General features: G+C 50.9%; 2 protein-coding genes across 3 annotated transcripts; one reads left to right on the top strand and one right to left on the bottom strand.

Annotated features, from left to right (window-relative positions):
* The first annotated feature begins 26,872 nt into the window (after positions 1–26,872).
* LOC125916936 (dysbindin-like) lies at positions 26,873–48,677 on the top strand. Of its 2 annotated transcripts, none has more exons than XM_049623180.1 (4): positions 26,873–29,991; positions 38,461–38,616; positions 47,029–47,172; positions 48,354–48,677. In XM_049623180.1, exons 2-4 carry the CDS (start codon positions 38,499–38,501, stop codon positions 48,551–48,553), a joined length of 462 nt encoding a protein of 153 aa, XP_049479137.1. In that variant the 5' UTR covers positions 26,873–29,991; positions 38,461–38,498; the 3' UTR covers positions 48,554–48,677. The 2 variants fall into 2 exon arrangements, with proteins under 2 accessions (XP_049479137.1, XP_049479138.1); XM_049623181.1 differs by having other exon boundaries at positions 38,431–38,616.
* Positions 48,678–50,797: 2,120 nt separating this feature from the next.
* On the bottom strand, positions 50,798–69,051 carry LOC125916937 (protein Jumonji-like). The gene is made up of 11 exons (XM_049623182.1): positions 68,940–69,051; positions 68,259–68,653; positions 65,018–65,136; positions 64,856–64,926; positions 63,945–64,059; positions 61,369–61,474; positions 59,638–59,820; positions 58,837–58,967; positions 58,031–58,214; positions 54,769–54,876; positions 50,798–51,145 (listed from the first exon to the last, which is right to left on the bottom strand). The coding sequence occupies exons 1-11, from the start codon at positions 69,049–69,051 to the stop codon at positions 50,963–50,965; spliced, it is 1,707 nt and encodes a 568-aa protein (XP_049479139.1). The 3' UTR covers positions 50,798–50,962.
* Between the last annotated feature and the right edge of the window lie 976 nt (positions 69,052–70,027).

Genomic DNA, 70,027 nt, shown 5'->3' with positions numbered 1-70,027 from the left:
GGGACAGAAGAGACTCATAAATATGGAGAACAAACTGAGGGTTGCTGGAGGGGGTGTGGGAGGGGGGATGGGCTAAATGGGTAAGGGGCACTAAGGAATCTACTCCTGAAATCATTGCACTATATACTAACTAATTTGGACATAAATTTAAAAAAATAAAAAATTTGTAAAAAGGAAACGATTAAGTATCTGTAGTACGCTATGTGCCTGGCTCATTGTAGTATCATAGTAGCTCAGTTAGTACGATGTTAACTAACCTCATAGGATGAGAAACTTGACGCTGAGAGATTCGACAAGTTCCCTGGCCTTTGAGCATTTCAGCAGGGATTTAAACCCAGGAATGTCTTCCCTCAAAACTTGTGTTTTTCTCACTTCACCACAATGATTCATGGGATGTGGGGAAAAGCAAACAGTGAAAATGAGAATAATTTTCTGTTCCTATAGTTTTTTCTTTATCTGTTATATTTATTCTCATTCTTTTGTCCCACTCTCTTTCTGGGCCAGATCAGCTTAAATTCACACACTTTAATAGCTAAGTAGCTTGTTGACATTTCATCTTTAACTCCTGACATTTCATCTTTAGCTCTCCTTCCATTATACCTGACTGTTTTAAAGACAAATACCAAGCAAAACCCAGTGTAAGAAAAGGGGGAGGCAAGCTGATGGATGCTACAGGGCCCTAGAAAGACTGCTCTGAATGTGGAATGTGGATTGAGGCTTAAAACAGGACTGAAAGAAAAACTTGTGAAGGCTTCCCGATCCCTTCCTCACACCACACCTGAGTCCGATGTGAAAACTGGAACTTTTCTTAAAATACAGTCTTATTACTTCAGACACTGATTTCTGCCTAATAGTTTTAAAGGAATTTCAGACAGCGTCCCCTTTTTCCACTTCCGGAATCTTACCTTAGAAAAACCTTTTCAGTCCTATAATCCAGCATCTTATTCTGTATGAAATCCCTTTTTGGGCTATTCTGGGGATGTGTGTCTAGAGTTGGTTGAACAGCCTTATTCTCCATGGACTTTCCTGAGTTTCAGAGTCTTAGCACCCTCACCTTTTTTTTCATAATACCTGGTTGGAAATGCTTTGTTCTCCTCATCACTCTTGTCCGGCCACACTTTGGTTTTCAGTACCCCTTAGGAAAATGGCATGGGGAACTGTGGTCTTCCAGAAATGGTGACTAGTAATGTAGCATTCCCTTTTTCACCCGGTCAGTTCATGTTTAACCACAATGCCCACATCTTTTTCAACAGAAAAGTACCCCCATATCTTTATTATTATTATTTTTTAATGTCTGTAAAAGCAAAGTATCTCTATTGTGGACAATTTATAAAATGCTACCAAGAAAAAAAATTGAATTGCTGGTCAGAAGCAGTCTCAAAAATTTTGGAAGACACACACACACACACACACACACACGTACACACACCCCTTCCTCAAGTTACCATGGGGATTATGTACTGGTAAACCCATTGCAAGTTGAAAATGCATTAATATACCTAACCTGCTGGACATCATAGCTCAGGCTAGCTTACCTTAAACATGCTCAGAGCACTTTTTTTTTTTTCAATGTTTATTTTTGAGAGAGAGAGATAGAGTGTGAGCAGGGGAGGGGCAGAGAGAGAGGGAGATACAAAATCAGAAGCAGGCTCCAGCCTCTGAGCTGTCAGCACAGAGCCCAACGTGGGGCTGGAACTCATGAACCACGAGGTCATGACCTGAGCCAAAGTCGGATGCTTAACTGACTGAGCCCCTCAGGCTTCCCCGTGAGCAGTTATATTAGCCTACAGTTGGGCGGAATCATCTAGCACAAAGCCTGTTTGATACTAAAGTGTTGAATGTCTCATGTAATTACTGAACTCTGTAGTGAAAGTGGAAACAGTGGTTGCATGGGTACAGAGTGGTTATCCACGTCCCGGTTGTTCCCCGTCATGATCGTGTGGCTGACTGGCAGCTGCGGCCACTGCCCCACCTCGAGGGAGAGGACCATTTCGTGTATCACCAGCCTGGGAAAAGATTAGCATTCAGAACTCAAAGTATGGCTTCTGCCGAATGGCTATCACTCTCGCACCATTGTCAAGTTGAAAAGTTGTAAGTCAAACCATCATCAGTCAGGGACGGACACACACACACACACACACACACACACACACACACACACCCAAAGTTGAGATAGTGTGTAAACAGTTCTGTTCCTTGTTTTTCCACATTATGAAATCAAGATCGTCCCATGTCATTAAAGTATGTGATTATTGACTGAGGTGCGCTGCTGAGATGAAATTTGACTTATTGGCCTTTCATCGTGAACTGTTTTGTTCATGCTTTTCCCCGCTTTCATGTGAGGTTTTCATGCACTTGTTGATTTGAATGAGACTGTCACATATTACGATTGTCACATTGTGGTCCTGTTTATCGCAGATATTTTTCCCAGCTGGTTATTTGCCCTTTAATTTTGTTTACTTCATTAATTACACACAGAAGTTTAATATTTTGTTATATTCAAATGAATGTTTTAAAATTACGTCCTTCATTGCGTTTATGCCTGAAAAAAGTTCTTTCCAATCCTAAGAAAAACTTTTAACTTGTAGTTCCTGCTAGTTTTTATGCTAATTGTCATTTGCTGGTTTTACTAGTTAACCTGAAACTTGCTTGGATGGACGGCGCAAAGTGAACACTCGGTTTTTTGCCATTTAGGTTATTATTTTTTCTAGTCCGAGGGAATAGTCCTGTGTGGTTCCCTACCTCTGTTGTTGGAAGGTTTGGATCGGTTAAATTAAACTCTGCCTGTGTGATGCCTGGCCCCGGGCAGCTGAACGTCTCCGGAAAACAGAAACCCGGCCGCCTTTCCTCAGGGCCGCGCTTCACATCCTGTCCATGAGAGCCTGGAGCACAGCCTGGCAGCTTCTCTCCTGTCACTGCCGACCTCCCCTCTCCCCTCCTCATTCCTGATTGGTTTCTTCTGATTTCACTGAGGAAGTAGAAGCGGTCAGAAGGAACTCGCGTGTTTCCTCCACTGCCGCTCTGGCTGCCTGTGTGTCTGCTTAGGGTCTGTCTTACCCCCAACCCCGGGGGACTGTCCCTGCTCCCCGAGCCACCTCTGCCTTTCGCATTGCCTCCGATCTGCCCTCTCCTCCTTCAGGACATTGGCGGTTCCGCCCCCACCCCCCCTTCCTACATCATTAGTTTTGCCTCCTGCTGAATCATTCCCAGCGATGGCTCTCATTTTCCCTGGTTCGTGGTTCTTTTTCTGTCTTCTTTGCCACACTGTCCTTTCTACCCCGCTCCCCCCCCTTGCGAGCTGGGTTCCATCCTTGGACCTTTTCTCTCGCCTCCTGCGGTCCCAAGGCTCGGAATGCCACTTGACCCTAATGACTCCCCAAATCAGCAGCTCCTGCCCTAACTGCCCCGCTGAATCCTCTGTGGGTGTAGGCGGCTCCCAACTCGGGGTCCCTGCAGCTTTGCTCGCAGGCATCTTGCCCTCCACAGGTCTCCCCCTCCCATCCGCAGGCCCTTCTGTCTCCCCAGGTCAGGAAACCATACTGCCATTCACCCCGGGACTCGGGCCACACAGCCAGAAAGCGCTGCTTGAGTCCTCTGTCGCTGCCACACCTCACGTCCGGGTCCTCCGTCCATCTGGTCAGCACCGCCTTTGAGCCAGACCCCATACCTGACCGCCTGTCCCTGTCCCTGCCTCTGCCGCTGCCGCCCGCTCCCTGCCTGCACTCCCTTCCGCCATCCGAGAGGCCACCTCCTTGCCCAAGATGCGCTTCTGGCTTCCCGTCACCCCATCACCCCGAGGGTAGCGTCCGAGTCCTTCTCCTGCTCTGCGAGGCCCTCCCCACGCAGGCCCTGAGTCCCTCTCTGCCCTCCTCTCCACCCATCCTCTCCCAGGCCCGCACTGTTCTTCCTCCAGGCAGCTGCCCGGCTCCTTCCAGCTGCCTCTGCGAGGGGTCTCCTCTTAAATCATGCAGCCTTCACTCTCTCCCTTTACCTGGCTTCATTTTATTTCATTTTCTTTTTGGTCAGAGTGCAGACCTGACATAACGTTTCTCTGGCTTTTCTCTGCTTTATCCAGAGCGTATAGAACAGTGACTGCACTGAATACAAGTTCATGGGATGAGTGGAGAGCTATGACAGCATTTTTCTTCCTTGCTTTCTGGCCCGGACGCCTTTCCACTCTGGCTTCCATGCATTGCCACAGCCACCCACCCGAAACCTCACGTCTGTCTGCCCCCGTCTGCCGTTGAGGTTCGGATGGCTCCCTGATCTTGTGGCCGCATCTCCCGCACATCAGTCATTTGAGCTTTGCTTTCAGTGTTTGTCCTGTCCGTGTACAGTCCACACTGTTGTCAACTGGTTTTCTTTAAATCGGCTCAATATGAAATTGTATCTTAAAGTACAGTTATTATGAATGGAAAATTACTGTCCCTTGACACGAATAGGAACTAATGGCAAAAGTAAGCACGTAACTGTTAAAACTGTCCCACCCCAGATGACCTTGCCTACAGTAATTAGGAGAACGGAGCCTCAGGGTCACAGCTCTTTTAACACAGGAGACAGAAGCCTCCTTGAAAGCTGTGCTCGCCTCTGGCTTCATCATTTGTTCCTCCGTGTTGGACCTCATGGTCCAGAAACACTCCATCATCTGTTTCCACCTCCGTTCAGGCTCTTCTCAGATCTGTGTCTTCCCCCTCGTGCCCTCATCTGGCTTCTACACATTCCCCTGTGAGGCCTGCTCAGATGCCCCCTCCTCCCAGAAGGGCTCCTGGCAAGCAGGTTAGACAGGTCCTACCCCTCTCTTCTGCTTCCATGGCCCCCTTAGTTGCTTAGTTGCCCCTCCCTCATCTAATTCATGTTGAATTGTAGTTTTCTGCAGTGATTTTCCCACACGAGTGGACTCTGAGGTCCCTAAGCACAAGGACCCTCTCACGCCCATCTGTGCGGGGCTAACACTGAGCCTGGGGCCCATCTGTGGGTAAACGGCAGAGGCACGAACTGGCCCTGAGGTGTGAGCTATAAATGCACATAGGACAGGATGGTAGGGGTTTTGGTTCCCGGTTGCCGAATGAGATTGGCCTGTTTCGCAAGAGCCTGAGATGGGGTTTGCCCAGCAGATGTGGGCAAGGAAAGGAGGCAGCGGCTCAGGAGGCCGCCTGTGGCGTAGCTGCTGGAGAGGAGTGCCCGGCAGGGTGGGCACGCTGCGGGTCGGCCCAGTGCCGTCGCTAACTTCTGCGGATGATGTTGTGTCCAGGCGTGAGGGGAGAGCAGACGATGGGCTCCAGGAGTTCGTCCCAGCAGCAGTATTAAAATTCGCAGAAATGTGACGCATTAAATCGAGAAAGGGGTTAGGAAAAGTGTGTGTGAGGTCTTCCCGAGGATAGGGAAAGGAAGAGATGGGGGGAAACACCGGATTCTGCCTGCGGGGAGCTGGCGAGGTAGAAACAGGCAGTTGGGAGGGGACAGAGGAAGAATGTGAAGAGAGAGAGCGGCGGTGCCGTGAACCAAGCCTCCTGTGTGGGTGTTAGTTCCGTGGCCAAGTTGAAAATGACTTGTTTTTTGCATTGAGGTTTTTGGGTGTAAGTTTCTGAAGTATCTGCTATTAAAAGGACTTGAGGGCAAAACATTTTAAAAATAAGGCATTCCCCTAGGAAGCATGACACGTACCTAACGTAGGGCTTGCCTAAGAAAATAGGGTTGCCAGAATTTTTTTTTTTCCCGTACTGAAAACTTTAAAGGTATGCCACCACCTGCTGAGTTCATCTTGAACCAGACAGTTTTCTGAGAAGTGTTTTTCTCCTTAATCTGTAATAGATTTTCGAAAAGAAAACTTCCGTCACCCCGAAAGCTGTTTTGCCAACAGGACCCACAGCCCTGATAGCATCTTTGCCCTCTCCTTCCTTCCCAGGGGCGTTTTTGTTGCCAATTTTGCCGATTCTGTCATTCGTGCCGTGGTGAGGCTGAATACCAGAATGCTAGTTACAACTTGGAATATTACCATAGAACTGAGGAGAAGTTGTGTGGTCTCTTGCCTGTGCGGGTGATTTTGGGGAGTGGTGGCAAACGTTATTTTCTTTCCTTGCTTTTTCGTTTGCTTCATATTCAGCCTTTTCTCAGATTGCCTTCAGGGGAGTCTATATTATGTTATACACCAAAGGAAAGTGTGTGTGGGTTTTCCAGACTGTGGTATGGAGGTGTTACCGTACACCTTTTTTTCCAAATTTAACACTGGAATAGCACAGTAAAGTATTTTTTAAAAAGTCTCCATGCATGAAAAGGGGAGCCTGGGTGGCTCAGTCAGTTGAGCGTCGGACTTCGGCTCAGGTCACGATCTCGCAGTTTGTGAGTTCGAGCCCCACATCAGGCTCTGTGCCGACCGCTCAGAGCCTGGAACCTGCTTCGGATTGTGTGTCTCCCTCTCTCTCTGCCCCTCCCCTGCTCATGCTCTGTCTCTGTGTCTCAAAAAAAAAAAAAAATTAAAAAAAAAAGTCTCCATGAAAACCAGATGAAGATGTGCCTTGAAAGGGCAGAATCGGTTTGTGCAGAGTAAAGAGCGAAAACATTGCCGTTTCCTGGAGTAAGACAGTCGTGCGAGCCTGGCGATACGTGCATTGTATTCAGAGAAGATGTGGGCAGAAAGTTGTGATTGTGTTTATAGAATAAATCTGTTTTCAGTTCTCTGTCCAGAAAAATTAGTACATACAGCGCCTTGGTGGAAAGCATTCAACTCAGATCAGAACCCTCTTGCTCCTGTTTTAAGGTTGTATTGAATAATGTTAGGAGACTTGGTGATTTGATTGAGAAATTCAGAGGATCTTACCGCTAATAAACAGATTTGCGTTTTGTCATGTCCGAGTAACTCCAGAGTAAGAGCGTATCCTGGACGGTTGGACACTTCATTACCCTTCCCCTCCCCCACAGACGTGGTGTGGAGCGTTTGGGGGGACACCTGGCGGAGGCAGTCCTCGGGGTGCTGGAGGCCATTTACTTCCGCACGCGTCAGAGAATGACAGTAGATTCGCTTCTGATAACTTTTGGTGAAAACCAAATGCTCAGAATGGACTGAAATTAACGTATACAAGACATCCCAAATTGTACGGATGATACACCGTGAGCCTTCCGTTTGGGTCTCAGCACCTTGACAGCGGCCTCACGGTTGTGTGTCCTTCTCTGTAGGAGTGCCTGGGCTCCGCTTCGGTTACTTCATTTTCTCTAAGGGAGCCTCATTTTCTCCAGCCATTTCCTGGCTGAAATGCCCTTGGTTCATTTAGTAGGCAGCTGTGTTTACTGCTCTCGCACCCCCTCTACGCGACACTGAGGGGACGGGATGACTGACTACAAAGAGCCACCAGTGCTTGCACGTCGAGCAGCTGTTGCCGCGTCTGGCACGCAGAGACCCTCGGCCAGTGTCGGGGGAAGGGAGGGAGGGAATGAGTCATCCGTTTACGCGATGTCTGCATTTTCTCCTTGTAACGGTGGTGATACCGAGAAGCTACGGAGGATTCTTGTTTTGCTTATGTGCTCGGATTCTGGAGACGTGGGCATCGGGAACCAGGTGTCTTTGTACCTTTGAACTGCTTAACCATCTGGATTCATTGTCTTTCTGATAAAGACCTTGAGCAGTAGGTGCAGAGACTCCTTTATGTTTCAACACGGTACTAAGAATTCGTATTAACTGCACGCAGGAGAAGATGTTTACAGAGTGACCACCCTGTTTTCTCGTTGTTAAGAATTTTCCAGAGTTGACTCTTTCCAGTGGCTTATGTAAGCTCGTTTGTGTTGACTAGTCCCAGAAATTGTATTGACTGGATAAATCACGTTCCTAAGTCTATAAAATGACCTTTGCTTTAGTTTTGTTAATACATACCATGCATCAAAAGTGTCCTGTACGATGATAAATATGGAAAATAATTGTGTACTCTTGTAAATTAATGCTGACCACTTTAATTTTACCTAAATATGATATTAAAGACCAGACTACAAAATATAGCTGGGAAAAACAGGGTTGGTGGAAACAGTAACTTTGCTCCAATTTGGGGGATATGCAAGGCGTAATCCTTACACCATGCATGTCAGGTTCACCCAAGCGCACGTGCACCTGTTTATCGGGATAGCAGGTGAGCGAGACCATGGAATGTGGACCAGACGAGGAGAACTGAAACCTTAGCTTGTCTGGGTATGTCTTGTAACCTGGCTGAGCCTCCGTTTCCTCTCCTCATTAAAATAGAGACGATAGGGGCGCCTGGGTGGCTCAGTCGGTTGAGCGGCCGACTTCGGCGACTTCGGCTCAGGTCATGATCTCGCGGTCCATGAGTTCAAGCCCCACGTCGGGCTCTGTGCTGACAGCTCAGAGCCTGGAGCCTGTTTCAGATTCTGTGTCTCCCTCTCTCTCTCTGACCCTCCCCGTTCATGCCCTGTCTCTCTCTGTCTCAAAAAATAAATAAACATAAAAGAAAAAAATTAAAAAAAATAAAATAGAGATGATAATAGGACCTAAAGGATGAACTGGGCCGATATGTGTAAAGGATTTGCAGCAGTGCCTGGCAATTACATAAAAGTGCTGTATATAAGCGTTAGCTACCATTACTACAGAGACAGAGCCAACGGGCTAAGTGACTTGTTTTCCATTGCTTGCATTCTCTGTCTTGTGAGGCGTAAAGATAAAAGTACAACAGAAAAATCAAGTGTAAACCTTCCCAGGTTACAGAGCTGAGTTTCCTGTATGTAATAAATACGGGTTGGTGGGCATCTGCTACAGTGTTTAGGAGAAGGGTATCAGCAGTTTCACACACAGCCTGGGTTTGAATGGCCTGTATGTCCCTGAACCTCTATTTGCTGGTCTATATAATGGGATAATTATTAGTACCTAAGCCCTGGTGAGTAATCATGTATTCACGTTAACTATAATTTTTACTGATAGGACTCCTAACTCTTCATTTTTTGATTAGCCATATGCTCTCTCTTTAATGAAAACAGTGGTAAAGTTCTGTAAATTAAGGTAGTTGTTCATCTCCAAATATGGGCTATTTTTTTTTTTTTAACATTTATTTATTTTTGAGACAGAGGGAGACACAGCATGAATGGGGGAGGGGCAGAGAGAGAGGGAGACACAGAATCGGAAGCAGGCTCCAGGCTCTGAGCCATCAGCCCAGAGCCCGACGCGGGGCTCGAACTCACGGACCGCGAGATCGTGACCTGAGCTGAAGTCGGACGCTTTAACTGACTGAGCCACCCAGGCGCCCCAAATATGGGCTATTTTTATCACAGATCTATCTTTAGGACTCAAACTTTGGTTTCAGAAACAGTTTATTAACAGATGTGCAATAGTAGGATTAGGACATCAGAGTAGGTTTTGGGAAAATGCCTTAAAGTTACAGTATGAAAAATCTCACATATTTAGAGTTTAAGAATGAGCTACAAATATTGAGATTTACAGATTTATTCTCTCTTTTGTCATACATTCATTTTGCACTAGTTTAGCTGAAGTAGAGAATGTCAAGACGAGTAGGACTAAGTATTTACCATCTCGAAGTTCACAGTGCAGTTGGGAGACAATCAACGGTTATAGGAGCAGTAGACCACAGGGTTAGCAGGGACCGGTTCAGGTTCACAAGCTGGGGGACCTTCCAGATGTGGAAGGACACCCAGATGGTGTCAGGCATCCTTGCAGTCAGTGTCACTAAGCCTGTGGAATCCGTGCACCTGTCTTGGGTGAGTATAGGAGTATCTTGAAAAATCCCATGTGGCTGTTGAAGCCCCGGGAGCAGTGGCTGCAGTGAAAGTAAGTGAAAGGACGGGAGAATTTTTCATGGATCGGTGATTTACAGTCTTTACAGAGATTACAGTGACGTTTAATGTGACAGGTCACACACTTTTTCAGTCTTTTAATTTAGATTGACAGTTCTTTGAATAAATAGGAACTGTGACTAGCTGGTCTTTTCTTTGATCAAGTAGGCAGTGAAAAGAATTATTATGCTTCCCCTCCCCTTTTTGATACAGGCATTTTCAAACATGTACAAAAACAGAGGGTGATGGACGTCCACATCCCCATCACCCAGCTCCAGCAGTCAGCATATGGGCCTGTCTCGTTCCATCCCTTCCCCATGCCTATTCCCTCCCTCCATTTTTAAAGGCAAATTCCATGAAATACTTTGTGTTTTATAAATATTTCAGTGTTAATCTCTGAAAAATGAGATTTTTTTAGTATAACCACAGTGCCATTATTAAACCTAAAATAATATAATTCCTTCATACTGTGAAGATAGAAAGATATTGTAATGTCAGGTTTCTTAGATTGAGTTAGATGTCAAACCGTATGTTTTATTTCTGTAATGCCTAGTTTACTAACTTCTATTTGACTAAATGCATGGTTTTGAATGGCTCCTTATTTTCATATTGTACTGGTGGAAAACTTTGCCTTTCCTCCCTTCTAGGTTCTTTGGCTGATCTAATAATTAAATTGACATCAGATAGATTACAGGAGAAAAATTTAATTTCATACATACGAGAGCCCCATAAAAATACGAGACCCAGAGGCCGCGAGGCGGTTGAGGCTCAGGTGCTGTCCTGAGCTGGGGGTGGGGGTGGGGGTAGGGGCCTGGGGCTTCAAAGGGGAGGAGGGATTCACAGGAAGAGAAAAAGCAGATGTTTGATAACCAGATGCAGGTGGATCTTTCAGACAAAAAAACTACTTCCGGTGATAGCTCTTTGGCTCGGGCAGGTCCCCTGTGTAAATTCTTTTAGGCATTTAAGGGACAGGTAAAAGTTTTATCCATCCACATGCCAAAGTGGCACGTTTTGGGGTGGCATATTCGGCACCCCTTCCATATTATCCAGTATGCAGTTAGCAAACTGCCTTGGTTCACATTCAAATGTTGTTACTTTGTCAGAAACTTTTACCTTCGTAAAGTGGAAATCTGCAAGTCGTGAGTATTACAGTTGGCTTATTTAAAGCACTGCTCCAAAGAACAAAGTAGTAACTCCAGAAAGTAAAGGGATAGTTGTCCCAGCATGGCCTCCACCAAAACCAGGCAGCCCGGAACCTCTGCTAATAGGATTGTTCACCTTTATACCAAGAAGGTCGGGAAGGCCCCCAAATCGGCATGGGGCGTGTGTGCCTGTGCCATCTTCAAGGAGCTCGTGCTGTGAGCCCGAAGCGCTTACGAGGAGGCCCAAGACGAAGAAAACACGTCAGCAGGGCCTGTGATGGTTCCGAGTGTGCTAAGCGGCAGGATCCAGCCTGCTTTCCTTATGGAGCAGGAAATCGCCGTGAAAGTGTCGTAGGCACAAGCGGAGAGTCAGAAACCTAAATGTAAGAAAAAATGGAGCTTTTCTGAGTAATAAAAAAAAAAGAAAAAAGAAAAGAAAAAAGAAAGTAAAGTGTTTACTCCACAAACAGACCTGGTATGTCTTAGGGGCCTGCAGGAGGAGAAGAGAATTAATTGTTGATGTGCCAGGGAACACCCTGGCCTGGCTCAGGAATCAGAAGGAAGCAGGGCTAAAAATAGGGCATCGTTGGAGTCATTAGTCAGGGTCCTTACACACAAGCTGACAAATCACAGTGCATTTTCGGATTCCTCTTTATCCCCCTTTTGTACCTCTTGGGTACTGAGGTTAGGCTGAGGAGCAGGGCTGTTTCTGCTAGTTTTATACCAGTTTTTCACAAGTAGGCCAGATGTGTTACATAAAAATTCTAGTAGAATCCCATTTGTTGTTTCAGGTTGCTTTAATGTGCTCCGTGAAAACACAGTGAAACACACATTTGTCCTTGCGTAGCAGACGGTAGCGACATCTCTTTTCACCTTTTTTTTTTTTTTTTAACGTTTATTTATTTTTGAGACAGGGAGAGACAGAGCATGAATGGGGGAGGGTCAGAGAGAGGGAGACACAAAATCCGAAGCAGGCTCCAGGCTCCAGGCTCCAGGCTCCGAGCTGTCAGCATAGAGCCCGACGCAGGGCTCATGACCTGAGCCCGAACTCGGATGCTTAACTGATTGAGCCACCCAGGCGCCCCTCACCTTAACTTTATAAACCTCTGTTGCCACCAACATGTTGAATTGATTTTGTAACTAATGCATTTTCGTTTATTTTAATTTGTTTCCACTAATGGTAGAATTTTATTCTTTTTTAAAATGTTTTTATTGTTTGTTTTTTGTTTGGTTTTGTTTTTTGAGAGCAAGTGCTCGAGCAGGGAAGGGGCAGAGAGAGAGGGGACAGAGGATCTGAAACGGACTCTGCTAGCAGTGAGCCCAACACGGGGCTTGAACTCATGAACTGTGAGATCATGACCTGAACCGAAGTCGGATGCTTAACCGACTGAGCCACCGAGGTGCCCTGATAAAATTTTATTCTTTCTAATCACGGCATTACAGTGAGTCTTCCTGTTCGAGTACAGGATGGAGACAAAACAGTTCAATAAGCCAGGCTTCAAAGACCAAGACACACTTAAGATGCTTGCAGGAGGGGAAAAACAGCCTCAAATGTTTACACTTAATTTGTGAACTTTATACTTAAGTTTGGAGGAAGACTTGGGTGACCGCTGTCATGTAATCAGCTCAGAAAGTTTTGCCAGCATTATGTTAAATGGGCACTTAGGCAGCATTGTGTGCTAACTCTGAAACTGCCTTTTTCTGGTAAGTCTGCTTCTGGTCAGGGCACAAAACTGTTGGGGGGGGGGGGGCTCCTTCTTCATGTCAATAGTATGTGAATGGATGTAAGAGGAAAGGGTATTTTGGTTAATAGTGTATTCTATACGTCAAATAAAAACATGAAACAGCCAAAGAAAGCACCCTGTAGATCCCAGTATATTTTTTTAATTGAAACAGTTTTGCAGAACAACTCCCTCCCCCTCTCCCTCTCTCCCTCTCCCCTGCTTGCACTCTCTGTCTCAAAAATAAATAAATAAATAAACAAATAAACAAATAAATAAATAAATAAAATAAACTATATATGTGTTGTAAGTGTATTTGATAGAAGATGAAAGCAGGGTCTTTAGGGATTTCTGTGTCTAATTAACTGTTTATTTAAAGCATCAAAGTAAAACCAGACCGCTTGCACACTGGTATCTGTGAAGGTTGCCCAGAGAAAACCTTAGGTTTTTAAAAATGAATTTCTGCCCTGATCAGTGTATGTTGATTCAACAAAGATTTATGTCTGTCTTTGTTAAGAATTCAAAGTTGAAAAGCTTCTTACCTTCAAGAATCTGACAATTAAGCAGGAAAAGATAGAAAAAGTGAGGTTAGTTGCGTTCATAAGAGCATACGCAGGTGTATTTGGAACAGGAGGGAGTCTCCAAGCCACCTTGGGGCTTTTGGGAAAGGAACCTGGAAGACTTTGGGTGAATGGTCATTTTATTTTGTAACCCTTAACAGAACATAATAAGATCCATTTGTTGATTGCCCACTACGTGCCAGGCACTCTGCCAGTTAGTAGGTATACATATTGTTAAAGAACAGAAATGCAGCCGGGGAAGTTTGAAGATCTAGTTGGATTGCCAGGAATTGGGCAGTGTCCCATCTGGCAAGTAGGGGAGGAACTCCCAAGAGTTGTTCAAAATGGAAGGTTTTTACAAGAGAGGGAAAAAGTTACGAACAAAAAAAAGCAAAGGATTGTTCAGTCAAGGTCACTGTCCTTTAGGGGAAAGGGCAGGAGGTCTTGTGCAGATGACCTCATCTTCCTTTGGTGGATGGAGAGGGCCCACGTGACCAATTCCTTCACTGGTGCTGTCCAGAAAATGCCTGAATGACCAGTTAAGGCCACATGTTGGGGGGTAGGGGAGGTTGGGTGTGGAAACTACAATGATATTGGGCATTAAGCCCCGGTTTGGGAACTCAGTCTAAGTGACACCATTTGGGGCCTGTAGTTTTCCTTTTTTTGTTGTTTTTTTTTTTGTTTGTTTTTTTAACAAATGGAAGGCAAGAAAATATTTTAAGTAGTGTATGGGAGAGGGTGACATCTTGAACAAATCCCTCTAGTTGGGTATATGGGAAAAGCACTATTGTTGGTTTCTTGTCAGATGTGTGGAAAACAGACGGGGGACAGGTTAGGTAGAAGCAGACTGGGTAGAATGTTCAACAGGGAATGAATGGTACCTAGGATGGAGGCAACAGTGGTGGAGAGAGGTAAAAATGGATTAAGGAGTTATTCCGGAAGCACAATAGATAGAGCTGGGAGTGATTAGGTGTTGGGGAGAATGCCGAGCTTTGTCATCTTCACAGAAACGTGGAGACTCACCTGTGTCCATCAGAACCGGCAACACGTAGGCTGTTGGTGGCCGTGAGAAGAGCGTCTTCATGGAATGAAGGGGACGGAAGCCATATTGTATCTGTATTGTTGTTAGTTCTCACAGCAGTTGTAGTATTCTTGTCCCTATTTTACTGAACTTGAGAGATTTTAAGTAACTTTCCAGAATTACCCAGCAAGGAGGTGGTGAGGCAGTGTTTGAACATTGCCTTCTTGACTTGGGAGCCTGTGGTCTCTCTACCGTGTAAGGCCACCTCTTACACAAGAAGCAGAGTGCTTTCAGAGGACTCTGTACCCCCCTTCTGAGTGCCTGGTGTGCTGGCCACTTGAGGGTAAGTGCTGTAGAAGAGCCACACGTTCACATGAGGTTGTGTTTTTGTATTCTTAACAGCTGTGTTGGGGTGCAGTTTGTACACCATAAAATTCGCTATTTTAAGTGTACAATTCAGTGGTTTTTAGTAAATTTAGTCAATTTAGTAATCTGTCTCCTTATGGACATTTCATAAAACGGAATGATAACAAGTGTAGCCGTTTGTTATTTCCCTTCTTTGACTTAGCACAGTGTTTTTGAGTTTCATCCTTGTGGTAGCACGTATCAGTACTTGGTTCCTTTTGTTGCCAAATGGTATTCCAATATGTGAATAGAGCACATTTTGCTCATCTGTTTCACAGTTGAAGGACAGTTGGATCATTTTCAGTTTGGGCCTATTACTAATAATCGCGCTGTGGACATTCACGTGCAAGTGTTTGTGTGGATACGTGTTTTCATTTCTCTCTGGAAGGATGCGTCCTAGGAGCGGAATTGCTGAGTGATGTGATAAGTTTCCATTTAACTTTTTTTTTTTTTTTTAAATTTTTTTTTAATGTTCATTCACTTTTGAGAGAGACAGAGCATGAGAGAGGGAGGGGCAGAGAGAGGGAGACACAGAATCTGAAGCAGGCTCCAGGCTCTGAGCTGTCAGCACAGAGCCCGACATGGGGCTCGAACTCACCAAATGCAAGATCATGACCTGAGCCGAAGTCAGACACTCAACTGACTGAGGCACCCAGGCGCCCCTCCATTTAACTTTTTAAAGAAACCGTCGAGTTGTTTTCTATAGTGGCTTTGCCATTTGACATTCCCACCAGCCATGTAGAAGGATTCCAGTTTTTCTTCATTCTTGTCGACGCTTTCTACTGTCAGTCTTTTTTAATACAGCCACTGGAGTGGAAGTGAAGTGGAATCTCGTGTGATTTCGATTGGACTTCTCCACCGACTAATGATGTTCAGCATCTTTTCCTGTATTGATTAGCCATTTGTGCATCTTCTTTGGTTAAATGACCTTTGAGGCATTTGGCCCGTTTCTTAATTGGATTGTTTTATTGAGTTGGAATGTTCTTTATATATTTTGGATACATGTTCTTTATCGGATATATGGTTTGCTAATACTTTCTTACATTTTTTAGTTTTTCATTTTCTTGTATGTTTTGAAACACAAAATTTTTAATTTTAAGGAAGTCCTTTTGAACAAAAAAATTTTTAATGAAATCTGCTTTTGCTACCGTATGCAAGCACTTTTTGCCTCACCCAAGGCCATGAGGCTTTTCTCCTAGAAGTTTCCTATGAGGTTTTGTAATAAGTTTGGTGTTGCTTAATTATGGAGGTCAGAGAATTCTTCTGTGAGGAAATTGTACTTAAACTGAGATCTGAAAGGGTAAGGAAGAGATTCCAACTAGAGGGAACACCATGTGCTCAGCTCAAGGCTGGTGGGATTGTGTCGAGTTTGACGAGGTAGAGGAAGGCCCCTTAGAGCTGGGTGGAGTGAGTGTCGGGGCTGTACCTGATGAGACTGGAGAGCCGATAGGATTATGTAGGCCACATGAGGCAGTCCTCCTCTTATGGAAGACTGACTTCCCTTCTTCAGAGCCAAAATAGAACTTGAAGACAGGGGATAATTGGGGATAAAGAGGAACAATAGCTATATTGCTTTGCCAGGCAAAGGAGGCTGCAGCAGGCTATGGCCTTCAAAACCTGCAAGCCCTCCCCGAAGAAGGGGCTGGGGGGGCGGGGTTTCTAGGGAGAGATCTAGCCCGTTTGGCCAGGAATCGTGTTCCTGCTACCAGCCTCCTTCCTCACTTCTTTAGGGTGGTACCAGGTTCCTGGAACAAAAGACTAAGAAGAGAGGAGGGAGGTTTGCGGAAGAGAGGAAAAAAGTCACTTTAAAATGGAGCTTTGCCGAAGCATTAGTGTAGCCATTTTGATTTTTGTTCAACTTTAGGCTTTTAAGCTGTTTCTCTCCCAGGCGCCATTGGGTCAGAGAGAGGGAGACATGATCAGATTTGCTTTGTAGGACAGTCAGTCTGGCTGCCGTGCAGAAATGTATTGGAGGGAGGCCAGTGTTTATTTGGATAGACCAGGTAGGGGGCTGTTGACAGGTTAGTGCGAGATAATGGCAGCTTGGGCCCAGGGGAAATGGGAACCTAGAGAATACCCGGGTATTCAAGAGCCTGCCTGCCTTGAGTTCTGCACGATCTGTCATGCTTCCCAACAGGAAGTTATAATAAGAGGGAGGAAGCCAGCACCTGTGAGTCCCCTCCCTCCCTAGCACACCGCTCTTTTGGGTTGTGCCCGTTGGGTTTTCTTTTTCCAGGAGGAGATAGTCCTGGTAGTCTGCTCCCAATAGTTTCATTTAAACACCTTCACTGCTTTCCGTCTTCCTGAGACTTTGGGAAAGATTGAGGACAAGTTACTTATTCATTCATGCATCTGTTTCATTAAAAAAAAAAAAAAAGTACTTACTATATGCTAAACACTCTGCTACACACAGGACAGCAAGTCCCTTTGTTGTGGGAGGGAACATTTTTGGGTAAACATGGCTTGTGATCTGGGGACCTAGTAGCATTGGATTAACTCACCTGTTGGTTAATTCAGGAAGTTATTGGGGAAAATGTATCTGAGTCTGGTAAATAGAAGAGAACAATGAAAGCAACAGAAACTCTGAGCTTGTAATCCACTAATTCAACAAAAGATGATTTGAGACGTTTTCAAGGACTACAGTAGCAAGTTTAAATGCCAGGCTTTTATTTTAGTTTTGAAACACAAAATGTGGAAGAATCTTTCCTGTGGTTTTCCCTGAATGTCCTCTGATTGACTCAGTGAATTAAGAAAGCAAATTACTATTTCTCAAAGGGGTTACAGTAAATCTAATTCATTCTCTCTTTCAAAATACAACAGAGAGCATTGGGACTTCTAGGCCAAGGGTGAGAAGTGTCTTGCTCAGAAAATGAAAATGTATTATTTTTACTAAGTGCTTTCCATGAAACAAGTACTAGGGAACAGATTTCCCTTTTTGCAGGTTTCTAAATATACAGAAAGAAAGGTTTCTCTTGATTGAAGTTCTAGAGAAAAATAGGTAATGAATTGTTGCTGTGAAGAAAGGAAAATAGACCTGATGTTGAAATCCCTTTGCCAGATCCTTTTACTTCATAATGTCTAAAATGGTAACTGTAGGTAAATTTTGAGTGTCAGGAGATTGTAGTAAATTAGAAAGTATTTCCTCTCTTGTGGCATAACCGTGATCATGTATGGGAAGAAAAATTAGGTTTAGGAAAGGAAGGGGGAGGGGAATGAAAAAGACATAAGAAATTAACTCTCAGGCCTGTGGGCCTTTTTCTGAGGACCCCGCATGGGTTTTTATTTTTATTTTTATTTTTTAATTTTCATTGTTTTCCCACGTGGGTTTTTATAAGTCAATTTAAGAAACAGTAAGGCTGTCTGAGCAAAAAAAAAAAAAAAAAAAAAAAGTGAGAAAGAAAGTTCACCTGTCGTCAGGAGCATTGTCCTTCAGTGCCTCGTGCCTGAGGAACAGACAGAGTCGCCTGTGTGCAGACAGGGGAAGGTGGCTAAAGGACACTGAAGTCCTGAAACCGGTCACCCCAGATGCTGTCCAGATCCCTTGTGTGCAGTACTGTGCGCTCTCAGCTCCCCTGAGGCTACAGCGATGCGTGTGTTGTGTCGTCCTCACACGGTATGAAGTGTGTGTTTTTACATACTTTCGACTCTAATCTTGTCTCTCGACCCAGGGCCTCCATTTATATACGAACATATTTGAAGAAGCAGCAGACAGAGAAGGGTGGTGTTCCCGTTGTGTCATGATCTCCTTAGAGTAAACTCAGCTTGTTTTACTAGACTTTTAGACAGGCTGTTTCATAAAATGGCAAGAGTTTGGGGGCTTTTTTTTGTCTGTGTGTCTTGTTTTCCTCTCCTGCTTATGATTATATACAAAAAGTGATGAAATGGAAATAACTTTGTTTTGGCTTAGACCAAACCTTCGTCTCAAGTGGGTGTTTCCTGAGGGCTGCGCCTCCTTTCTCCTGTCTCGTGACAAGTCTCCAGCCCACTCCTGGCCCAGTCCCTCGTGAGTCCCTCGGGAGGCCACGCGGTAGCCCGCAAACGCGCAGATTCTGTGTACTGGATCAGCGGGCAGGCCTTCGTTCTAAGGAATATTGACATTTTCTGGAGGATTTGTGAAAAAGACGTTGTCACATCGCAGTTTGCAAAACACCATGGATCGTATTTTAGGATTATCACCTCAGCTTGTGTGGTACTTTCCTTACAACAAAATGATCTCCTTGTGTGTGAACTGTTGTCGTTTTAGTTGAGTACACGTGAGGGAGTTTCCTGTATGGGAATGGATACATTTCCTCCGGGTCAAATGCTCTTCTGAATAAACTCTCAACACTCCTTCCGTCTTTCTGAGTACTTACCGTCGTTGTCAAACCAAAGGAAAGGCTTTAATGCTTCAGTTTGTAAATAGGAATTTTAGGGAGTGATTCAGAGGCTAAATTAGTTGATCATTTGGACGCGATTTATTACTTTCTGGAATGCTCTTTTTCATGCTGTATGGGCTTCTCTGCCAACCCTTCTGTAGTCCCTGAGCAAATGGCATTTCTGGACTAAAACGAATCTTGTTAAGCTCAGGTGTTTCTCAGTAGGTACCGCACCGATTATATGGGCCAATTTGATGACACTGTCCGTTGCCGGCCCCCTGAGGCTCACTGTAGCCACTTCCTACTCCCACATTTAGCCTCGAAGGTTCTGCATGTTTGTTCTCAGCCCGTATAACGGCACGTGAGTGTTTCCTGAGCTGCTGTGTGCTGTTTATCTTCTGCATCTTGAACATCTGGCCCGTGGGGACTGCCTCGGGCAGCTTGGTCACCAGGTGCAAGTCAGGCCACCAGGTGCAAGCCCACTACCTAGACCCCATTGTGCGTCCAGCGCCCCCCTGCTCCCGGACACTCGGCATTTGTGACTGTCACCAGTTCATTCATCAGACTTTTGCTCAATACCTTGCAGGCACTACAGCTGCTGAGTTGAACGTGTAACGGAGGAAAATCTTTTTTCCTCTATGTCTTCGGGCTAGTGCTTAGGGCCCTGGAAAATAAGTTGACAAACAACAGCTCAACAGGAGAAAAGGCATACCGATTTTATTTGATGTTAATATTTTAATTTTTACATGCGCCCAGCGGCCTTTATAGGAAAGAAGTGAAGGCCCACAGCAGCAGTTAGGCCTGCGGGCTTACACACCATTTTAAGAGAGCAATAAATTGTCAAGAACGAGACGAAGAGGGCGAGTTGGGGCGTCTGGGGGTGGTAAACTACAGGACGGTCTGTAGGTGGGGGAGCCCGATGGGAGGTGAAGGTGACTTAGCAAGGTTTGCTACGTGCAGACGACATCGGAGCCTTCTCTGATGATGAGTCATCCTGGGGTTTAAGACTCGTCTTCCTCTTCCTGGTGTGGGAGAGGGGAGCACTTTACAAAGGGAAATCTGCAGGCTGCTTTTAGACAGAAAGGGGTGGGCCAAAGAGCTTGCCCTACACCTGCTGCTTCTCCGTTGCCTTCAGCTCATCTTGATGCCAAAGTGGCGTCTTGCGGGGTGGTATATGCTGATCCCCTTTAAAAGGCACAGTGTCTGCCCTCTAGGAATTTAGTATCTGGCCGAGTGACAGAGGGCACGCAAATGGCACAAGACGTGTCCGTTACCTCCGGGAGCCCAGAGGAGAGAGCCTAAAACTTCTCGCGTTTGCCAGAGGGCAGAGGTGTGCTGGGTGCAGGCCTCTGAGCACAGGGCAAGCGGAGTCACCACGTAGGGACGCGAGACGGGAGGGAGCACCGTAGGATGTTGGTCGGAAGGCGTTCGTCTCCGGGAAAGCCGTTTCTTAGGGATACTTCCTGAATGGTGCTCGAGTTTCTAAGCTGATCTTCCAAGAGTCTCCACTGCCCATGATGTAGTTGAAGAGCCAGGAGAAAACAGGAAGGCAGAAGGTAAGATCTCCGAGCACATTTGGAATCAGGAGTAGTGCATCCCTGACAATTCCTGCTTGTCTCTTTCACTCTCCGGTTCCTCCTCCTGCGAGGCAGTAGTGCCTTCGCGGCCAGAAGTCCCTACTAAGGCCCCCAGGGCGGCCGCCTCCCCCCATCCCTCTCTTCCCTTCTTCAGTCATCCTTCTTTCCACCCCTGGCTCCCCCTACTGTACAGCCATTAATCCGAGAGAAGGATGAGGGAGAAGACAAGCATGTGAAAACAAACTCACATTCCCTTTTGAATGTCAGTCTCCTCAAAGCTCCCAAATACAACATTCCGCTCACTTAGGAGAGGCATGTTCAAACAGAAGTCTCGCGATGGTGAGATCTCAGGAAGCAGCACTGAGGGAAGTGAGCATACGCGGACTGCCCCACATGCCGACCGGTCCCCTGTCCCCCCACTCCCTGCAGCTTCTTCCTCTGCTTCCAGACTCTTGGATGTGCTCAGGGGCCGTCTCCTGTCATCCCCGCTGGCTGCACCACCGGCCTTCCTGGGAAGCACACAGTCCATCTCCCCGTCTTGTTAGCTGGCGGCCATTTATGACACTCATTTATTCATAAGTCACTCGCTCAGAAGTTTTCAACAGCTTGCCATTGAAAGCGATAAATCCCCATTTCTAAAATATTTTCTGGAAATAATCACATTTCCAACAGATATGATCAGCTTTCAAGCATTCTGAGGCTTGACTGTTGCTGAACCTTTTAGAAGCAGAGTATTTCCAACTTGGGGCTTGAGGACATTTATAACGAGAGGCCCTTGCAACCAGAAGCACATTCAGCTTTGTGTCCTGTGTGATAAATAAATATTTTGTATTGCAGATATAGGCAATATTCTGTTTGCAGTGTGTGTAAATGTTTTGGGAAATACAATTCAGAGTCATTTAAAAAGTGCCACTGAATTCATAGATTTTTGTCGCCGTGCTATTTTCTCAGGAACAGCACAGCCACTCTTAAACCTGAAAAGGTTTGCAACCATTGTTCTAGATTGCAGTTTTTCGACCATTTAATTTGAAATCAGGCAGTGTAAGTACAGCATCTATAAAGGTGGTTGTTTCAAATATTACTGAGTATTCTTCAGCGATATTTAAAAATCTAAAGCGGGTCAGAATGAAGATGGCAGAGCAGGAAGATCCTCAGCTGCCCACCTGCCACAGACCCATCAAAATAACTACATCTAAAAACAGAATAACTACATATGGACCAACTGTTGCTGAGAATGACCTGAAGATTGGCAGAGCTGATTTTACAGAACTAAGGATATAAAGAAAAAGCCGCATCGAGACAGGAAGGGTGCAGACACGGCTTAGTCGAGACCCACACCTTGAGCCCAGTGACCCACAACAGGAGGGATGTCACGACTGCAGAGGCCCTCCCCAAGGAACAAGGGGTCCAGGCCGCACATCGGGCTTCCCAGCCTGGGGGACCTACCCACACAGCCAGGAAGACAAGCCCAGACAACATCTGGCTTTGAAAGCCAGCGGGGCTTAACTCTGGGAGAGACAGAGACTTACAGGAAACTGAGGCTTCATTCCTAAAGGCAGCACGTACAGACGCCCTCACTCTAAGACCCAGCACAGAGGTGGCATTTTGAAAGTTGCCTGGGTTACGCGTGAAGGGGATTCAATGACTAGTTTTAGGGCATGTGCAGGAGGGGCGGGAATCTTCGGAACTGTCTCCAGGGATGGCAGGTGCCATTTTTTTTTCCCCACTCCCGTTCTGTATGGCCGGCCAGGTGCTTGTGGGAGCCATTTCTGACCCTCTGCTGCCCTGCCCTGGTGCTCCCCCGTGGACTTGCCCTTCCCAACCTGCCCACCCTGGCTGGGGCCCCTCCCGAGGAGTTGCCTGCCCTGCCACACCCGATAGGTGGCGTCAGCCACCACCAACGCCCCTCCCAAGTGCCCCCCCCCCTTCCCCACCACACCCAGCAGGCCGCCCAGTCCAGGACTGGCACCGCCCCAGTCGACCCCCACCCCACGGGGCAGCCCCACACACCAGAGTGTTTGTAGGAGTTGTAGCCGACCTTGCAGAGAGCTGCACCGAGGGCTGGCTCCACACTCCAGCACACCCAGGCCGGGGGGACAGCACACACACCAGCAAATCTGCACCAGTTGCAGCCCAGCCACCACAGGTGAGCATGTGCAGCCCACACTGGAGCACCCAAGGGTGCAGGTGACTGGGGAAGGTTTGCACTACTGGACTTCACAGGACACCTTCTACATAAAGCCACCCTTCTAGACTGTGAGATGTAACTGATACACCTACTATGTAGAGAGAAGCACAGAGAGGCAGGAGGAAGCCAGAAGAGTATGTTCTAAATGAAGGAACATGACAAAACCTCAGCAAAAGAAGTAAATGAAACATAAACAACCTATCAGGTAAAGAGTTCAAAGTAATGGTCGTAAAGAGACTCCTAGCAAGATCTATTACAATCAAAATGTCAACAGTTAAAAGTGAAGAGAGAATCTTAAAAGCAACAGGAGAAAAACAATTAGTTGCATACAAGGGACTCCCTGCCTCCATAAGACAGCTGATTTTCAGCAGAAACTTTGCAGCCTGAAGGGAATGGAACAATATATTCAAAGTGCTGAAAGAAAAAAAAAACAAAAAAACTTACAACCAAGATACTCTACCTGGCAAGGTTATCACTCACAATTGAAGGAGAGATAAGGAGTTTACCAGACAAGCAAAACCTGAAGTTCATCACCACTAAATTGGCCTTGCAAGAAAATTAAAGGGACTTCTTTATTTATTTTTAAGTTTTTATTCAAATTCCAGTTAATTAGCATACAGTGTGATATTAGTTTCGGGTGTACAATGTCGTGATTCAACACTTCCATATATCACCCAGTGCTCCAGCCAAAGACATAGAGTGGCTGAGTGGATAAAAACACAAGACCCATCTATATGTTGTCTACAAGAGACTCGCCTCAGGTGTAGATACATAGAGACTGAAAAAGAAGAGATGGAAAAAGGTATTTCATGCATATGGAAAAGAAAAGAAAAAAGCTAGGGTAGCAATACTCATGTCAGACCAAATAGACTTTAAAACAAAGACTATAATGAGACAGAGGAGCATTACATGATGATAGAAGAATAAATCCAACAAGAAGATATACCACTTGTACATATCTATGCATACAACATAGGGGCACCTAAATACATAAAGCCAATATTAACATAGTGGGAGAAATTGATAGTAATATGATAATTGTAGGGGATTTTAACACCCTACTTATCAATGGGTATAGAAAACCAATAAGGAAACATTGGCCTTAAGTGATACACTAAACCACATCAACTTAATAGATTCATAGAGAGCATTTCATCCAAAACCAATAGATTACACATTCTTTTCAAATGTTCATGGAACATTTTCCAGGATAGACCACATAGGAGGCCACAAAACAAGTCTTGGTAAATTTAAGAAAATTGAGATCATATCAGGCATCTTTTCTGACCACAATGGTATGAATCTAGAAATCAGTTACAAGAAGAGAACTGGAAAAAAACACAAACATGTAGGGGCGCTTGGCTGGCTCAGTTAGTGGAGCATCTGACCCTTGATTTCAGGGTCATAAGTTTGTGCCCCACGTTGGATGTAGAGATAACATACATACGTACATACACACAAAACCGAAAAACAAACAAAACAAGACACACAAACATGTAGAGGCTAAACAACATGCTACTAAACAACCCATTGGGTCAACAAGGAGATCAAAGAGAAAATCAAAATCTGTTGAATCCACCAAAGGCAGTTCTAATAGGGCAGTTTATAGTGATAGAGACCTACCTCAGGAAACAAGAAAAATCACAATCTAACCTTACATCTGAAGGAACTAGAAAAAGAAGATCAAAGCCAAAAGTTAATAGAAGAAAAGGTATAATAAGATCAGAGAAGAAATAAATAGATACCGAAATTAATAATAAAAAAGGTCAGTGCAACTAATAGTTGGCTCTTTAAAAAGATAAAGTCAATAAACCTTTAGCTAGACACATCAAGAAAAAAGAGACCATCTAATACATAAAATCAGAAGTGAAAGAGAAGTTACAGTGGATATCACGTAAATACAAGAGATTATAAGAGACTACTACAATCAGTTATAAACCAACAGATAATGCAACCAGAAAAAAATAAATTTCTGGAAACTTGCGGTCTTCCAAAACTGAGTCAGGAAGAGAGAGAAAATTTGAAGAGATTGATTACCAGCAATGAAATTGAATCAGTAATCGAAACAATCCCAACAAACAAAAGTCCAGGATTAGTTAGCTTCACAGGCAAATTCTACCACACATTTAAAGAAGAGTTAATACCTGTCCTCAAACTATTCCAAAATTTTTAAGAGGAAGGAGTGCTTCCAAATTCATTCTACAAGGCCAGCATTACCCCAATACTGAAACCAAAAATACCACAAAAAAGAAAATTACAAACCAGTGTCCTTGGTGAACATAGATGCAGAAATCCTCAACAAAATATTAACAAACCAAATTCATCAGTACATTAAAAGGATCATGCACCATGATCAAGTGGGATTTATTCCAGGGATGCAAGGATAGTTCAATAACTACAAATCAATCAATCTGATACCCCACATCATCAAAAAGGATAAAAATCATGATCGTTTGAATAGATGCAGAAAAAGCAATTGACAAAATTTGACATCCATTTATGGAAAAAATTCAAGTTGGTATGAAGGAATGTACCTTAACATAATAAAGGCCATATCTGAAAAATGTACAGCTAACCTTATGTTCAATAGTGAAAAACTGAGTTTTTATTCTAATATCAGGAACAAGATAAAGATGCCCATTTTTGCCACTTTTATTCAACACAGTACAGGAAGTCCTAGCCACAGCAATCAGAAAAGAAAAAAAGGCCTCCAAATTGAAATATAATACATTTGTCACTATTTTTAGATGACACGACAGTATATATAGAAAACTCTAAATACTCCATAAAAAAACCATTAGAATAAATGAATTCAGTAAAGTTGCAGCATACAAAATTATTATACATAAATCTGTTGCATTTCTATGCTTGAACTGTCAGAGGAATTAAGAAAACAATCCCATTTGCAACTGCATCAAAAAGAATAAAATACCTAGGAATAAATGTAACCAAGGTGAAAAACCTGTACTCTGAAAACTGTAAGACACCAATGAAAGAAATTGAAGATAGCACAAATAGATGGAGAAGTATACCATATTCATGGATTGGAAGAATTAGTATTGTTAAAGTATTCATACTACTCAAAGCAATCTGTAGACTCAGTATAATCCTTATGAAATACCAATGGCATTTTCCATAGATGTACAACAGATAATCCTAAAATTTGTATGGAACCACAAAAGACACCCAATAGCCAAAGAGTTAGTTTAAGAAAGATCTAGCCACAGACGGGGTGCAGCCCCCATTTCTGCCAGCCAAGTTAATGACCATGACTGTTGAGACAACAAAGGCCCTTTATGGACCAGGACCCCTTATGACCAATTCTTCTTAGAACTTACAAGACACACAAGGAGAATCTGCTTATCAGCTGCTATTCGGCTGTACCACACTGGTGCATGCATCTCTGGTTGGCGGAGACCTGAGTGAATATTCTCGCTGGTTGGTCATAAAGCCAAGCACTCAAGACATAGAACAGTTTTAGATGAAAGGAAAACCTCATCCAGTTTTTCTTATATGCATGTTAAGAGCTTTATTTAAGCCTTGGGTCTCAGAGCCAATACTAATTCCTAAAAGAGATGTACCACTGGGTTGGGGATTGTGTGGTATTTTACAGTGTACCTCATTGTACAGAAATTTTCTTAAAGTTGATGAATGACCAAGTGTGAAAAAAAGATTTTTTTGTGCCCAACTTATTCTATCACAGGAGTTACTGAATTAGGTGGTCAGCACTCTAATAGTGTTCTACCCGTGCCCACCAATTGTGCAGCTTTGGCTTCTAAGATGTTCCTTAGCAACAGCCTTTACGTCATCTGCACACTGACCCACTGCAGTATTTGTCAAAACAGATGCCAGTCTGGTGAGAAATGTTAACTCACCAGTCTGTGAGGCCAGCTAGAACAGCAGGCTTCTAGAGCCTCTGCCTGCATTCTGGCCTCTGGTTTTCCTCCTTGTGACAATGGCTAGAGACAAAGAGTGACCATCTCTGGGAAGAAAAGGATTGATAAAAACCACGAGTACTTATAATGAATCTTTACTAGAGTTGCTGTACCCAAGGGTCCAGTTCCACAACTGTTTTCTTCTGCTACTCTAAATTCAGGAAAGGCGGGGGGGGGGGGGGGGGGGGTGTGCAGGGCAGGGGGAGGACGCTCCCTTGTAGGGAGATTCCGGCCCCTGTAAGCAGAAATTCAGGAGACTGATGTGGTAAGAATTTTGCTATACTTGTCAGAGGTCCCAGAATCTCTCTGCTGCAAGGAGCCCTGGAGTGAGCAGGGTGCAGCCAGTGAAATTGGTCCCTTCATGGTAACCAACTGTAGGGGTGGAAAATTTTTCCTTGCACCCACTAGGTTCTTTGGTTGACAGATTAACAGGAGAAAAACAAATTTAATTTTGCACCGACGGAGCTCCATGAAAATATGAGACCCCAAAGCAAGTCAGGCTGTTACATTGCATATGCCATCCTTAGCTAAGGAACCGGGTAGGGACCTGGGGCTAGAAATGCGAGGAGGTCGATTCACAGAACAATCAGAAGAGCAGATCTTTTAGATGTTTGCCCTGCTCGTAAGGTCTGTGTGCTTGGATTCTTCTCGGTGTCCTTTTGTCTTGGAGGTAAGAATGCTACTTTCCTTTAGGTCTGGGGAAGGCATCTATGACCTACTTCAGGGGAGCAAGACAGGGAAGGTCAGAGTGCACGTCCTGTTTCTGCCATTTTCTCAGACTCCTTCTGCTTAAAGTATTCAGTATGCCAAGGTGCCATATTTTGGGGCAACCTCTTGAACCCCATCACCAGTCACATATTTTTACATCTGTCCCGAATCTCTTGGCATACCCTATATCATATCTCACTTTGGATATGTGTACTTGTTCTTCCCAATTTTTATTTGGCAGAGTTTTGTCTATTAGTTTCAAACACAAATATGATTTTATATTGTTCACATGGATGTATAATTGGAGATGGTGGGAAAACGTCTCCAGGTTGTTTCTGTTGTCTCTGGAAATGGAGAAGGATGAGAACCCACTCTGGGTTAGGTCTGGGGTTCGGGGCACAGAAGTGATCTGACCACAGTGGTTTTGTTACCTATTGTATGGAGCCACTAAGCCATTGAGCAGGGATGGGTAAAAGATTCCACAAAATAGGATTCCACAAAATCAGATCGAGCTGCTACAGAGGGACTTCTGTCCCGAAGACACTTGTCTGTCACTGGTAAAAATGACTATGCTTGTTTCTGATTCTACATTTTGGTTGCTGCTGAAGATTGTCCTTTTTAGAAGATACTCCAGATGTTTTGGAGAGCATCAAGGAGAGGACGTTTCTGTCGTTTCCATGAATTGTGCCAGCTTCCCCATCTTCTATTTATTCTTTCCCATTATAAAAATATTTGTACCAAGTAAAAAATTTGAATGCAGTGGATGCACAGATACAGTTCACCTAGAGCAGTGGGTCTCAGAAGGCTGGTCTGTGGACCAGCGGCATCAGCACCATCTGGGAATTGGTTAGAAATGCAAGTTCTCTGCCCCACCAATTACTGAGTCAGAAACTCTGGGCAGAGGGCCCAACGGTCTCTGTGTCCAGCCCTCCAGGTGACTTTGATGCCACTAAATGTCTAGAGCCCCTGGCCTACTATCTCCATAACTCATTAGGATGAACTCTATAGTAGTTGACTTTGACATTTAGACACAAGCAGTTGGCTTATACCTTTTATAAAGTTTTTTGGGGCACCTGCTTGGCTCAGTCGGTTAAGCTTCTGACTTGGGCTCAGGTCATGACCTCACGGTTTATGAGTTCACGCCCCGCATCAGGCTTGGTGCTGACAGCTCAGAGCCTGGAGCCTGCTTCGGGTTCTGTGTCTCCCTTTCTCTCTGCCCCTTTCCCACTCGTGCTCTGTCTCTGTCTCTCAAAAATAAAAAAAAAAATGTTAAAAAAGTTTTTCATGTAGTAACAAAAAAATACCTTTGGAGTTTGAAAGGCTTCCTCTAAAGATCTACCCATCCTCTGCCCCAATAATTATTATTAAGTAGGTTAATACCCTAAGTAAAATTCAGGAAAGTATCGGATTTGACTTAAAAATGCTAGGAAATTAGGCTATTGTCTAAATATTTACAACACAGAGCTTTTAGCCTGGAGGGTCTTTTTTTTTTTTTTTTTTAGTCTTCCAAGAAAAAAAATTGGAAATCATCCAAAGAATAGTATATTATGATACAGGCTTGATAATTTTATCATTTTTATGTACTGTTTCTGTAAAAGGTATGTTTCATCCACATATCGCGGAGTGATAGCACCTGCAGGTGGTGGTGTGGAGCCATCGCTTGGAACCGTGATCCACGCCCCCCCCCCCCCCCCTTTAGTTGTGTGTTGGTCCCTGCAGGAGGCACAGTGGTCTTGGTGCTGCCCGGACTCATTTCAGGCCACCAGGCTGTCCTGTCAGCCTCCCACCTTGGGCCCATGGAGTTCGAACAGGTCAATAACTCACGAAGCCTCTGGCCACAGGCGGAGCTTCTCACTTACGCATTAATCCTTAAGCCTCTCGGTTCTAATCGTTCTTCAAGCAATAAAAAGGCCAGGAAGACGAAAGCAAAAATACTGTCAGGGTTTTCTTAATAGTTGGAGCTAATTTTCTTGAAATGTCACTGTCTAACGGAAGAGGTTCCAAATTCCTACCGCTAATCTGGTTTTCCTACAATTTCACCACAAAGCACACAGGATTTAGGATGACCTCTTCCTGCTCCAATCGAAAGCAAGTAAAAATAGAACTGTGGTACTTAAGGACTGGAGGTGAGCTCCTTATGGATGCCATCCAAGCCTGGCCTCCTCCCCCTCACTAACTGATGGGGGAGGGTCCCAGGACTGGAGGGGTGAGCGGGGCGGCCCAGAGTCTCCCAGCCGCACAGAGGTCTTTGGAGCTGCCTCGCCCCTCCCACAGAGACAGCCAACAGCTGAGCATTTCTGTCTCACTGTTTCAGCAAACCTCATGCACATGGAGTTTCTAAGCTGTCCATTTTGCTAATACTCTAGATAGTGGTCATTTCCTTCAGGGCAGTTGATGGAAGTTTTAAAATGTTCCAGAAGTTTAGATACTAGAATAGTGTTTGTTTCCTGTGACATGGGTTTAGGAAACAGCTGTTCAGGAGCTGCCCCGAATGACTGGACATTGTGAGATCTCGCTAGGAGTGGCCATGAGTTCTTCGTTGTCCGAAAGAGTTCTTTTACTCTGTTTGCCGAACCTGCCAACTACTGTGTTCTAGGTAAGGAATACCTTCTCTTAGTTGCATGTAAAAGAAAGAAGTAGCGTTTGGTTCTTGATAGATGTGTGTAAGGGGTGTGTGTGTGTGCGCACGCTCATGTGTGTGTGTGTTGGAGGGTGAGGAAAAGTTAAGTCATTTAGCTTTCTTTAAAAAATTGGTTAACTTTACCATGCGCAGGAAAATTAAAAAAAAATAATAATAATAACCAGTGCTAAGGACTAAGGGCTCTGTGCTGCTTTACAAGAGTCCCAGAAATAATGCATGGTTTGCAGTACTTATAAATCAGTCTCGGAAACTAATTGTTGATGAAGGCTAGACCGAAAACCATTAAAAGCTGTAGAAATGTGGGGCCCAGAAGTTGATATTTTAAAAGGCATGTTATAAAAACCCCAATTCTAGGACAACATTAAGGAAAGGTCTGTTTGTGCTCCAATCTAAGACCATTTGTATTCATTTTATAAGGCGGTTGGGAGACTTTAAAAATGGTTGTGTAGATGCCTCATTCTGAAAACCCAATTTAAGTTAGAAATGAAGCCATACTGCTAACTAGTAAAAATAAAGAATAAGTGAGTTTTAGCACTGGAAAGAAATCTTACATGTTTTGTTCTCATCTAAATCCTGAGTTTCCAAAACAGAGTTTTCCCGAAATTAAATATAATTTATTAAATCCAAATGTAAAGAAAACTAAAGTGGGGGGGAGTGGGGGGCGGGTAGGGAAATGCCTCAAGGAACTAAAAGCACCTTTAGAAAAATAGCAGTTGTTGAAAATAAGCCCACAGTTGTTTCTGATGGACACACTGTGGCGGGGGTGGTGGGGGGGGAGGAGGAACGGACAGACTGGCTGTATTCCAGCTGGAAGGTCTCACTGATGCCAACAAGGATGTGGAGGGATGCAGTCTGTGATTTACTGACGGTGGACCTAGAAAATGGGGACAGCCACTCGGGAAGAGAGTTTGGCGGTTCCTTTCGAAACTAAAGAAAATGCGCGTACCATATGATGCAGCCATTGCATTCTTGGGCATTGATCTCAGAAATGACCTACTTTCACCCCAGAACTGGTACACAAATGCTCATAGCAGCTTTGTTCATAGTAGTCAAACTTGGAAACAACCCAACTGTCCTCCCAGGAGTGAACGGTTTCACTGTGGTATGCCCACACCACGAAATTCTACTCAGCAATAAAAAGGAACAAATTACCCATACATGCACCAGCGTGGATGAACGTCCAGAAAACTACGCTGAGTAAAAAAAGCCAATCTCAGAGGGATGTGTACTGCACGATCCCATTCTGAAACCTTTGTTCGATAACGGAATTCATAGGCTTGGAGATCACTGGTTGGGGAGGCAGGGAGGGAGGGTGTGGTTATACAAGGATAACCTGAGGGGGCCTTGCAGGGTCGGTACAGCTGAGGATCTTGTGGTGTGTTACACAAGACTGTACACGGATAAGGCTGCATAGAGCTCCCCATACACACACGCTCACACACTCGAGTGAGTGACTAATGAAATCCGAATAAAGCTCTGGGGGTTGTACCAATGTCATTTACTTGGTTTTGATGCTACACTGTTAACTGTTTAAGGTATTAGCCTTGGGGGAGCCGTGGCACAGGTGCACGGGCTGCTGCCCTGTGCCCTGTACCTTTCTCAACGCTGTCCTGTGAACCTATGATTATTGCAATTTTTTAAAAAAGTTTTATTTATTTAAGTAATCTCTACACCCAGTGTGGGGCTTGAACTCACGACCCCGAGATCAAGAGTCCCATGCTCTTCTGACTGAGCCAGCCGGGCATCCCTATGGCTATTTCAAAGTAAAAAGTTCAACAACAACTATTTTAGTGTTTCCAAAAAAAAAAAAAAAAAAAAAAAAAAAAGGATTGGCTCTTGCAATTTCATATAGTTTAACCTAAGAGGACAAAAGATCTGATCAGAGTGCACAGATTGCTAGCTGAGGTCACCTGTTCATGGTGCCTTAAGGGGGAATTTTCACATTATTTGTAATTTTTTTATTACTAAAATTTTTCCACAGTGTACATGCATTGTTCACACATCCAAAAAGATCAGTTGAATAAATGCAAATAATTAGAAGCATCAAAAAAATTCGTCCCAGTGGGTAAATTCCATCACACGGATGGAATTTCACGGGGTCTTTTAGTGGTCGTGTGGCTTGACTGTCTGCAGTTTTTATCAAAACTGATCCGGAAAGGCATTTGTGTACCTGTTCGTGTTTAGAAATATACAGAGATTTCACAAGGTCTGACTGGACCCTGTCACATGTGCTTTACTATCCCAGAATTCTTTCTCTAGCAATATAAAAACATCCGCATTGTAAATATCTTGCAGATTTTAAATCTGTTCTTATTCTTGGGTAGTTACCTTGAATGAAAAACGTTCTCGCTATTTTAATGTTAGAGGCTGCCAGAGTTTTTCTTAACTCTCCTACGTACGAAATTTCACTGTTTCTCTTTTGACATTTTCGGATTCAAGAGGTTGCTACCACCAACTCTACTGGAAAGGTTTAGCCCGGTTTTCCTGATGTCTGCTTTTCTCTCAGCACTTTCGGGGGGCCTTTCTCAGCCATTCACACCTCACTTTAGGGCTCCCCGACTCCGTGAGAGGCACAGCTGTGCACTGGTTTGAAATTGTTCCTGAAATGAGCTTGATGGGCTTTTAAAAATATATGTTTAAATATATTTAATATAAATATAAATATATTTAAAAATATATGTTTCCTGTATCCTGTTGCCACTCTTACGTCCCGTTAACACGTGTGATGGAGAATTGATTATACCATCCTCACTGGTAATGGGACTTGTTTTGAGGAATTCTCCATTTGGAGGTGGTCGTGGCAGCCAGCCTGGAGGCTGGGGCCACAGGAAATGGGCACGGCTGTGGGGGGCGCAGACCAGGCTGGTTATGGAGAGAAAGGGTTATTCTTGCCTTCTGGCAGGAAAGCTAGTGCTGCTTTTTTGTGTTTTTTTTTTTTTTTTTCTTTTTAACCTTAAGGTTCTATGTTGAAGCTCCTTAAATCTTTGTATTTGCTTGCTTTTCCCAGTACAATAAATGACGTCTTAAATACGAACGAGGAGGCATTTTTCCTTGTAGAAGATGTTCTATAATGTACGTTTTTCTGTAGTCATTCAAAATGCGGATGCTGTTAAACCTCGGGTGCTGAAGGACCCCTTCAGATGGCCTTCCCGCGTTGTACCAGCCCCAGATGTGGTGGTTTCTTGGTGAGAGCCGGCCCGAGCGCAGGTTGAACCGCACCACGAGGACCCCCCCCCCCGCCACTCAGTGGGCCCAGGGCTGGGGGTGCAGCTTCCGCGCTGCTGAGCAGCATTGGCTATTTTTGTTTGTTTGTTTGTTTAAGCTTTTTATTTCTTTATTTGGCGAGAGAGCAAGCAGGGGAGGGGCAGAGAAAGAGGGAGAGAGACTTCCAAGCAGTTTCCACACTGTTGGCACAGAGCCCGACGTGGGGCTCGAACTCACAAGCCGTGAGATCGTGACCTGAGCCTACACCGACCCAGTCACCCCCAGCATTGCTGTTTTTAACTAAATCTGCCATGTGCTTTTTCACCGTGGCCATGAGCGTGACTGTGCTGCTGCTCAGTGATTCTTGTGTGGCCCTCGGCCCTGAGATACCACAGTGGCTCTGAAGCCAAGCCCAAGCCCATAGGGCAGTCGGAGCTATTTCAGATAACTACTGCGTAACATGTTTTAAAACTGAAAACAGTGATTTTCTTTTTTCCCAAATCTACCCCCCGCTTTTGTGAGGGTTAAGATGTGATGAGATTGCATTCCACGATAGAAAACCCAAGATGAAAAACTCTGGGGCTTCTAATTCAGACAGGAGAGAATGGAACTTCTGAGGCAGAAGTCTCGAGAAGAACGACGTTTTCAGGCTGCACACAACTGTGTGGAAGATCTCAATTCTGTTGGAACAAGGTATTCTTTAATGAAAACCCCTTTGATGATTTCTACACTGATCTCTGTTTCTGAGCTGCTTATTCTGGAATTACTTTTTTAAAAGATTAATTGGACTTGGTTTGAAGTGTTTGAAGCATACTTGGTCTGTTTTAGGCTGACCGTCTCCCATGCACTTGGCAGTCAGGAGGCATTTGAGCCGAGAGGCTGACAGCTGAAGTGAACAAATGAAGAGGCTCCTCTTGGGTCCCCTCTTCCCCTCTCAGGAGTGCACTGAATTCCTTGCAGATTTGTGAAAGGCACTGAGAGGTGACTAATTCTGGAGTGTCTGAGTGAGGCTGAGAGAGCTGGGGTAATTCTCAGTGTCGCACTCGTCCGAGTTTGTGTAGTGTTTCGTGTTTCCTTCTCCTCATGTCCGTTGTTTTCAAGAGTCCATTGTTTAAAAAATTTTTTTTTCATGTTTATTTTTGAGAGAGAGAGCGCGAGCAGGGGAGGGGCAGGGAGAGAGGGAGACACAGAATCCAAAGTAGGCTCTGGGCTCCGAGCTGTCAGCACAGAGCCCGACGCCACGGGGCGAGAGATCATGACCTGAGCCAAAGTTGGACACTTAACTGAGTCACCCTGGTGCCCCCAAGAGTCCACTGTTTTAAATAATTGCTGGTAGGAACCGTCAGCTCTTGGTCAGTGCTGGTGCCTGGTGATTCACAGCTGCTACCTTATTTAATCCTGCCAGCGGCCTTACGGAATAGGTCTTTGTACCTTCCTTGTACACAGGAGGAAGTTGATGCTCAGAGAGGTTAAGTCCCAGCTGGTGCTGGATATCGTGGTGCAGGTTTGTGTGGAAGCAGAGCCTGAGAGGATTTTGCTGCAGGTAGTTTGTACAGGAGGTGATCCTGGAGAGGAGGAGTGAGGAAGAGAGGAAACACAGGAGGAACGGCCAAGACCGGGCGGGATGTGTTATTAAAGCTGATGCTATAGCCCCGGGGCTCTGCTTCCATCAGGATCTCTGAGAAGCGTTCAGAAGGCCTCCTAGAAATGCCCGTCCGAAGGAAGGGACAGCACAACACTGATACACTGACATCTGTCACCTGTTGGCCGAGAGCTGTCTTTATTCCCCAGAACTTCTGGGCTATGGGGCTTGACGTTCCCCGAGACTCGGAGAATACTCTGAGCAGAAAAACAGAGACAGGTACAGGTAAGGGACCTTGTGGGCCTCCGAAGGGGCTCACGCAGGGCTGCCTTCCTTCCAGAGCCACGCCTGAGTTGAGAAGTAGGCTAAAAGGGATGTGATGTGAGAGGTGCCAGAGCGGCTGCGGAAAGGGCTGGGACCTGTGCCCGACGGCTTCCAAAACCTGTGCTCTTTCCAGATCGTCTCCCTGTAGACAAACCTAGGAGATGGGGGAAGTTAGGGCAACACAGAGATACAGAGAATGCACAGTGATTATAATAGTGGGAACAGAATGAACATCGTCGGTACAGCACCTGTCATCGTGGAGTCGGGAAGATTCACTTTCTGTTGGTGGTGGCCGGTTAACGTGCGTGTGTCTTCTTTGCGTGTATGTAGGTTAGAATACAAGATGAATGCCCAGAATATTCTAAGCACTGGAGACTGCAACTGACTTGGGATTAAAAATATCCCCCATCATCGAGTTTTTAAGGTCGGTCACGCATACGAGATCATGTTGTTCTCAGCACGTGCGAAATGTGGTGGTGGGTATTGGTGGGGGACGGGTGGGGGAATGCCTACGCCGGGCCTCATAGACCACCGTTCACTCTGAGTTCTGTGTATTTCTTGTTGTTAAAAATCACTTGGTAACACCCCAAGGATGTTTTAGTGCTGCGTAATTGACATACGACATTGTGTAAGTTTAAGGGGTACGTGTCGATTTGGTGCAAGTGTGATTACCACTGTAGAATTAGCGGACACCCCCATCACCTCACGAAGTTACCGTTTCTTTCTTGTGAGAACATTTAGGATCTAGTTTCTTAGCAGCTTTGAAGAACGTAATATAGTACTGTGGACTCTAACCACCGTGTTTTACGTTAGGTCTCTTCCAACTACAAGTTTGTACCCTTTGACCCCCATTCCCCCTCTCCCTGTCCCCCGACCCCCAGCTCCGATAACCATTCTACTCTCTGTTCTGGGAGTTTGGCTTTTTCAGATTCCACACCTAAGTGGTAGGACAGTATTTGTCTTTCTCTGTCTGGCGTGTCTCCCTTAGCTTAACGCCGTCAAGGCCTGTCCCTGTTGTCACAAACGGCAGGATTTCCTTCTTCCTTAGGAGTAGTATCCCATTGTATGTGTCTGTACACACGCACACCCCACACCCACGCGTTTGTTGGCACTGAGGTGTTAGCTGTGGTGACTAATGCTGTGTGCAGATACCTTTTCGATACGCGGTTGCGTTTTGTCTGGATATATACCCGAGAAGTGAGAGCCCTGGATCATAGGGTGGCTCCAGTTTTAATTTTTTCAGGAGCCTCCACGCCGTCGTCCACGGTTGGCTGCACCAGCTTGCATTCCCACCAGCGGTGCACGAGGGTTCCCCTTTCTCCACGTCCTCGCCGACACCTGTCGTCTCGTGTCTTCTCAGTGGGGACCGTTCCGACAGGTGTGAGGTGATGTCTCGTTGTGGTTTCGATTTGCATTTTCCTGGTGATGAGTGATGACGCACCCGTTGGTCATTTGTCTGTCTTCTTTGGAAAAACGTTTGCTCAGACTCTCTGTCAGTGTTTTAATCGGATCTTTTTTTATTGAGTTAAATGAGTTCTGATGCCCCAAAGATGTGACACTCCCCAGAGGTAAACGGTGGGGAATACGTCTGCAGTGAAATTATCTTCGGCGTTTCAGGCCCCCCGTTTCTTGCACGACAGTAAGGTAGCTGAAACGTTCTGTTCTGCCACGCTCAGCCTAGCATAGTGTCTGCACGAGGTAGGCGCTGCGAGACGTTTGTTTAGGGGAACGAACTCAAGGAGTCATCGTTTGATTCTTGGGCCAGTCGCACTTGGGCAGGGGCTGGAGCCAAGGCGGCTTGTCTGGAGGGTCTCCGTACTGCTGCGCGAGAAGCCAGTGCACACTTAGTGTGTAAAACGGCGCAAAGGTAGGAGCTTACCCGCCGCCTGTAGGGCAGAAGTCAAGGCCGGTGCCTCGCGGGCCGACGTCAGGGCGTCGACCAGGCCACGTTCCTTTCTGGGACTCGGGTGAAGAGCCCCCGTCCGAGTTCATTCAGGTTGTTGGCGGGGTTCCAGCTCCCCGCGGCTGTAGTTAAGGCCCCTGCTTTCAGCCGGGAGCTGCTCTCCGTGTCTGGCCGCCACCTGCGTTCCTCGCCGTGTGGGCCCCGCATCCTCAGAGCCAGCACCGGAGAATGTTCCTTGTGTCACGTCCCTCTCTCACGCTTCACGTCTCTCTCTCCAGGGAAAGTGCACGCAGGCGCCTTTAAGAGCCCGATCAGGTCAGGCTTGCCCGGGTGACCCCTCTCTCTTAAAGTCAGCTCTGCCCGGGGGCATAGCCTGCTCATGGCAGGAGAGCCAGTCCTGCTGATAGTCGGGGAGGGCGTCGTGCAGGGTGTGTGCACCAGGAGCAGGGCATCTCGGAGGCCGCCTGAGAACTCTGCCCCCCGTGGGACGTACAGAGGACTCCGGAGTTCAGAGCAAATGTGAAAATAACCCTGGGTCCGTGAACGAGGTGAATAATGGTAAATGCCTGACCCAGATTTCATTCTTGCGTTCCCCACGCGCGCATTGAGGAAGGTTAGAGCGCTAGGAAGTGGTCACGGGATGGCAAATTGGGGGCTCTTCTGGCATGACGAGGCTCAGGGTGATGGCCTGGTATTGCTGACTCGGCCCGAACTCGAAGGGTCGCTGCTGACACTAATCAGAAAGTTCTTTCAACGTTATTTCACTGAAGGCGCACGTCAGGATTGGGTTAGTATCTCTATCCCAGATTCAGCCGGGTGATGTGAGGCTCAGGAAGGCTGACTGACTCAGCCGGGTTGCCCGTTAGTGAACAGCAGAGCCGGGACCTCGCTTTTCTGATCCAGCACGACGGCTGCATCCTTGCCCTTCCACTTACTGAACGCCTGCCGTGCCCGGCTCCGAGCCGGGTGATGAGGCGTCGCTGTCCGCCAGGAAGTCCGAGTCTTGGCCCCCTGTACTGCATGTAATGTACGAGTCAGCGTCGCCAGTCTGGTCACAGGGGGTGCCCCAGGGCGGGATAGCGGGGTCCTCTGGAGTCAGGTGAAGTGTTAGCCAAGAGGCTGGTCTTGGCTGATGAACCGCTGATCGGCAAACAGTGGACACGTGGTGGGGGGTCATGGCGCAGGGAGAGGCACGGGGGGCCGGGGGGCTGGCCCGCCAGGTCAGGGGAAGAAGTGCCGTGGAGGGTGGGCGGGGCGGGGGGGCACCTCCATGGCAGTCGGGGCACCAGCCGGGGTGTGACAAGCAGACGCGACCCTCTCAGCTTGGAGGGTGGAGGTGAGTGCGTACTTACTCCCATTTCCTGTCTCCGTCCCTCTTCAGGCCCTGACCCCGAGTGTTCTGTTTCCGTAGCTGAACTCGATGCAGAGCACACCCAGAAGGTCCTGGAAATGGAGCACACCCAGCAGACGAAGCTGAAGGAGCGGCAGAAGTTTTTTGAGGAGGCGTTCCAGCAGGACATGGAACAGTACCTGTCCACGGGCTACCTGCAGATAGCGGAGAGGCGAGGCAAGTTGGGCAGAGGGCCGCTGGCGGCGGGAACCCTCCCCGGGAGCCCGGAGACCGTGTCTCGCCGCGCCCCCCAGGTGGGGTGTGGGGCACAGTCCCCGGAAGTCTGGTCTGGCCTTAGTCCCCAAAACCCAAAGTGGCTCTGCCATGCGGTATTCGTCTCGTCCTTGTCTCTACCTCTTCCTGCAGGTCTAGGCTTCAGCTGGAGATACTTAGAAAACATGGAGCAGGCTTTGTTTTTGTTTTTTTTTTTAAGGTAAAAACCAAAGAAACATCACCCATAATTCTACAGCACAGTAAAATCTCCGTCACTATTTTAGGGTGGTTCTTTCGTGTGTGTGTGTATGTGTGTGAGTGAGTCTGTACATAATTGGTATCAAACCATTCACACATCTGGCTTTGTGTCTATCTAAATACCGTACAGGGGTCTTTCCCCCTGTGTTATTAACAGTTCTTTAAAAGGGTATATTTTCAAAGCTGCGTCTGCGTCGTCAGGATGTACGCAGTTAACATTTAACCAGACCCCTAGTTGAACAGATTCTTTATCTTTATACACGGTTCTGAGATGAACATCCAGATTCATAAATGTTCGCGTCTCCGAGAGTTCCCAAGAACAAACAGCAGGGGCGAAGCTCGGTACGGGGTCCCTCATCCAGCCTCTAGGAGGAGCACGAGCAGCTTGGTTGCACGGCACGCGGGCAACCGTCCAGGGCCCCTCTGCTCACCTGCCCCTCCGCACCCCTGAGCCCCTCCGCTCCCCAGCCCTGTGTCCTCCATTCTCTCCCCTGGCCAGCCTGGCCCCGGTCTTTGTTCCGATACCCTGCCCCTCACCACACCCCCCAGCTCCTCTCTGTTCCCCTCACTCTGTTCCTTCCCTGTCTTTGAATCCGGTGTCCGCCCCCAGGAGAGAGGTTAAGGAAATAAAAACCGAGGAAGGAGAATAATGGAGGCAGAACACATCAAAAGTAGCATGGCAACACGCCTGGGAGAGCACCACAGGATGCACCGTGTGGATAAGGCTTCTTTCCTCAGGGCGGGTCAGATTTGAAGGAGGACATCCGGTCTCCACGGAGCCGGCTGTGTCCCTTTTGTATGCCCTCCTCTACAGTCTGTCTGCGTCTAGAAAAGCCGGACAGATCGCCTCAGAATATGCGTGCTGTTCGTGGCCTGCAGGGTTTGGTGCCGCTTATGGAGGGAGTAGCCCGTTCGCTGCAGGGATTCGCGTCTCGTCACGGGCAGGGGTGAGGTCACTGTACCCTGCACGGCCGTGAGACCCTCTCTGGTGTGTCGGGGGCCCCGCCTTCCCCACCCCATCTCCACCTGTTAGCCTCCCAGGGGCCCCACCCCCAGACGCTGCGATGACACTGGGGGTCAGGACTTCTACATACGAGTTTGGGGGACACAGACATCGAGGCCGTACCAGCCACGCACCTCCTGGGAAACATACTGGGGATCTAAGGACAAGGAGCCGCTGCACCCAGGAGGTGGGAGGAGGTTGGCCAGCGAAGGGAACAGTCAGAGACTATCAGTGCTGAGGTTAACCCCGCACGTCCAGCTTGGTTCCCTGGATGTTTCCGGAGCACCTGCGAGCACTCGGCACGTCTTTAGGCCCAGAGGAAGAAAGGCCAAGTGGAAGTGCCTCTTAGGTAGGCCCGTGCTCGTGGGGAGACATGGGCGCACACACGGAGGTGAACCCGGTGCAGGGAGGTTCGAAGTGCCTCCTTGCGGTGACCGAGAGCCTGGCACACGGGGACCCTCCAGCTGGCGCGGTGGGGTGCCCGGCCAACTCTTGTTGGACAGACATCAATGAAGTATTAAGGAATTGAATTCTCACATTTGGGACACTTAAAAAATAACATTCTTCAAGTTTCCAAGAAGTCTTAGGCTCCTTTTTTTTTTTAAGGTAAAAAAAAAAAATGGGAGTCAGGCACATGTTGCCAATATGTGTGATTTTGAAAGCACTGAAGAAGAAAATTGGAGATTTGGGCTTTTTAGCTTTCTACTTCAGCCGTAGCTGGAAAACCATTCAGATAACAAATAGGCATCTCTCGGTGAGGCTGCTCAGAGCCATCCCTTAGACTTCCGGCCTGGCAAGTCCCACATCCCCTTACAGACTGTTCATCTCCAGGGATGAACGCGGGGATGTTTAATGTAGGAGAATCCGTCAAAGTAAAAAATCTCCATAGTGAATATGGTATTTTGGACTCATTCCACTACATCAGAAATAGCAGTGAATTTTTTCACACTTTCCAAAGCATCATTTTTTAATTAAGACAAAGGAATGGAAAGTTTTATCCAGCAAATTATCAGAGTAAAGGGTAAAGGGACACCCGTGACTCCTTGGATTGGGGTGAGGCTGGAGAACCCACGGAGCTGGGAGCATCAGGCACTTGAGGAGGTGAGGAGGCCACGCCAGCTTGCCAGGCAGCAGAGGGGACCTGGCACCCGCCACGCGCCCAGCAGTCCTAGTGCCATCAGGGCACGTGTAACCTGGTACGACCCTGACCCGGGTTCTGTCTTCCACCCGACGTGACTCCTGTTTTCCTTGTTGCTGGGTGCTGGGGTATCTTGACAGATCACCTGGGAGACACGCCGTTCTGTACGTGTGTGTGCCCACAGTTAGATCTCAGGCTCCCGTGGGTCCCTGCTGAACTGGCAGTTCGGCAAAGTCGAATCTTCTGGAGCCGGGGGCTGCGCCCTGTGCCGCGAGACACTCTTACTCAGGCCTCGGAAGTCCCCCAGTGGACCCAGTGCCCAGGACAGAGAGGGAGGTGATGTCTGGGCTAGTGGCAAAATTAACAAAGTTAGAAGAGATGGAATTAGTAGATAAAACTGAACTAAACTAAAATTCATATAGCGTCCCCCAAGAGACAATCTAGAATGCAGTAGTATCTCAAAACACAATTGCCAGCTTATGGTTTTAACTTTGCGTGATTGTCTCTCCGTGAGTGTTTTATTTAGAACTTTGAAATTTGGGGTGGCTCGGTCGGTTTAGTGTCCACCTCCTGATTTCGGCTCAGATCATGATCCTAAGGTGTGGGATCGAGCCCCGTGTTGGGCTCCATGGTGAGCATTGAGCCTGCTTGAGACTCTCTCTCTCCTCTCCTCTAAAAAATAAACAAAACCAAACCTCACTGTTGAGGACATTCTCTTATGTCTTCGTACATGTGATGAGAGTTTCTTTGGGGCAGTGGGCCTCAAACTTGAGCAAGCCTCAGTCACCAGGGGGGCTGTTCACATGGAGACTGGTCCCACCCCAGGGTTTCCGATCTAGTAGGTTTGTGGTGGGGTCTGAGCGTTCACATTTCTAACAAGCTCCCCGGTAAAGGAACTCTTGAGGCAGTTGGACACTTTGAGAACCGCTTCTTGAGGGTGTATCACTGGGACAGTAATTAACGGAGTCGTTTGACGTGCTTATCTGTAATTTCACTAGATTCTGTTGGATTACCTGCCCAAGTCCCCCGTTGGTTTACGGTGCCCTAGCAGTGTGTATATGTGCCATCACTCATCTTTGTCAACACTGGGTAGTGCCTGATATTTAAATTTTTGCCAATCTGTGAGTATGAAATGACCTCTTGTTTTTAATTTGCATATCCTTGATTGTCCATTTTCCTCCTGGTTGCCTGTCTTCCTTTATGGGGCCTTTTTAAAAAAATTTTTTTTAATGTTTTTATTTATTTTTGAGACAGAGCATGAGCGGGGGAGGGGCAGAGAGAGAGCAAGACACAGAATCCGAAGCAGGCTCCAGGCTCTGAGCTGTCAGCACAGAGCCCGATGTAGGGCTCAAACCCATGGACTGTGAGATCATGACCCGAGCTGAAGTCGGACGCTTAACTGACTGAGCCACCCAGACGCCCCCCCTTATGGGGTCTGATGCTCGTGGTATTGGCCTTTACGGATTGTCATCTGAGGCAGTCACCTTCACTCAGTCCGTGGCTTATGGATTCTAGAGAGGCCTTTGCTAAATGTGTGTTTATTTCAACGTGATCGGCTCTACCCATTTTATTGCTTATGGTTTGTCCTTTTGTGTCTTGTTCAGGAAATCCTTCCCTCCAAGTATAAGCACACAAGTAGACCTTGGCTGTAACTCCAAGTCCTAAGAACATTCTACTGTGTTTTATTCTTAAAGTTTCAGTGTTTCCCATTTTATAGTTGGCTGTTCAGTCCACCACCAGTTCGTTTTTCTGTGTATGGGGAGGTAAGGACCCAAATTCAGTAACTTTGCCTCCACCCCAGCACTCTTTCCCCACTGTTTCTGGGTGTCTCCACTGCAGTACCCGGTGAGTCTTTTCTGGGCTCTCTTCTCTGTCTCTTTCTTCTGTTTGTCTAGCCTGGAGCCCAAACTCTACTGTCTTCATTCTTCACTAAGCAGTGGCTCTCAACTGGGGGTGGTTTTGTCCCCTCGGGACATTTGGTGGAGTCCCCAGAGTTTTGCCTGCTGTGCTTGGGGCAGGGCTGTGCTGTTTGCATCTAGCGGATAGATGCAGGGCTGCTGTTGGGCACCTGCCAGTATACAGGACAGCCCTACAACAACGAATGCTCTGGTCCAGAGCGTGGACCACAGTGTGGACAAGGCTGAGAAACCTTGTCTTACAGCAGGTCTTGCTGTGTGGTGTGCTGGAGCGATTCTTACACACCCCGAAACACGTTTATGCGTTCTTTCTTGAGAGTTGCCTTGGCTGTTCTTGGCTCTTTGTACTTCTGTATAAATGTTACAGTCAGATTTGCAAGTTCTACGAAAACCCGTCCAGGCCTTGATTGCGGTTGTGTCGCTTCTGTGCCGAGGGAGCACCAGCCTCTTAGTGGTGCTGGAAGTCCACACGTGCAGTAGGCAAGCCCTCCTCCCTGATTGCCCAAGCGCTGGGTAGAAGCAGCCTCAGACACTGCGGGGGCCGAGTAATTTCTCTGTGGGAAGAGTTGCCACCTGTTTTTCTCCACTAGGTACAAAGGTTTCCTATTTCTTGTCAATTTTAACAAGTTTTCCATGGAATCTGTCCGGCTGATCTGTAGTTGTCAAATGTGTCAGCATAACGTCCATAGTATCATTCTCAGCCTTTGTGGTATTTGGGTTGAAGTTTGCTTTTCCACCCCTCTCGGATCACTAATTTGTGCTGTTCATCCTTCATGATGAGTCTTACACAGAACAGTCATTTTTAAGTGTTTTCTTAAAGACCCAACTTTTAGCTTTGTTGTTGCTATCGTGTATCTCATTAGTTTCTCTTCCTTAGTGCTGGGCATCTTCGGTGGCGGTTTTGTTTTTTGGTTTTTTTTCCTTGGTTTTGGTCTAATTTGACTGGGCTTGGTTTTCAGCATTCTTGTCTGCATAAGGCATTCAAAGCTATGAACTTTTTACAAGGGTAACGTTCACCACTTTTTAACAGAATTCTACAAGTTCTGACAAGCAAGTTTCTTCCTGGGTTTTTTAGATTTTCCATTACAATTTCTTATTTGACTTGTGACCTGTTTAGAAGTGTTTTTAAATAATGCGTGAAGTTGTTTCTAGTTACCTTTTGTTCCTGATTTCTCATAAACTTCATTGTGGTTGTTGGAGAATGGGTTATTTATTTTTTTTTTTTTAATTCAAGACTGAGAGTTTTCCTACATGTTTTCTGTGCATTTGAGGGTAAGATCCTAAACGATAGGGTTCTGTGTGTACCCGTTCCACCAAGATCATAAGTTGGGCTGTTTAAGCATTCCCTATTATTGAATTGTATAGTTTAATTATTAACCATTCTTCCCAGGATTATGGATCGGTTAGACCTTCCTTGTCACTCTGCCATTCTTTAAACATCGCCACAAATTCTATGTCACACAAATTTTGAATTGTCCTCCAGGCAAACTGAAACTTTATTAAATCACTAAGTACTACTCTTTATTTCAATATTTTTGTTTTCCCTTAAAGTCTGTTTTGTTTCCTATCAATATTGCTATGTCAGGGGCACCTGGCTGGCTCGGTTAAGTGTCCGACTCGATTTTGGCTGAGGTCACGATCTCTCAAGTTGGTGAGATCAAGGCCTGTTTATCTGCCTGACAGTGTCGAGCCTGCTTAGGATTCTCTCTCTCCCTCCCCCTGCTTGCCCTCTTTCTCTCTCAAATAAACTTTAAAAAAATATTGCTAGGTCAGCTTTCTTCTTCGAGTTAATTATTTAACTACTTAAGCTTTTGTTTGTTTCTTTTAACTTAATGTCCTTATGTTTTGGGAGTGTCTCCAATAAACTAGACATAGCGAGATTTTTATCACTTTCATTCAGTCTTCTGATCTGTTAACTGGAAAATCCGACTCATCTACATTTACTGTGATTACTGACACGCGGCTTCATTACTACCTTTCTTGGTACTGTTCCCATGCCTTTTTAATCCGGTTTTGCGTTCTCTTCGGTTTTAAATCCTACTCCTGCCCTTTTCCAAAGGATGGGACGGACGGAAATGAAAGGGAGCCTGTGTCCCTTTCAAAACTGCAGTCAGACCAAGGCCAACCGCCAGAAAGGCCCTGCTGACAGACCGTGGCCAGAACAGAAAACCTGCCGGTTGCCTGACTTCTGGTGGCCCGGCAGCCGCACACAAGCACCCACGGGGCCCACGACTGACCAGTGGCAGTGTCCCCTGACCAGTCAGCCTGGAGAAGCTTCGGGACGCCGCCCCGCTGGTACCCCTCGCGGTATCGAGCGTGAAGCAGCGCAGTGACTCCGCGTGGCAGTGGCCCCGGGCCTGCACCCCACCCGAGTCCACACCACGTGGCTTTCATGCCTCTACTTCGAGGAGTCACCTCAGCTACAGTAAGCTTCCCCCTGCGAAGAACAGAAACTACGTGCTTTCTTATTTTAGCGCTGGCCTTGAACAAGGTTGTGCCTAAGACGGTCAGCTCCTCCCCTTCTGCTGCCGGAATGGGGTCTTACACCGCGATGGCTCTCGGCACCCCCCCCCCCCCCCCGAGCTGAGCTCCCGAGTCACCCACCTCCTGCATCCTGGGCCCGACCTCCTGGACTCTGTGCCTGTGGCGAGAGTAGGTTCGTGGTGACGAGCTGTCTGCGCTCATAGCTGATGCTCGGTCTTAAATGCCATTTAATGTTACATAATTTTAGAAATGGCATTTATCTCACCTCTTTGAACTTATTATTCCATTGTCTTCTTATATTGTTGTCGAGAAGCCGTCAATCTAATTACTTCCTTCTCTTCCCTCTCGTGCCCTCTCTCTGACGTTCCCCAGCTTCACTGCAGGTGATGTAGGAGAGGATTTCTTTCATCTGTCTTCCTTGGAATAGATTTTTGCTTCCTAAATCTGGGACGTCACATCTTCCAGCAAGTCTGGGAGAAAATCAGCCTCTTTGTCCGTGTCCCCCACCATCTCTTCTTGTCTCAGGACTGGGACGGTGCTGCGGGTTTGCATTTTCCGTCTGTTTCTGCGCCCTACGGTCTTATTCAGTCTTCCTAACTTGTTTGGCCCTAGTCCCTAACCATCGGTTTAATACCGGCCCACGGTTTTACATTTCAGTGATTAAAATGTTCCTATCTGAAAGTCGTTTGGCTGGTTTTTGATTCCATTTTTAAGGTCATTAAAATGCGTAAAGTCATTTGAATTCTCAGTAAAGGGTGTTACACGGAGCTCCTTTCCGCTGACCTTCGCCGGGAGTGACGGACGGGTTCCCACCTTGTGCTGTAGACTCTGGGCTGGGCCGAGTTTATGTTTTTATATCCCTGTGAGACCCAGGGTGAACCAGAAATAATTTGTTTCTGCCAGGGACGGTCATGCCTGGGGTGACCAAGTCGACTGGCTCGTTGTTTTCTGGACCACAGAGGTAGCTGGAATATGGGCTCCAGACCCAGGGGCTGCCCTCCCCCAGGGCCCCGGCTGGTGGACCCCTCCTGGTATTGATGTCCTTTTGCTCCTGGGCCAGTTTTACTTTTCTCTTTCACCACAGAGAGCTCGTGCTGCCCGCTCACCAGCCTGCAGCTGCCCAGAGCTTGTCTGCTTTTCAGATCAAAGACCGGAGAGATGTCATAAGGGCAGTGACAGCTTCCCCAGGAAGCTCGATAAAGTCTGGGGGCCTCTGCAGGCGGAAGGCAAAGCTGTGTCGGCAGGGAGGTAACGAACCTCCTGCTGCGGGGATGTGGCTCTCGGGACCCTGCTCCCCGCAGCTGCGGGCTGCTTCGTGCAGAAACGGGTCGCGTTCCGCACCTGCAGGCCGAGGGCTGCGGGTGAACGAACAGCCGGAAGGGGCCGACGTAACAGCAGCCAAGACCGGTCTAGGATGGAGTCACAGGGCCCGACTCGGGTGTGTCGTTTTCTGCCTTAGAAAGCCTGGAGTAGCAGGAGAGATCTCATACCTGGAGAACATACGTGGTCAACTGATGCACTTGAAGGGTCACTGAGGACAAAAAGGGTCATTCCTTCTCGTGCCCGTCTCTTCCCAGAGCCCATGGGCAGCATGTCGTCCATGGAGGTGAACATCGACATGCTGGAGCAGATGGACCTCATGGACGTGTCTGACCAGGAGGCCCTGGACGTCTTTTTGAACTCCGGCAGCGAAGACCCCGCTGTGCTGTCTCCGGCCGCAGGTGGGGGCGACAGCCTGGCACGAGGTCTGTCACGCGTCCGCCAGCTCCCTCCGGAGGGAGGATCCTGGACGCCCGGGGCCAGTCTCTAAGTTCTGCCTCTTGTCCTGCCACTTGTGGGCTCACGGCGGCGGGGAGGGGGGCTCTGGTTGATCCGTGGTGAACCTCTCCCAGCTGGTGAGTGCTCGGCCCAGATTCGTCCAGGGACCGCGCAGTCGGACCCGGGTCGTCCTCCTTCCTCGGGCTCAAAAGGCCTCTGGGGGTCAGGCTGTAAGGCCTGGAGCTTGGGGCTCACCCTCAGCAACCTACCCCCCCCCCCCCCCCCCCCCCATGCCCCCCCCCCCCCCCCCCTCCCTCCACAGGTGGTCGCTTGACCTTTTGCTCAGCTTGGGCTGAGAGTTTAAGAGTTAAGTCGCCACCCTTCGGGCACTTGATCTCCATTTACTGCCTTCCCCAAATTGCGATTCATGGAAGTCCAGTAGAAATTTTCCAAGGCCCCCTCTACCGGGCCCGATTTAAGTCTGGGACAAGCCCTGCAAGGTGGGGGCAGGGCTGTCTCATATGCACATCCTTGCTAAGAAAGCACTTCTGTTCTTCCACAGGCGCAAAAAGGGAAGGGCTCAGACCAGGGTCCCGGCGCTACTAGGCCCCCTTCCTCCGAAGCCCACCTCCAGTTTTCTTGTCCACTTGTGTTTCCTCTACCTTCTCCCCGAGGCAGCGCTCTCCCCCTCCCCGCCGTCGGGGGGGGGGGGGGGGGGGGGCGCTGGGGCAGGGCAGTCCTGAGAGTGCCTGGCGCTTTCCCGGAGTCAGGGACAGACAGACTGGGGTTTAGGACCTTCTTCAGTTTCCCTGAACTTGGAGAACTGCTACAAGATCAGTGAGACCGGCGCCCAGAGAAAAACTCCCCGAATTACTCGCCAGGACATGTCCTGATGGCCGAGGTTCCTGGGCTGCTCCTCAAAGCAAGGCAGCCTGTGCCTCCGGCGGTTTCTCTCAGAAGCCACCCCGGACGGCCGGAGGGTCCCCGGCGCCACCTGCCCTCGCGGAGACAGGCAGCCGGGTTCTGCGGCCCCCGGAACCAACGCCGCGCGCCCCTTCTGTTCCGCGCGCGTGGGGGGGCCGGGTGGGGGGGGGGAGGCGTCTCCAGCACAACTTCCGTGGCAGCTTCTCTGTTGTGTTTGCAGGGCCCGAAGCGGGCGGCGGGCCGATCGAAGTCACCCTCCAGGTTCCCAGGCCCTCCGCGTCGCGAGCCGAGCCGCCGTCCTCGCCGTCCGCGCAGGCCCCCGGCGACGGCGGAGAGTCCCCCGTCGTCCAGTCCGACGAGGAGGGAGTGGAGGTGGACACGGCCCTCGCCACCCTGCACACCGACGACAGCGACTCGTAGGTGTGTGCGCCCCGCCCTGGAGGCAGGTGCCGTCCCCGAGGCTCCTGGTCGTGACGCAGTTGCCGCCGCCGGCGCGTGAGGCCCTGACTGTACAAACCGCTGACAATAAAGCTTGCGGACTTCACCCCGACAGGGTACAAAGCCAGTTTGTGCGGAAGGGCTTCGAATTCCAATTTGTGCAGCAGGGAGGGTGTCCACACGGGCCGCCCCCGCGATCCTGAGTCCGTCCTCCCGAGCGTGGCCGTAGCCGGCCCCCGAAACGGCCACCGCACACGGTCCGCTCCACCGCTCCCTCCTTCCTCCTGCTGAGGAGCGGGTCGCACGCGGGGTCCCCTTCGCCACCACTGGTAGCCCGGCGCCTAGTGAGGGAGGGCGGCCCGGCCTGCTGTCGTGTCCCACGACGTGCCACTGGCGCGGCGCAGGGAGTGAGCGCTAAGCCGCATCCGTGGGGCCTAAGCGACGGGGTTTCCGAGAACCACCTGCGGACAGAATGGGGGGGGGGGGGGGGGGGGGGGGGGGGACGGTAAACTCGCCGCCGCAGGGGGGAGTCGCAGCCCTCTGCCCGTTCACCGGAAAACAGAGACCAATCTCAAAAAAACTTCGTTTTTATTATTAAACCTTGTAGTACAAACCTGAAAAGTAAACAAAAAACTGGCAATAAACAACATGAAGTCTTCCCTCCCGCGGGAGGAGTGCAGAGCAGCGCTAATAAATTAAATGTCAAACCGTAAGCCATAGGCAGAAGTTTACTGTCAAAAAGAGGGAAAGTACACAGCAAGGCCATAAAAACCGGACAACCACATCGGAAAACACGTGACTCTGTTTATGTAATTGTTAAATATTCCAAAAACAGTTCAGTCTTCTGCAACAACAACCGACAAAGTGTATCACAGGACGCTCCCGACAGTCCCACTGGCAAGCTCAGTGCATATGAGTAGCTACGGGCTCGATGGATCCAATTACGAAACAAAGGACAGCTCGTGAAAACAGTTCCCTTTTTTATTCCACACGTACTGTACACACAACCGGAGAAGGGCAACAGCTACTCCATTATTATTTTGTTGTTGTTCAGTGATGTAAGCAGCACTTATAAATGTTACAAGAAAAACCCTGTAAGCATCCAATCCACCCGATGAAGAAACGGAAACGTAAGGCTTTTCTTCATCTTGTCCTCGCACCCTCCCCACCCCCCACCGAGAAAAAGGCTCAAGTATTTAAAACAATTTACAGGCGTATGTACAAAAGGGACGGGATTCTTTTTTTTTCTTTTTTCTTTTTTTTTTTGTTACAACATGAAGAGAAAAAATAGACAAGATGAGCGCAAATGCATTTTCACATTCAGAAAGAACTGCAGACCTCCTAGTGGCTCTAAGTGTGACCGTCAACGAAACGAGTTTAGAAAGAAAGATTAATGCTGACTTGTGAAGGTGTAAACCAAGCAGTGACATGAAGACGGAATGTTAGAGAGATTGCACGTCTAGGACAAAGAAGCACTTTCGGCTTCGATCACTTTTTTTTCCTTTTTTGTTTTTTTGTGGTTTTTTTTTTTTCTTAAGGATGCTATTGAAGGGTTTTTTGATAAAGTAGCCAACAGCACCAAAAAATAACAGAATGGATTTCCTAATGAAATCAGGCACAGGTTTCCCTCACGTGACCCCTCCAAGGCAGGCAGTCTGCTTTCTTCTCTCGCTCTCCTCTTTCCCTTAAACAGATGCATAGAGATGTGCTGGTAAAGAGAACCTCGTCGTCCGCTTCCGCATTTTGCCTCGGGTTAGGAAACAACGTCCGCCTTCAGCTGCCATAACCGCCCAAAGAAACAAAATGGGGGTTCTCCGGTTTTAAAAATTACAAACTCATTTTGCACATGACAGAAGAAAAGACAGCCAAAGTAAAGCCATTTCTTTTCAAGTTTTGTGTGTGTGTGTGTGTGTGTGTGTGTGTCTCCTATCCCTTTTCCTCTCTAGAAAAATCTGCTCACATGACTGGTTTTTTAAAATTTGTTCTCCAAACTTCACCCTCTTCGAAAATGGGTTAAAAAAGCCTTTTTTCCCCCCAAGTTACCAAAAAAAACCAAAACAAAAACAAAAAACAAAAAAACCAAAACAAAACAAAAAACCAAAAAGGCTTTTTTCAGCCACAGGGGCGATACAAATTAATACAGCCCCCTCAAGGGTTTTTAAAACAGTGAATAATACGGCAGTTTCCAAAATCTGACTGCAGTATCTAGGTATTCTAAGTACAAAAAAAAGTTCAACAGTTTAATGCTAAAACAAAATTAGTTCTCTAAAACCAGAAGAAAATCTTCTTTAGAGCTAGTGCAAAGACAGCTTGTATCCTACAGCAAGTACTCCAAACTAGAATATCATAATTACAAAAAAATATATATCGATCGACACGGTGTTGGCATCTTCACGACGAGCTCGAAGCACTTCGGGGGGAACCGGAGGAGGAAAGCCGGGGTGGCGGCACGTCCACGGTCGCCCTCTTGCGGGGCCCTCTTTTCGGTGTGGGTTTGCCGAGACGGTTCTCGATGCTGCCGTTCTTACCAGACACTTTGCCGCAGATCTGATTGACCAGACTGATGATCTGCTCCTGTTTCCGGGCGAGAGGAAGACAATTAACAGACCAGAAGCACGCGATCCCAGACCCCTCCCGGGGTGACGCTCACCACCACAGCACAGGACAGGGGGGCTGCGGAGTGCTGCCCCGCGGAGGCGGTTCACGAACCAGGCAGAACGATCCTTGAGAACCAGGCCCCTAACCTGGCCCCTAAAGCGGGCCCTTTGCTTCTCACAGACACACCTGCCACTTCATGGCCCGGAGGGATGAGGGGCAGAGCACCTGCCCCAACGCGCGTCCTAGCCTCCGAGCCCCCGCCACGGCACTGCCCCGCGGCTGGCAGGGTCACTGAAATCCCTGAAGTCCCACAACTGTACCCAGTACGTTGTTTTCTACACGCATCTCACGTGTAACGTGTCCCTCGCCCCGGAGCCTGGGCCACCCAAACAGCAAGAGCGGGTCACCGTCCCGCGGCCACACGACCCAGCCACCTGGCAGACGGGCTCCGTGCGCGGACAGGGTAACGGGGCTGCCTGCACGCGAGGCTCACGGGGGCGTCCCGGAGGCTTCTTGCCCCGAAGAGGCCAAGTGCCTAGGGCGGTGTCATTCCAGCTGCCCGGGCACTCGAGCCTTCCTTCACCTGGCCTTGCAGATAAATACACGTGTCTACTTCTGGATATTTCTGGCACCCCCTCCTCTCGGCGAAGGGGAGATGATTAACAAGCATCCTTAAAGTCAATCAAGGGAACCATTCTGCTGTCGGCATCAAGTATGTATTTGTAACCTCAACACCACTCAGAACCATGCAGTTTTACGAGAAACCATGGGGGGAAATACCAAAATGGCATATGGCCAGACCTTTCAGAAGCACCTGCTCTGGACCAGGATCAGAGGGAACCATGTGGACACAGGCGGGGGCGAGGGGGGGGGAGGGGGGATTGCTTATCCTTCACTCAAAGGCCTGGGGTTCACCTGAGTCCGAAGCTGGCCCTCCCGCAACAGGAGCCTCTCCTCACGGAAGTGGAAGGTGTTAAAGGCGAAGAAGTGAAAACCGTGTGGGAAGAAAGTGAAAAGCACCCTAGAAGCAACAGGGCCACCCGTTTGCGCAAACGCTGTCTGTGGCCATTTTTTCAAGCACTTATGATAAACTTGCTAAACGAAGATAAATAGATGAGCTGCTTTAAAACCTGTGGCTTAAGCTTTCGGGGCACCACGGGCCAGGCAGGGCCCTGCCTGTGCCCTGTGGCTCCCTCGGCCGGCCCAGGGGGCTCGGACCCGGGATCTGTGTGCCCCAAATACCGGGCCTTCCAACCAGAGCTGCGGTGCCCTCACGAGGCATTTCTGAAACCCAGCCAAGAACCAGAAATTACAGAGTTAAAAAGCACACAGCTTAAAGAAGGAGCGGATTCAGATTCTCATTTACTAAAATTAGTCCAATGACAAAGTAGGCGGCTTCTACGCCCTTTTCTCTTACTCATCAAAGTGATGAAGCTTCACACAGACCCTACAGACAGGATTCTCTGTCCCATATTCCGGTCACAAAAGACAATGGGCTACAGATGGAAGAACCCAGATTTTGTAGAGCCTGAAACCCTGAGGGCGAAGCCCCCCAGCATGTGGGCGGCACCCCGCGGGCTGACCGTGCTGTTCTGACTCCCCGCTGAGGGTGTCTTTGTCGCGGGCTCTGACGTCCGCGGGTACAGCAGAGCAGCAGGGCGCGCAGGGCGGTTATGCCTTCACCGACGCACACCCTAAAAGCCAGGCCCGGATCTATTCTCAGCTCAAGCTTATTCCGCCAAAGTCTTATTACCCCGACCGACCCGCAGCCTGAGCCCCCACAGATGCGCCACCACGCCCTCCAGAGTCCTGCCCGGAGCAGAGACGTGTGACGCCAGGCATGGTCACCTCACCCAGGACCCACCCCCACTGAGATCTGGGTGCGGGGGCCTGCGGGACAGAGGGGCCCTTGGCAGATACAGCCCTGGGGGCGGGGCCCTTCTGGGGGCCGGGGGCGGGGCCCTGCTGGGGGCCGGGGAGGGCCTGGTGCAAGGGTGTGTGCAGCCGCCCAGGGTAGGGAACACAGCACCACAGTGATCTGAAGGGTGACCACCCCATCCCACCCCCGCCAAGAAATGTTCCGGGTCAGCCAAGACGTGAGACACGTCCTCCAGTCGCCGCGCAAGCGACTGCCCAGCAGCCCAAAGCGTTCATGCTGGACGTGCCAGGAAGTCACCGAGGCGCGGGCCCCGCTGCTCGCTGCGGGGAGAACCCTGGCCCAGTGGCACCTGCTCTCCGTGCCGGCTAACAGACACCGCCAACCGAGCGCGCGAGGGCTTCAGATGGAGTCTGCCTCTGCAGACGACCGGGGACTCAGCGAGACAGGGGCCATCAGGGGACCGTGAGGCGCGACGCCCCGGACCAGAGCGGAAGCACAGAAGTGGCGAGAACTGGCTGGACTGGCACTTATACAAAGCTGGAACGGGATCTGGGGAGCTGGATGCAGAAAGACAAGACTTCATGTTTCAGCCCGGGGCCCTTGGGTGAGGACCCAGAGCCGCCCCCTGGCCTCGTGCGCGGCAGCCCCGCCGGGAGCCCGGCAGTGGCTTGTGTCAGATGCTCCGCGTTCTTGACCTGATGTCGGTTACACGGGAGTTTCTATGGAGATGAAAGACGCCGGGCACGGTCTGCAGCACTTCCAGGAGTGACCCATGGCGTCCACGCCCCCACGCGCCCCCTGCCCCCACCCTAGCCCCGGGCAGATGGCGCAGTCACGAGGGTCATCGGCGCCAGGTGTCGGTCACCAGTGCAGCGGGACTCTCGGCAGACCCCGAGCTCCTCATCGCACTGACCCCCACCCTGGTGGCTGCTCGCTGTGGGGGTGACCGCGGCAGGCAAAGTGCACGGCTATGGGAGGTGGTGGCCGAGGGGGCTCTGCAGGGCTGCAGCGAGGAAGGCTGTCTGGCCCTGGCCCCAGAACCCTAGAATCGGGCTTTTCCGGGAAAACCAGAGACAGCCTTGGCTCTGAGGCCCCTGAAGTGGCCAATGCTGCTCACAGGGGGCCCCCCGGCCCGGAGAGAAGGGAGACAAGGCCCTGATCTTCCTGTGCTGTCCACACCATGACCTGTCCTTCCCTTCCCCACCGCCCCCCCACCCCCCAACGGCTGCATCTGTCCCGCGATGGAGATGCACAGGTGGCCCACCGTGCCCCCCTGGATCTGGACCCTACCGGGAGGGGACAGCACAGTCCCTCATTTCCTCAGCAGCCTAGCCAACCAGTGGGGCCAGCACCCAGATCCCGCCCTCGTAAACGGAGGCCCTGGCGGCCACTGGTGCTGACAGAGACGCTGTAGGGGAGAGATGGGCCAGGCTCCCGTGCAGGGGGAGGTGGGCCAGGGGTCCCCATTAACTGGAAGAAGAAAACCGAGATAGAACGAAGTTTGTGGAAGTAAAGAAATCTCCCCGGTGTTAGTTCCTAGGGCTCCCCAGGTCGGATCGGACACAGGCTGGACCCCCACCCCACCCCTACTTTCTGTGGAGTCGGGCCGTCCAGACAGGGGCCCAGCACCACACTGGGTGCCCTCGGCCTCGGTTCACACCAGCTGTTCACCTCTGTGGAAAGGCCGAGCAGGGCACAGGTCCCCCCGGTGCGGACTGACCTCATCGTAGCGGTACATCAGCTTCAGCCCTCGACAGGACTTCTGCTTCTCCACGTGGCGCAGAGCACACTCCAGGCAGAAAACCACGTTCTCGTTCTCCTGCACGACCTGTGGGAACAGCGGCGGCCGGTCCTGAGGTGCAGAAGCCATCGGGCCCCCCCCACCCCCCCCGAGGGAGCAGGGGCAACTCAGGGAGGCCCGACCCCGGCTAAAGTCCCCTCCCGATCTCTGCTGCCCCTTCCCAGGAGGGGTTCTCGCCAGCGACAGGCTGGAGGAGACAGGATGAGACCGTGGTGCCGCTGATAAGCTCTCAGGCACTGGGCCTTCCGGGACCTTGTGCACACAAACCACCTGGGGAGAAGATGTGGCAGGGTGACCGGGAAACGCACCCCGAACGTTTCAGCGGCACGATCGATTCTGCTGGTTACCCAGAGGCTGCCCCCCGCACGCCCCTGGGGGACCCGATGCCTCTGCCCGAACCTGCCCCGAAACTCCAACTGCCTCCTGGGTGATCTGCAAGCCGGACAGGCCCCGACCCCCTGCCAGCCCGTGGGAAAGCCTCTGGCAGCGGGAAGCGCACACCAGGGCCTGGGGCCCAGGGTCCCTGTAGGCAGCACAGGGCCTGATCCGCCACAGACATGAAGATTTGGGGGTGGGGAGGGTGCAGAGGGACAGCTGGTTTGCATGGGGGCCCTCCCCCTGTCCCCGTCCCCCCAACTTCTAGTCCTGGTCTCATTTAGAAGGAAATTCGGGAAAATGCTGCCTTCACACACAAGACGCGAGAGGTTCACAGGCCTTTTCATGAAGACTGAGGAGAAACAGCCAGCCGCGGGAGTAAGGAAGTGACACTTAAGGGAAGAAACCCATCACCTTTTAAAGACGCTCAGGCTCAGGACAGGAATAAGCAAAAAGAGGAAACCGTAAACAAAAATACAATCTTATTACTAATCCAAGCACTGAAAGTTGTGAATCAAAATAAAATCTCAATTTTTACCTATGAATTCAGGATGAGACAAGCTTTCTTTTCTAAGTAACTTAATAAAGTTTTTTATTTATGTGAGAGAGAGAGAAAGAGCAAGCAAGCGTGAGCAGGGGAGGGGGCAGAGAGAAGAGAGAAAAAGGAGACAGGATCCCAAGCAGGCTCCACATGGTCAGCACAGAGCCCTACTTGGGACTCGAACTCAGAAACCGTGAGACCATGACCTGAGCCGAAAGCGAGAATCAGATGCTTACGGAGGCAGTGCAACGTTGGCTTTCTTAAAACAACAGTCAGGCTGCTAGGAAATGCCTAGTGACAGCCTGAAAACAAACCCACGGGAACAGGCCAGTGCCCCGCACGGAGGTCGTGACAGTGCTGTTCATGGTCGTGGGAAGTAACGGGACACTTTCCCACGGGAGTAACTCCGTTCCAACACAAGAGGGACGCCCACGGGACTATGTGGCTTTTATGAGCCAAGCTCACAAAGCATTTTTAAGACCCGGGGAAATGCTTATGCTTTTCTTTCTCTCAGAGAGCATGGCTCTTAATTTTCTCTCTTTAGAAACGCCTTGGAAAAGAAAAACTAAGGCGGAAGAAAACACAGATCTTGCTGGACTTCTAAGAGGGCTACACCCGGATCGAGCCGCTGAGAGCTGAGAACCTCCTAAAGCTGAAACTGCACCCGGCAGCTAACCTCCCGGACAGCACAGCTCGGCCGGGCCCCCCTGACGCGTGCTCCCGACAGCAGTCTACGCTGGGCCAAGTCCCGCAGCACAAAGCCTGTGTGACAAGACAGGCTGACTGTCCCGTGTGACTGCTTAAACGCCGTGCTGAACGTGAGGCCAGAAGGGCTGCATGGGGCAGAGCGGTTGCGAGAGAATCGGCCATTCAGCCTCGTGACTGCAGAGCTGGCTGGGAGCCGCGGTCACCGCTGCTCTGCGTCACACGGGGGACCCCGTGGCACATCGCGGGGGGGGGGGGGTGAGGGCGCAGCTGTAAAGTAAAAATCCGAGTACAGTTTCCACTAAATGCCTACCAGCTTTGGACCATCGTAAAGTGGAAACGTCCTAAGTTGGGAAGCATCCGTGTGCACGTGTGTGGCCGCTGTGGATGCCATTCTACCCCCCTCCCCCCACTCCCCACGCCCCCAATCAGGTAAGTCCTAACGCCCAGTACCTCAGAATGGGACTGTATTTGGAGGCGGGGCCCAGAACGAGGCAACTGGGGTCAAATGAGGTCACAGGGAGGGTCCGGTCCAAGTAGGACTAGTGTCCTTACAAGAAGGGGTTAAGACCTAGACCCTCCGGGTGAGGGGTGAGGGGTGAGGGGTGAGGGGTGTGGGGTGGGGGAGGGCACACGTGAAGACGACCCGGGGAGACTGTGGCCATCTGCTCGCCAAGGACCCAGAGGCCTCGGACAAAACCCACACTACCGCCTCCCGGAGCCCAGACTCGCGGCCTGGAGAGCTGGGAGGGGAGGGAAGGGACGGTCGTCCAAACCCCCCGCGTGCGGTGCGGACTAACACAGTTCTCCCCTTCTCTCAGCCTTCGGACTCCATGGGAGCAGCTGGGGGTCCCCCACCTCTGCAGGGCACCCGGCCGAGGGCTGGGGGACACGGGGTGAGGCGGCGTCCTCCAGGCACGAGGCCAGGAGGGGGACGGGTGTGCCTGATGCCCCGTGCCTCGGCGACCACGTGGGACGTCAGTGCCACGGCGGGTGTGAGGACACTAAGCTCCAGTCACTGGAGGGCCGTGGGCACCGGGCAGAGGTGCACGGCGTCCGGACAGCCCTGTGTGGGGGCGGCCACCCCGACGGACCACACCAGCCCGGCGGCCATTCCCCTGAGGCGTCGGGGCCCCGCTCTGGCCTGGGACGGCCGTGGGGAGACACAGTGACCGCACGAACACGGCTAAGCCCAGGACTGGGCAGGCCGGGGACACCGGCGGGGACTCCGTGGAAGCCAACGAGGACGAAAGCGGGGCGGACGGCCGCGGGAGCAGCAGCTTCCGCCAGAGGCCAGGAGGCTGGAAGCAGGACTGCTCCGCGGCGGGGACTGTCCGTTCTGACCCAAGACAGCCCCAACTCCGCCGGGCAGCGCACTGGACCCTGACCCCGAGGCAAGAGCCGAGGACGCGCGGGGCCCAGGCCCCTCGGGGGCAGCGGCCGGGTGGGGGTGGGGGTGGGGGTGGGGGGAAGGACGGGGAGGAGTGCAGGGCAGAGGAGAGAGGAGCACGGGGCAGGGGCGAAAACCTTCCCGGCCCGCGGCCGCACGCCCGGGCTCACCATGGACAGGTAGCACAGGTGCTGGCAGACCTGACACCTCCTCTCTGACGTCTCCAGCTGCAGCCACTTTCGAGGCTTTTTCTTGCCATCCGCCATGGCGCCGTTGCCGTCGTGGCTGCCGTAGCGGGCGGACGAGTGGAGGCCGGCCTCGAACAGCTGCCGCCGCTGCCGCAGCTCCGTGTCCCTGCGCGGACAGAGCGGGGGCGGGCGTCGGGGCGCCGTCGGGCCACGCCAGCCTCTGCCTCCGCCGGGCCGCGTCCCACGGCCGGAGGGAGTCGCGCACGGAGGCGGGCTTCGGCTTCGGCCTCGGCCCTGAGCCGCCTCCACCCGTGGGGTCTCCCCTCTGACCGCGGAGGACGGAAGCCAGGACGGGGTCTCGGACTTGGCGGGACCCACGGGCCACAAGCAGAGGCGGTGGGCGAGCTAGACCGCGGCGGGGCGGCGGGAGGGCTGAGTGGGGAGCACCGTGCGCCAAAATGGACGTGCGGGGCCGGCTGGGCCCGGGGGCTGCGGGTCCCGTCTCCTCTCCGGGGCCACCCCGCCCCCACTCCCTCCCACAGGCGGCTGACGTCCTGAGAGTGCCCGGCGACACGTACTAACCCCACACATGAGGCAGCGAGAGAGCAAGAAGAAAAGCCACCACTCTCCCCCGAGTCTCCACCGGCCGAGCACCAGGTGGGCCCCGTGGTTCCGAGAGGTGGCCCTTGTCCCGCCGCCCCCCTTCCCCCTGTGCGCGGGGCCGGCCTCGGCCTGTGGCTCCTGGGCGCTCCCCTTGCCCTGCTGGGCCCAGAACCCAGACTCGTCACCTGAGCTCATCCAGAAGGGCGGAGATGGTACTGAGAGTGGGGCCGTTCTCCTTTTTTGCTTCCGCTTGTGCAATCTGGTAGAGGAGCTTCTCCATGGAGAACGGCTTAGCTATGTGGCGACGCTTCATTTCCTGCAAGAGGGGGTCACGGCCTTTAGGGCACATCTTCCTTACCAGGCGGCTGCCGGGGGTTCTCCCTCATTTGGAAGGCGGGGGGGCCGTCTGAATTCTCAAACTCTGACTTCCATCTGGATTCGACGCAACTGGGAATCCTGGGAACGTTCCTGCCCGCCTGGGAGACCAGCACGAGGCAGCGGGAAAGGTCATCGCTTGGGGCCACCAACCACAAGGCAGGTGCCACGGATTTAAAATGGGTGCGGGGGCACCTGGTGACACACTTGGGTCAAGCAGCCGACTTCAGCTCAAGTCATGATCTCATGGTTCGTGGGTTCAAGCTCTGCATCGGGCTCCGCACGGAGGATTCTCTCTCCCCCCTCTCTCCCTCCCCCACTCGCACTTTCTCACAAGAAATACACTTAAAAATCCGCACCCGCTTTTCTTCTTTGAAGTTTTACCTTCAACTCCTTCCGTACTGTGTTCCCAGCACCGTGTGGGAGTCAACAACAGAATTCAAAACCTCTCATGATACAAACTTTCCTTTTAGAAAAAACCCCTCGGCTGCCTCTTAAGAGGTTTCAAAACTCTTATTCTGAAACTCAGCATCGCCTAACTAACGTCAGACCCGCGAGTGCAGGGCCGTGCGCGCTGCCGTGCACCCACGCGGGGGCCGGTCCCACCTTACCTTGGCCGTCTCGAAGCCCATACTCGTCCACTGGGTGGTGGCAAAGTGCACGGTCTCAGAGACGCTGTAGCCGCAGCACACTTTGGACACAAAGGACCCCGGGAAGCAGACGACAAACTGACCGCTCTGCTGCACGGTCCTGTGAACCTTGATCCCCTCCCTGCACAGCACCTCCGGGGAGATCTAGGGAGACAGGCTGGGCTCGGGGGCTTTCCTGGCTGTCGCCCCCAACCACTATCGGCCGCCCAGAGCCCCCCCTTCTGTGACAGGTCCGCCAGCCCCTCCCCCAGCGAGTGGACCGACACGCACCCCTGCTGGCCAGGAGGGGGGGTGTCGGGACGGAAGGGACCTGCTGGCCACGAGTTGGATGAGGTTTAGTATTAAAGATTTGCTTCTCCTTTGAGAAAATAAAGACACAGGGGCGCCTGGGTGGCTGAGTCGGTTAGGCGTCCGACTTGGGCTCAGGTCATGATCTCGCGGTCCGTGAGTTCGAGCCCCATGTCGGGCTCTGTGCTGACAGCTCAGAGCCTGGAGCCTGCTTCGGATTCTGTGTCTCCTTGTCTCTCTGCCCCTGCCCCGCTCGCACTCTCTCTCAAAAATAAACGTTAAAGGGGCGCCTGAGTGGCTCAGTCGGTTAAGCATCCGACTTCAGCTCAGGTCATGATCTCGCGGTCCGTGAGTTCGAGCCCCATGTCGGGCTCTGTGCTGACAGCTCAGAGCCTGGAGCCCGTTTCGGATTCTGTGTCTTCTTCTCTCTCTGACCCTCCCCCATTCATGCTCTGTCTCTCCCTGTCTCAAAAATAAATAAACATTAAAAAAAAAAAAACCCCAAAAAAAATAAAAAACGTTAAATTTTTTTTAAAAAGAAAAGAAAGACACATAATTCCTAAGAACAACAAAGATCTGCATGGATACCGGCCTAAAAGGGACAACGGTCCCGCAGGGGCACGGCCTCAGTGAAGACCCGGCCCTGTCCCCATGCAGCACTGCCAGGTTCGAACGGGGTAAATGGATACCACCTGGTGGCTGCTGGGAGGCCTCTGGAGCCGGGCGAGCACAGGGGTGCAGGCTGGGGGCCCCGGGCCCAGGACATCGAGGGGCTGCTGCTCCCCCTTCTCTGGGCTGAGCCCAGAGTGAGCGGGGCCCCGCAGGGACGGGAGACCGAGGCGGGGGTCAGCAGAGGCCAGAGGGGACCTGAACTCAGGCGTCAGGACACAGCTCAAGGCTACAGACCCCCAGAAACTCAACTGGCCCAGGACTTCCCGAAGACAGGGTCAGAAGCCCCTGTGCTGGTCCTGGGACGGTGAACATATCCGACCGGTAGCCCAGTCACCCAGGTGCCCAGCAGGTGGGGACGGCAGGGCACAACAGAGCCTGGAGACCACCCGACACAAGCCCGTGGCCCCCGCCTCCTAGATTGCCCGGTCTCCACTTACGGAAAAAGCAGGCCCTGAAACAGACTCAAAGGCCAGCTCAGGCCTCATAAGCCCGGAATCCCGTGCCGTCTGAGGGAAACAGCGCTTTCGTAAAAGAGAACGGGTTGGTTCTCGTAAAAGAGGACAGGTTGGCTTGCACGGATCCCCGGAGGGTTCATTCTTCAATGTCCTCTTTGCCTCTGGGGGGCGGGCCAGCAAGGAGAGGGACTCGGTAAGACCGCTCAGGGTTGGGTCCCAATCCTGAATGCCCGCTCCCGGCCAGCATCCGCGGCCCCGGCCAGCGGAGGGGACCTACCATGACGTTGCTCTCCAGCATCTGTAGCCCTGGGGTACCGTTGGCTTGCAGCAGGGTGTGGACCACATCCTCCAGCTTGTTCTCCTCCTCAGCAGGAATGCAATACCTGGGTTGTGTGGGAACACGGGCGGGACACAGCCTTGACGTGGAGCCTCTGCCCGGGGAGCGCTCGCTGGGCCCGCCCTGCAACCCTCCGTCCCAGAGGGGAGCGAACGCCGGCTTGCAAAGTGGCCTTGGGGGTAGCCGGGAGGAGGAACGCACCCCAGTGACCGGCGCCCCGCTTCCCAGGCGACACCGCTGCTCCCAGCCAACGCGGCCAGAACGCAGCCACGGCGGGCGAACGCGCCCCCGTCACGTGGAGCTGACCTACGCGTGAGCCAAAAAGCCTTCAAACCCAAACCAGATGTCGAAAGCCGCCTAGAAATCAGATCCAGACACACATGCAGACGCGATCAGCCTCTGCTAAGTGCCCTAAACCTTCAGAGGACGCGACAGGACTCCGGCGCTGGTCCCCCGGGCAGCCGAGGGCTGCGGCGGCCGGAACGGGCGAGGGGACCCCCGTGTTCTCCGAAGAGGAGTCCGGCCTGTGCGCTCGGCGCCTCACGGCCAAGGCTGCAAGGACACCACAGCAGCTGTGAAATCCTGGAACGGGAGCTGGTAAAAACCCAGGGGACAGAGGAACACATTCCCGGAGGGAGCCGTGTGCCGGGAGCCAGCCCGGCTCAGCCGGCTGAGGGCACAGGACGGGCGCCACCACGGGAGCCACATCAGGCGAGCTGCACAGGCAGACAGAGGGGCCAGGCCACAGGGGCAGGGGACAGCGCAAGCCTTTCCGGCCGGAGCTAAGGAGCCGCAGGGATGCTGGGGGGAGACAAGGCTGAAGACGTGGGCAGAACTTCACCAACAGAAGAATCTGGAACCTCACCGCGTTACGGGGAGGGGGGGAGTCGTCACCAGTGTCCCAAGAGGGCCCACCAGGGACACACTCCTGGAACGGTCCTGACTGGGCCACAGGCCAATGAAGCCACTGACCTCCCTTCAGGGGAGTCGGCCAGACAGCTCACATCCTGCCCCCGATACAACCGGTTCCAAATGTCCAACCTTCCCACGGGCCCCCTGGCTGGCCCTCCATCGCCACTGGAGTCTGTGAGGCAACCCTACCCTTGGAGGCCAAATCCTGCTTTCAGTCGCCAAGCACCACATTCACGTTCTCTGTAAATGCTGATTTCAACGCCTGTGTATCCTACTCCTGACCTGTGACTGAAATCCAGGGGTTCTACCCTAAATCACCTGTTTTAAGAAAAATCACACACCATCAAGTCCCAGGGTCACATCCCGGCCTCCTCTTCACTCTCCACCAGCAGGGTTTCTGGGGATGAGGCTTCCAAAGGCCCACGGAGTCCGACGTCTCCCCACCTCTAACTCGCGGCGAGGACGGCCTCGCAGCCACAGCATCTCACCGCCCCTCGCCCCTGTGTGCAGGGCGGGCCGGGTCACAGGCCTGGGCGGGACCCTCTGCTCCCCAAGCCGGGCGTGGCCACAGAAGCTCGTCCATGGGGAACAGCCCTCCAGACGAGCAGGCCGCACACCCCTGCACGCCACGCACTCTGTCTTGGGCCACCAGCCCCCGTTCCGGCCTTCCCGCAGGATGCCGAGGACCCCCCCATCCTCGGTGGCACAGCCCCCACAGGGGTCCCCCGGTCCCGCCAGGCTTCGACACTAAGCACACCTGTGGGAACGTGGCCCGAGAGCAGGGGAGTCCCGGTGCGGAGGCTGTGGCAGAGACAGGCTCCCGGGGGGAGAGCACCGGTTGTGCGACTTTGCGTGTTTTAATAAAGAATGCCGAATCACCCCCTCAGGACAACAGCTGCAGTTAGTGTGGGACAGATGTGGTGTCGGTGGCTTGTCAGGTGACAGGACAGCCTGATTACGTGCAGTAATTTCCCATCTGCCACCGGGAAGGAAGGGCCCAGAGCACCGGCCGTGGACAGGGACGGGCGGACAGGGCAGGGTCACAGGTGGGCACCCAGGCAGCGGTCAGAGTAAACCCGTGCCTCTCCCACAGCAGGGACCCACCCAGTGACACCTGTGCTCTGTGGCAGCGACGGGTCGGACGCCCCACTGTAGAGATGCCAAAAATAACCTCACACCAGGCCCGGGAGAGGACGGTTTACACTGGGTGAGGGGAAGGCTGGGGAGCCAGCACAACCACTCCACCTTCTGTGACCCCCCTAACTGCTCTTACCCCTAACAGGACACGAAGTCCTAGAAAACACCACCAACAAATAACGTCCCAGAAGAAAAAACAAGGGTAAGCAGGCAGCTGACAAAAAAGGAACAGAAACGGCCAATAAGCACACGAAACGATGCTCAACCTTGCTCACCATTCGAGCAAATCAAACCTCCTTCGAAACCTTCCCGCCACCTCAAGCGCTTCCAAGGGAGCTAAGAAATCCTGTGACTGAACCGGGGGGCACAGGACCAACCCGCACAAGCAATCTCCCGGGGGCGGTCGGCCGCCTGGTGAGAGGTGGAACTTTCCGGAACGCTGGGGCCCCCAGGGCAGGCGTACTCACCAAATGCAGTCAGCACCAGTGTGTAAGTAGTCGATATAGGGAAGGTGGTTTTGGTCTCGAGACCAGCATGAGGTAGAAAAGACCATGCCGATGTTTAGCCAGGGAATTGTCACTCCTGCCAAGGGGGAGAGAGGCGTTACAGAGGACAGCCACATGGCCCCTGAGTGACGGCACCTAGAAACCCCTGCCTTCTTCCCAAGCGGAGAAAAAGAAAGAAACAGGACTCAAAAGTCAGACGACACCGGTGAGAAGGTGCTCGCTCCTTCCTGTTAGCTACGCAGAAAGGAAGCCAAGGCAGGCAGACACGGTTACAAAACGGTTTTTAAAAACCTCTTCATCTGTGAGTTTCGGCGGGAAGCCCTAAGATGCCCCGAGGGGCAGTACACGGGGACTGTCGTCCTCCAGCCACGTGCCGTGGCCCGCTGAACCTCAGCTCAGGACGCCCCACAGACATGACCTGAACTCCTGCGTGTGCTGGATGGAGGCAGGAAGCTCAGGCCCCACTCTCTGGGGAGGCCTCGAGGAATCGCTTGCTCCCCCCGCCACCCCCCAGCGTGTGGAGGGGCCCAGCCGTCAGTGACCACAACCCCCAGGGCACCTGGCTGTCCCTGCCCTCTGCAAGCAATCGATCACTTCTGAGCCCACACCCAGCCCTAAGGAGTCAGGACATCAGCTTTGAAAAGACCAATTTCAAGATGAAACCTTGGCCACGAAGTGTCTCCCCCGCTTCTAGATGCTACCATTCGGTTCACCTCTGCACACTTTTCTGACTTCAACAATCCCATTCCTCTGCACGCTAAAGACCAAAGCTTCCAATCTACGCGATCTACGCCGCTAGCCTCCTGTCCCGTCCCGGTCGTTTGGGGCAAGGGGCCTCAGGACCCGGAAGACGGCGGCCGCAGCAGGCTTACCAGGCACAGCACCGAGGTGACGCAGGATGGACCCTGTGTTATTGGGGAGGACGGTGAGGTTCCATCCGTGCCTGCGGCAGAGGAGAGCAGAGGGGCGTCACAGACTGGCGGGGGGGGACGCCGCCGAGGCCCCCAAGTGCAGGCCAGAGCATCGGACGTTACCTTGAAAACGGTTCTGATTTTCCCACTGGGAATCCACTGCCGTGAGTGTTGGTGTCCACCTTGCCACAGTGCACGGCCACGTGGCAATCCTTCTCTTCCACGAGCCTCCAGTACTCTTGCTGTGGGGACAGGAGAGGCCCGGTCGGCACCGCGCCGCGCACGAGTCACGGAGCGCGGGTCGGCGCGAGGCCATCGACGGGCAGCCGAGGAGCCCGTCCCACGGGAGCGGCGGGGCGCCTCCGACAGCACAGAGTAAGACGGCAGGGGTCGGATGGCCCTGGAGCAGACACATCCCCACAGAACCGCGGACGGGCGCCAACCGGGACGTGGTCACCGCGTTCGGCGAGACGCCCACCGGCAGGTGCACAAAATCCACACGATGGAGGACTCGGCCTCTCAAGGGAAGGCCGTGCGGACACGTGGATGAACCCGGAAGACCCGAGGCTGAATTGCAGTGAGCCGAGCACAAAGGGACAGGCGCCGTGTGAGGCCACCTACACGGACACACGGCATCACGGTCAAAGAGAGAGACGAGAACGCTGGCGGCCAGGGGCCGGGGAGTTAGCGTCCAGCAGGAACAGAGTTTCCGTCTGGGAGGATGAAATCCCGGAGACGGATGGTGGGGACGGTCGCGTGGCAACGGAAGGCACTGAATGCCACTGGACCGCGCACAGAGAAAACGGCTGAGGTGGTTACGTTACGTTATGTTTATTTTTACACAGTTTTAGAAGTCATGTATACGGGGCACCTGGGTGGCTCAGCGGGTTCAGCGTCCGACCCTTGATTTCTGCCCAGGTCACGATCTCGCGGTTTTTTGAGTTCAAGCCCCACATCGGGCTCTGCGGTGACAGCACGGAGCCGGCTCAGGATTCTCCCTCTCCCCCCTTCTCTGCCCCACCCCAGCTTATGTTCTCTCTCTCAAAATAAATAAACTTAAAACTTTTTTAGGTTATTTATACAAAAAACAGGGGGAAAGCAACGAGAGGAAGGAGGGGGAAGCCGTCCCCCCAACATCCTATAAAGAACACGGCCTCCAGATTGGCCATCTTGACAGACACACACCTTCCTCCCTTCCAGTCACGGGTGATCCTGACTTCTCAGCCCCGTCTGTGCATCAGAATCACCAGGAGTGAAGACTACTTCCACCCGGACTGTGATCCAGCCAACTAAATGGGACAGGGTGCCAGGGGGATGTCACACGACCAGTTTTTAAAGCCTACCAGGGGGCGCCTGGGTGGCTCAGTCGGTTAAGCGTCTGACTTCGGCTCAGGTCACGATCTCACGGTCCGTGAGTTTGAGCCCCGTGTCGGGCTCTGTGCTGACTGCTCAGAGCCTGGAGCCTGTTTCAGATTCTGTGTCTCCCTCTCTCTCTGACCCTCCCCCGTTCATGCTCTGTCTCTCTCTGTCTCAAAAATAAATAAACGTTAAAAAAAAAAATTAAAAAAAAAAGCCTACCAGGTGACTGTAAGGAGTCTCAAACAGCCAGGGGCAGAGGGGGGTCAGGAACGTGTTTTGCCAACAGCTAAGATGTGCTCAAGTTTCCCACAGGCAATTCCCCCAACTCAGAGGCCTTTTTTGTTTTCAATTTTCATTCCAGAAGCACAGCATCATCTTCCCTAATACCTTGGCAGACCCCATTTAGCTGGAACCGCACGGAAAGGAGGAAGCCTAGCGAACAAGCAGCGGGTGTCACGACGCAGTTTGGCTCAGAGAAGTGCTACCACGAACCATACAGGCTCCACAACAACTTCTCCAAAGGGGGACCAGCCTGGAGGGGTCGAAAGCCCCAAGAATAAATCCCACAACATTATGCGTCTGGGTTCCTTAAGCGTGTCTCCTGGAAGGGGAGGAACAGAGTCTGTGTGAGGGGATAGCTCGAGGCCCGGCCCTGCCACCGGGTGTAGAGACCGACCAACGGCCACCTGGGGAAGAAGGGGACGGCCACCAGCCAAGAGGAAGGCCCAGACCTCTTTGGCGGATCTAGAAGCCAGACAGACTCCGACTCATCCAAGTCTGGATTTTAGCAGACCTTCCCCTTGTGTTCAAATATTAGGCAAGTGCTTAGGAGAAAGCGAGACTCTTAGAACGAATTCCTGAGCAGGAAACTAAAACAAGCTGTGTGTCCTTCGTGCCCCACACAGGATCAAACCCTGCAGCCTCTGAGGCCCCCACGGGGACCTGCGCTGAGCAGCCAAGGCCTCCCTTCCCAGCCCAACTGTTCACCCCAAAAGGTCCCATCCCTTTCTCCTGCCACCACATCCCACAAATGCCATGAGCACTCGGGAAGCAAGTGTGACCCAGAGTCGTGGCTGAAGGGATGTGGCTTCCGCGGGTCCAAAGCAGGGGGGTCAGGCCATGGTGTGGTATTCGGAGGCGCCACCCAGGGAACAGAGCTGGGGCGGCCCCGTGCAGATCAGCAGAGACATGCGGCCCGAGGGAAGGACGACACTCAGGGCTAAAACCAGACACGGGGAGGTTCCCCCAACGGGGAAGCCTGATCCGAGGGGCCGGGGCTCCGGTCCTGGGCTTCTGATGGCTGCCGTGCGTGGCCCGTGCGGCCTGGTTTGACCTGGCCCGTCCAGGGACTTGTCCTGACGTCCCACCCCGGGGAAGCCGGGCCCCTAGCAGTCGGCACGGGTGTATGCACAGGGGCAGACATGCTTGACAGGAAGAGGGAGCCTGAGACCCGCCCACCAGCCGCTGCCCTCGACGAGCCACGGGAGCTCGTCTTCCTTCCCTTACAGGACCAGGCGCGGGGCACCGGGTTGGGGAGGTGAACAGATCCGGTCCCCGTCCTGCAGCGGCTCACCCAGAAAGCCCCCTAATCGGCCGGGCACAGGAGGGCTCCGGGCTTCCCAGCCTCACGCTAACTCCAAGAACAGAGTTGGGAGAAGCACAAAGATGGCAATCTGCCAATCCCATTAAAGAGAAAACAGGGGAGAAGAGAGAAAGTGCAACCGTGGTTTCAAGGGATTCCGAACATTCTCTTACATAAGAGACGATGGGGTGAGGGGTCCCCCAGGCAGGGAACGCGCCCGGAGCTCACCCCGACTTGGCGTCTCCCCACCCCTGGCCGGGGGGAGGCACACACTCTTCGCTACACCTCTTGTGCCCTTGAGTGAGTCTAGATTCGGTGACGACTTGCCAGCCCCCCGGCACACAGACACCCAACGATGGCCCCGGGGGTCCCCTCAGCACCATCGGGCACCAGCGGGCCCGGGGCCCCGGGAGGCGCGCTCACCTCGATTTCAGCCGGGGCGGGCTCCTTGCTGAAACACATGTTCATGATATTTCTTGCTGTTCGATAAAAAGTTGTTAAAGACACAGACCTTCCCTGGAAAGAAAACAAAGACGAGAGTAAAAAGCGTGAGAAGCCAAACTGAGCCCCAACCCCACGTGAGGCCGCACCCCTGTCCTGGACCACGGCCGCTGTGTGTCCTGAGCTGACGTGGGCAGGGACCACAGAAGAACGTGCTCTCGGGAGGGTCCTCGGTGCCGACCGCGGGGGATAGAGGGCCCCTCGGCCTCGCACCAGCAGCAGACGGACTCCTGCCCTGATCCGGCAGAGATGGAGGCCATGCGCCAGATGAGCCTGCCTCGCACAGGCACACCCGTGACACACAGAAGCACACTTCGCTTTACGGGGAAGGGGGTATGATGTGGGAAGGGCGCAGAACTCCCCAGTTTACCCCACCTGAGGGGCAGGAGGAGGGGCTGGGGGCCAGGGAAGAAACCAGCGGCATCCCAGACCCGCTCGGAGCTGGGGCCAGACCAGGGATGGGAGAGGGCCCGAGAGACACAAACGTCAGGCACCCTCCACACCTGAGAACCAGCCAAACAAGCAGCCTCCTCGAGCAACCCTGGGGAGCAGAAGCGCTCTGCTCGTTCTCTGCCACAGAAGCCACGCACTGCCCCCTCCCACCTCCCGGGGAGCACCTAGCATGCCAGATGCCTAGCATCAGGACGGCCAGCACCCTGCCCTCTGCTGCCCCCTGCCCGGCGATCTCCACAGCGACGTGCTCAAGACGGTTCATGGTTTCGGCCTGGGAATCCCACCGGAGACTCCATTCTCACCTCCACAGACAGGAGGTTTCGTTTTGCAGAGGCAAGCCTGGTCAGAGCTGTGCTTTTCCTGACCGGGCACGTTTGTCCCTTGATTGCAGAAGTACTCACTGAGCACCGACTGTATACCAGGCCTAGTGCCAGGGGCTGGAGACGGAGCGGCGCGGGAGCGGACTACGTCTCTGGCCTGTGGAACCCCAGCCCTTAGTGAATGAGTGAGTGAGGGCCGTGAGCGCAGGGAGCCAGAAGCAGAGCGGCAGGCGTGGCTTTTCCCTAATGTGCACCCCCACAGAGCTAACGGGTTTAGAACAGGTGACAGACCCTTCTGGAGGAAGGAAAGTCAGAGCGATCGGCATGCGAGTTGTGGCATCTGCTTTTGCTCTGCAGCACAGAAAGGGACCGCGTGGGGCGACTGCAAACTTCTCCAGACGTTACAAGGGAAGAACCTACCAGCCAGAGAGACAGGGCTTTGCATCACCTAAAAAGCAGAGCACCTGTAATTCGCGAAAATGACACCTGGTGCCCAACAGTCAACACCCACGGAGAGCCAAGGGCTTCAGGACGCACCCCCCCCCCTGCCCACAGGCCCTCAGCACGCACACGGCTGCTGCCGACACCCCCGTGGCCACCACGGCCAGACTGTTGTGATGAACCCTAAAGCTGTCAGTTACAGGGCACGTTTCCAGAAACACTCTACTCAGATTCACCTCATTAAGAACTGACCTTCTTAAATGAAAAATGTGAGAAGTAGAAAATATCTCATTTCTGGAGCTGGCTATTTGGAGTCGCCGGATTTAACAAATGGCTTCAACCAAGAAGAGCTTTTCAAGCAGACACCCAAGGAACACCCAAACATGCGCCTGAATGTATTCCACCTGCCTCCTCTCCCTTATCTCCCAAGGGTAAAAGGGACCCCGCCGTCCCCCCCCCCCCCCCCCCCCCCCCCCC

This window comes from Panthera uncia, unplaced genomic scaffold (assembly GCF_023721935.1).
Source record: "Panthera uncia isolate 11264 unplaced genomic scaffold, Puncia_PCG_1.0 HiC_scaffold_1326, whole genome shotgun sequence".
In the NCBI taxonomy this organism is placed as follows: Eukaryota; Metazoa; Chordata; class Mammalia; order Carnivora; family Felidae; genus Panthera; species Panthera uncia.
Note: the sequence above shows the minus strand (reverse complement) of the source record. Positions and strands in the feature narration are given on the sequence as shown.

Excerpts from the sequence above, each read along its gene's own strand:
- LOC125916937 (XM_049623182.1), bottom strand. The coding sequence starts at position 69,051 with ATGAACCGTCTTGAGCACGTCGCTGTGGAGATCGCCGGGCAGGGGGCA. Across the intron at positions 64,060-64,855 it reads TCACCTCGGTGCTGTGCCTG|GAGTGACAATTCCCTGGCTA; the intron begins GTAAGCCTGCTG and ends CCCCCTTGGCAG. Across the intron at positions 61,475-63,944 it reads ACTGGTGCTGACTGCATTTG|GTATTGCATTCCTGCTGAGG; the intron begins GTGAGTACGCCT and ends CACACAACCCAG.
- LOC125916936 (XM_049623180.1), top strand. The coding sequence starts at position 38,499 with ATGGAGCACACCCAGCAGACGAAGCTGAAGGAGCGGCAGAAGTTTTTT. Across the intron at positions 38,617-47,028 it reads GCAGATAGCGGAGAGGCGAG|AGCCCATGGGCAGCATGTCG; the intron begins GCAAGTTGGGCA and ends GTCTCTTCCCAG. Across the intron at positions 47,173-48,353 it reads TGTGCTGTCTCCGGCCGCAG|GGCCCGAAGCGGGCGGCGGG; the intron begins GTGGGGGCGACA and ends TTGTGTTTGCAG.